The sequence below is a fragment of the Lolium perenne genome, chromosome 4 (assembly GCF_019359855.2).
Source record: "Lolium perenne isolate Kyuss_39 chromosome 4, Kyuss_2.0, whole genome shotgun sequence".
Lineage (NCBI taxonomy): Eukaryota > Viridiplantae > Streptophyta > Magnoliopsida > Poales > Poaceae > Lolium > Lolium perenne.
The window spans coordinates 85,628,611-85,700,699 of NC_067247.2; the positions used below are offsets into that span (position 1 = coordinate 85,628,611).

The window sequence follows — 72,089 nt, forward strand, 5'->3', positions numbered from 1 at the left end:
GGCCAGAAAAAGAACTGGCAAGAACCTGCGAAGTACACCATGGAAGCTGCCATGGACCAACCTTGCCGGTGGCACACACCGAATCCGGCACACCCGTCGAACCATCTGACGAAGGATTGTACCTGGACCAAGTACTTGATGCAAAAGAGAACGGTAAAAGATGCGCAACCACCGCAAGACATGCCGCGGCAACAGCAGCTACCACCACCACCACCGCTTACCGGAGCAAACGCCTTACCGGTACAGCCAAACCGGCAGCAATACCAGCAAGTTAACCAGGTGGGAGAAGGCAATGGCCAACCGCCTCCACCGGCACCTTTGGGCCGGAATGTTTACCATGACCCAGATATGTGCTGCGTTGTGTTCGTAACTGAGCCAACCGACAGACAAAGCCTGCATCGCCGTTCTATGGAAGTAAACGCGGTGATGCCGGCAGTACCAAAATACATGCTGTGGTCTGATCAAGAGATCTCGTGGTCATTCAAGGATCACCCTAAGATCATGCCTAACCCGGGTGGCTACGCTCTTGTCTTGGACCCAATCATGCAAGGGCCAAACGCTCGAGTCAAGTTCAGCAAGGTGCTGATAGACAATGGGAGCAGCATAAACATTATGTACCGGCACACCATGAACATGCTGGGCATAACAGAAAACATGCTTCAGCCAACGCGTACAACGTTCCATGGAATGGTTCCGGGACTGTCCTGCGCACTGGTTGGAAAAGTCCGGGTGGATGTGTCGTTTGGAGGACGTGACAATTGCCGGGTTGAAAACATTGAGTTTGAGGTGGTGGACTTAGATAGTCCTTACCATGCTTTGCTGGGGAGACCAGCATTGGCTGCTTTTATGGCCTCGACTCACACGGCATATCTCAAGATGAAGATGCCGGCACCTCGTGGACCCTTAACTGTGGTGGGAAACTATAAAGTCTCACTGGAAACAGCTTCCGCCGGATCAAACCTGGCAGAATCGCTGGTGATCGCTGAAGAAAAAAGGAGGATGCAAACTGCAGTTGCGCTGGCTCAGTCCTCACAGCTGAGTTTAGCGGCAATGAGTGCAAACCTGGGCGCACCGGCATTCAAGCCGACAAAAGAAACAAAGGACATTGTGCTGGACCCGGCTTACCCTGAGCGCACCGTTCGTATCGGTGCCGGCATGAATGAGGCATAGGAAAGCGCGCTCGTCAGCTTCCTCCGTGAGAATCGGAATATCTTTGCTTGGTCAATTGATGACTTGGTAGGTGTTCCGAGGGAGCTGGCTGAGCACTCATTGAATGTCCGGAAAGATGCAAAGCCGGTAAGGCAGCCGCTGCGCCGGTTTGCTGAAGACAGGAGAAAGATCATTGGAGAAGAGGTGACAAAGTTACTGGTTGCCGGTTTCATCGTGGAAGTACTGCACACTGAGTGGCTAGCCAATCCGGTGCTGGTCGAGAAGAAGAAAGAAGAGAACATGGAAGCAAAAGCTCCAAAGGTGTGGCGCATGTGCATCGACTACACCAAGTTGAACAAAGCTTGCCCGAAAGACCCTTTCCCTTTACCTCGGATCGATCAAGTGATTGATTCCACTGCAGGATGTGAGCTGTTGTCCTTCTTGGATGCTTATTCCGGTTTCCACCAAATCCCCTTGAAAAAGGAAGATCAAATAAAAACTGCGTTCATTACCCCGCACGGGGCTTATTGCTATGTCACTATGCCTTTTGGTTTGCGCAACGCTGGTGCAACGTACCAGCGCTGTATGCAAAAATGCTTGTTTGATCAAATTGGAAAAAATGTGCAAGTCTATGTGGACGATTTCGTGGTAAAAACCAAAGTAAAAGAAACCTTAATCGATGACCTCCGGCAAACATTTGACAACTTGAGAAGATTCCGGATGAAACTCAATCCAGCAAAGTGTACCTTCGGTGTCCCTGCCGGCAAGTTGCTTGGCTTTCTCGTATCAAGCCGGGGCATTGAGGTCAATCCGGTAAAAATCCGGGCAATTGAAAGAATGAATATACCGCGCGATCTCAAGGACGTGCAAAAGTTTACCGGAAGCTTGGCATCGCTAAGCCTGTTCATAAGCAGGTTGGGAGAAAAGGCTCTGCCACTCTATGCTCTCATGAAAAAATCTGACACGTTCGTCTGGACCCCTCAGGCAGACGCAGCGTTTAAAGAGCTAAAAACAATGTTGGCCACAGCTCCAATACTGGCTTCACCTCTAGAAACGGAGCCTATGCTATTATACATAGCAGCAGCAAACCGAGTTGTGAGTGTGGTAGTTGTGGCTGAAAGAGAAGAGGAAGGAAAAACCGTCCAGAGGCCGGTATACTACCTGAGCGAGGTGCTCTCCCTCTCAAAACAAAACTACCCTCACTTCCAAAAGATGACTTATGGCGTGTACATGGCCGCCACAAAGCTTAAGCACTACTTTGAAGAGCACCCCATGAAGGTGGTGAGCGAGGCACCCATTTCCGATATCATGTGCAACAAAGATGCTAGCGGAAGGATTACAAAGTGGGCAATTCAGATATCACCATATGTACCGGTGTACGAAAGGAGAGATGCAATAAAATCGCAAGCTTTGGCTGATTTCCTTGTTGATTGGGCGGAAATGCAATACAAGCCGCCAGATCAAAGAATAGAGTATTGGAAGATGCACTTCGACGGATCCAAACTAAAAGAGGGTCTGGGTGCCGGTGTGGTGCTTACTTCACCCAAGGGAGATCATCTTCGGTATGTTTTGCAAGTGCATTTCAGGGCATCAAACAATGTTGCTGAGTATGAGGCTCTGATCCATGGGCTTAAAGTAGCAAAAGAAATCGGTGTGCACCGGATCATTTGCTATGGGGATTCAGATCTCGTGGTGCAACAGAGTTCCGGAGATTGGGACGCAAAAGATGAAAACATGGCCTCGTACCGGTTTCACGTGCAAAAGATTGCCGGCTTCTTTGAGGGCTGTGAGTTTCACCATGTACCGGGAAAACGAAGCCGCGGATGCTTTGTCCAAACTGGGCTCATCTAGGCAAGAAATTCCTCCCGGAATAGCCTTGGAACACTTAAGGGTGCCATCGATCAAACCGGGCCCGGAGTCGGAATCAATTTTCGTACCGGAGTCACATATAGTACCCATGGACATCGATGAAGGAAACCCGGGGACTGCACCGGTAAACTCGGGGACTGCACCGGTAAACTCGGGGACTGCTCCGGCAAGCTCGGGGACTGCTGCAGACATACCGGAAGAGACAATGCTGGTGGATAGCATGGAGATAGATGCACCGGTGTTTCTGGTTCGAGAGGCACCATCATGGGTTAAACCTATTAAGGAATTCCTGATCAACGGTGCCTTGCCGGTTGACGAAAATGAATCCAGAAGGATCCAGAGGAGGTCCAAGGCGTACACCATCATCAATGGCGAGGTGTACAAGAGAAGTGTTACCGGTGTCCTTCAAAGGTGTGTGGAACCGGAAGAAGGAAAAGAAATGCTTGAGGAGATTCACCAAGGAGAATGTGGGCACCACGCTTCATCAAGGGCGCTGGTAGCAAAAGTATTCCGGCATGGGTTCTACTGGCCTACTGCTTTGGAAAACGCTAAGTATTTGTAAGAAAATGCAATGGGTGCCAGAGGTACGCCAAGCAAAATCATACCCCAGCCTCCGGTTTAAAAACAATACCGCTAACATGGCCATTCGCTGTTTGGTGCCTTGATATAGTTGGCCCATTCAAAACTGCAAGAAGCAGCATGACTCACATCTTGGTTATGGTGGATAAATTCACCAAGTGGGTAGAAGTGAAACCTATCGCAAAGTGTGATGGGCGCACAGCGGTGAAATTCTTAAAAGATGCCATTTTGCGGTATGGCTACCCGCATAGCATCATCACAGACAATGGAACCAACTTTGCTCAAGGTGAGTTCAAAAGATTTTGTGAGGATAACAATATCCGGTTGGATTTGTGCTCAGTGGCACACCCGCAAGGCAATGGCCAAGTGGAAAGAACGAATGCTTTGGTACTTTCCGGTATCAAGCCAAGACTCATCGAAGCGGTAGAAAAGTCATCGGGGTGTTGGCTCGATGAGCTACCATCAGTACTATGGAGTATAAGAACAACTCCAAACCGGTCCACCGGATACACTCCATTCTTTATGGTGTACGGAGCAGAAGCGGTTATACCAACCGACATCATCCATGACTCACCAAGGGTACAGCTCTATACCGAGCAAGAGGTCAAAGAGGCCAGAGAAAATGATGTGGACTTGCTAGAAGAAGCAAGAGAGTTGGCATTGGCAAGAACAGCCATTTACCAGCAAAATCTCAGACGCTATCATAGCCGGAAGGTTAACCCGAGGGTATTCCGGGAAGGGGATCTGGTGCTACGCCTGGTGCAGCGCACTGAAGGCCGGCATAAGCTTTCACCCCCATGGGAAGGTCCCTTCGTGGTGAGCAAGGCTCTCCACAATGATGCTTATTACTTGATCGATGCACAGGAGTGGAAAAAAGGAAAGGCGGACAGGTCCAGAGAGGAAAGCAAGCGTCCATGGAACGTAGCTCTGTTGCGTCCTTTCTACTCTTGAAGTTGTGGAGTAAGAAGTTCCTTTTTGTACCTTATATGCTATGAATAAAAAGATGTCGGAACCTCGAATGAATCTCGGGGACTACCCCTAAAGTTGCATGCAATATGTTTATTTTTTTCAGTTCACCGGTTGCTCAGTGAACATTTTTTCTTTCCGGTTTAGTAGCGTGCTAAACCTACCGGAGTCTTCGACTCTGCTGCTGTCCGCAAACCGGCTTCATGGCAAGCAAGATAAACCGGTAGGAATTAAGCACGTGAACTACGAAAAGAGAGAGTGGGAACAAGCAATCCGGAAAAGCTTAACTAACCCCGGTTAAACCGGTTTTTTGCAAAATTTCGAAGTTATTTCTAAGTTCAAGAAAGTGCTTGTTTGGTAAAAGAACCTTGTGCTCATACGCCAAAGAACGCCCAGAGAAGGCAGGCAGAGCCAAGGTAAAAGAGCCAAATGTGCATCGAATTGGATGCGGAAACAATTTTTGAAATCTTTGCAGTGCAGGATAAAATCAAAACGATAAGCAAATATGCTAAGAAAAACATAAGATAATTGATTACCAGTATAGCATACTGATACGTCTCCGACGTATCGATAATTTCTTATGTTCCATGCCACATTATTGATGTTATCTACATGTTTTATGCACACTTTATGTCATATTCGTGCATTTTCTGGAACTAACCTATTAACAAGATGCCGAAGTGCCAGTTGCTGTTTTCTGCTGTTTTTGGTTTCAGAAATCCTAGTAACGAAATATTCTCGGAATTGGACGAAATCAACGCCCAGGGTCCTATTTTGCCACGAAGCTTCCAGAAGTCCGAAGAGGAGACGAAGAGGGGCCACGAGGGGGCCATACCCTTGGCCGCGCGGCCCTGTGGTGTGGGGCCCTCGTGCCGCCTCCTGACCTGCCCTTCCGCCTACTTAAAGCCTCCGTCGCGAAACCCCCAGTACCGAGAGCCACGATACGGAAAACCTTCCAGAGACGCCGCCGCCGCCGATCCCATCTCGGGGGATCCAGGAGATCGCCTCCGGCACCCTGCCGGAGAGGGGATTCATCTCCCGGAGGACTCTACGCCGCCATGGTCGCCTCCGGTGTGATGTGTGAGTAGTCTACCCCTTGACTATGGGTCCATAGCAGTAGCTAGATGGTTGTCTTCTCCCCATTGTGCTATCATTGTCGGATCTTGTGAGCTGCCTAACATGATCAAGATCATCTATCTGTAATTCTATATGTTGCGTTTGTTGGGATCCGATGAATAGAGAATACTTGTTATGTTGATTATCAAAGTTATATCTATGTGTTGTTTATGATCTTGCATGTTCTCCGTTACTAGTAGATGCTCTGGCCAAGTAGATGCTTGTAACTCCAAGAGGGAGTATTTATGCTCGATAGTGGGTTCATGCCTGCATTGACACCTGGGACATTGACAGAAAGTTCTAAGGTTGTGTTGTGCTGTTGCCACTAGGGATAAAACATTGATGCTATGTCTAAGGATGTAGTTGTTGATTACATTACGCACCATACTTAATGCAATTGTCTGTTGCTTTGCAACTTAATACTGGAGGGGGTTCGGATGATAACCTGAAGGTGGACTTTTTAGGCATAGATGCATGCTGGATGGCGGTCTATGTACTTTGTCGTAATGCCCAATTAAATCTCACTATACTCATCATGATATGTATGTGCATGGTCATGCCCTCTTTATTTGTCAATTGCCCAACTGTAATTTGTTCACCCAACATGCTGTTTATCTTATGGGAGAGACACCTCCTGTGAACTGTGGACCCCGGTCCAATTCTCTATACTGAAATACAATCTACTGCAATACTTGTTCTACTGTTTTCTGCAAACAATCATCTTCCACACAATACGGTTAATCCTTTGTTACAGCAAGCCAGTGAGATTGACAACCTCACTGTTTCGTTGGGGCAAAGTACTTTGGTTGTGTTGTGCAGGTTCCACGTTGGCGCCGGAATCCCTGGTGTTGCGCCACACTACATCCCGCCGCCATCAACCTTCAACGTGCTTCTTGGCTCCTACTGGTTCGATAACCTTGGTTTCATACTGAGGGAAACTTGCCGCTGTACGCATCACACCTTCCTCTTGGGGTTCCCAACGGGCGCGTGTTGAACGCGTATCAAGCAGCTTTTTCTGCGCTCGTTGCCGGGGAGATCAAGACACGCTGCAAGGGGAGTCTCCACTTCTCAATCTCTTTACTTTGTTTTTGTCTTGCTTAGTTTTATTTACTACTTTGTTTGCTGCACTAAATCAAAATACAAAAAAATTAGCTGCTAGTTTTACTTTATTTGCTATCTTGTTTACTATATCAAAAACACACAAAAAATTAGTTACTTGCATTTACTTTACTTGATTCATCATGTTTCCTTTTAATTTTACCACGAAAGACATACCGGTAGGACGTGGGTCTATAGTTGGGAGAAATAATATAGAAGAATTTTTCAATCATGTTAGTACCATTGAAAACTTTGAAGATAGACACTTGGTAGACCTTGCGCCTACTTATGAAATTGTTGTCACAGCATTTAGTTCGCCTGTTGGAAACTAAATTTGTTAATCTTAATCCTATAATCCAACACATGTTTCTCACACTTGGCGATATGGAAGAAGGGGAAAAGAAAGATTTTGTTTTAGAAACCCTTCTTAGAGAATTTGGTGGTCTAGCAAGAGAAGCTAGAAAGGTCTTTGCTAAATTTAATATGCTTGGTTCTCATACTAATTTTGTTAGTCTCCTTGAAAAGATGGACATGGATAGAATAAGATACACTAATAATATTGATGATGGAGGGGAGATCAAAGCACCAATACCATGTAAACTCTTAGCTATGAATGATGCACTAGAAAATAACTATGCTTGGCTTGTTCCTGAAAATTTGTTTGATGAGAGTAGCACGCCTAAGACTAATGAAAAGGGAGATGCTAAAACTTATGTATCTAATATACTATGCCTGGTTGAGAAAACTCCACACCCCGCTGAGAATGCACCGTCCCTTGATAATACTTGATACACACTTTCTGCGCCTAGCTGAAAGGCGTTAAAGAAAAGCGCTTATGGGAGACAACCCATGTTTTTACCTATAGTACTTTGTTTTTATTTTGTGTCTTGGAAGTTGTTTACTACTGTAGCAACCTCTCCTTATCTTAGTTTTGTGTTTTGTTGTGCCAAGTAAAGTCGTTGATAGTAAAGTTCATACTAGATTTGGATTACTGCGCAGAAACAGATTTCTTTCCTGTCACGAATCTGGGCTGTTTTCCCCTGTAGGTAACTCAGAAAATTATGCCAATTTACGTGAGTGATCCTCAGATATGTACGCAACTTTCATTCAATTTGGGCATTTTCATTTGAGCAAGTCTGGTGCCATTTTAAAATTCATCAATACGAACTGTTCTGTTTTGACAGATTCTGCCTTTTATTTCGCATTGCCTCTTTTGCTATGTTGGATGAATTTCTTTGATCCATTAATGTCCAGTAGCTTTATGCAATGTCCAGAAGTTTTAAGAATGATTGTGTCACCTCTGAACATGTTAATTTTTATTGTGCACTAACCCTCTAATGAGTTGTTTCGAGTTTGGTGTGGAGGAAGTTTTCAAGGATCAAGAGAGGAGTATGATGCAACATGATCAAGGAGAGTGAAAGCTCTAAGCTTGGGGATGCCCCGGTGGTTCACCCCTGCATATTTCAAGAAGACTCAAGCGTCTAAGCTTGGGGATGCCCAAGGCATCCCCTTCTTCATCGACAACATTATCAGGTTCCTCCCCTGAAACTATATTTTTATTCCATCACATCTTATGTGCTTTGCTTGGAGCGTCGGTTTGTTTTTGTTTTTTGTTTTGTTTGAATAAAATGGATCCTAGCATTCACTTTATGGGAGAGAGACACGCTCCGCTGTAGCATATGGACAAGTATGTCCTTAGTTTCTACTCATAGTATTCATGGCGAAGTTTCTTCTTCGTTAAATTGTTATATGGTTGGAATTGGAAAATGATACATGTAGTAATTGCTATAAATGTCTTGGGTAATGTGATACTTGGCAATTGTTGTGCTCATGTTTAAGCTCTTGCATCATATGCTTTGCACCCATTAATGAAGAAATACATAGAGCATGCTAAAATTTGGTTTGCATATTTGGTCTCTCTAAGGTCTAGATAATTTCTAGTATTGAGTTTGAACAACAAGGAAGACGGTGTAGAGTCTTATAATGTTTACAATATGTCTTTTATGTGAGTTTTGCTGCACCGGTTCATCCTTGTGTTTGTTTCAAATAACCTTGCTAGCCTAAACCTTGTATCGAGAGGGAATACTTCTCATGCATCCAAAATACTTGAGCCAACCACTATGCCATTTGTGTCCACCATACCTACCTACTACATGGTATTTTCCGCCATTCCAAAGTAAATTGCTTGAGTGCTACCTTTAAAATTCCATCATTCACCTTTGCAATATATAGCTCATGGGACAAATAGCTTAAAAACTATTGTGGTATTGAATATGTAATTATGCACTTTATCTCTTATTAAGTTGCTTGTTGTGCGATAACCATGTTCACTGGGGACGCCATCAACTACTCTTTGTTGAATTTCATGTGAGTTGCTATGCATGTTCGTCTTGTCTCAAGTAAGAGAGATCTACCACCTTATGGTTAAGCATGCATATTGTTAGAGAAGAACATTGGGCCGCTAACTAAAGCCATGATCCATGGTGGAAGTTTCAGTTTTGGACATATATCCTCAATCTCAAATGAGAAAATTATTAATTGTTGTTACATGCTTATGCATAAAAGAGGAGTCCATTATCTGTTGTCTATGTTGTCCCGGTATGGATGTCTAAGTTGAGAATAATCAATAGCGAGAAATCCAATGCGAGCTTTCTCCTTAGACCTTTGTACAGGCGGCATAGAGGTACCCCTTTGTGACACTTGGTTAAAACATGTGCATTGTGATGATCCGGTAGTCCAAGCTAATTAGGACAAGGTGCGGGCACTATTAGTACACTATGCATGAGGCTTGCAACTTGTAAGATATAATTTACATGATACATATGCTTTATTACTACCGTTGACAAAATTGTTTCATGTTTTCAAAATCAAAGCTCTAGCACAAATATAGCAATCGATGCTTTTCCTCTATGGAGGACAATTCTTTTACTTTCAATGTTGAGTCAGTTCACCTATTTCTCTCCATCTCAAGAAGCAAACACTTGTGTGAACTGTGCATTGATTCCTACATATTTGCATATTGCACTTATTATATTACTCTATATTGACAATATCAATGAGATATACATGTTACAAGTTGAAAGCAACCGCTGAAACTTAATCTTCCATTGTGTTGTTTCAATGCCTTTACTTTGAATTATTGCTTTATGAGTTAACTCTTATGCAAGACTTATTGATGCTTGTCTTGAAGTGCTATTCATGAAAAGTCTTTGCTATATGATTCACTTGTTTACTCATGTCATATACATTTTTTGATCGCTGCATTCACTACATATGCTTTACAAATAGTATGATCAAGGTTATGATGGCATGTCACTCCAGAAATTATCTGTGTTATCGTTTTACCTGCTCGGGACGAGCAGAACTAAGCTTGGGGATGCTGATACGTCTCCGACGTATCGATAATTTCTTATGTTCCATGCCACATTATTGATGTTATCTACATGTTTTATGCACACTTTATGTCATATTCGTGCATTTTCTGGAACTAACCTATTAACAAGATGCCGAAGTGCCGATTCTTTGTTTCTGCTGTTTTTGGTTTCAGAAATCCTAGTAACGAAATATTCTCGGAATTGGACGAAATCAACGCCCAGGGTCCTATTTTGCCACGAAGCTTCCAGAAGTCCGAAGAGGAGACGAAGAGGGGCCACGAGGGGGCCATACCCTTGGCCGCGCGGCCCTGTGGTGTGGGGCCCTCGTGCCGCCTCCTGACCTGCCCTTCCGCCTACTTAAAGCCTCCGTCGCAGAACCCCCAGTACCGAGAGCCACGATACGGAAAACCTTCCACAGACGCCGCCGCCGCCGATCCCATCTCGGGGGATCCAGGAGATCGCCTCCGGCACCCTGCCGGAGAGGGGATTCATCTCCCGGAGGACTCTACGCCGCCATGGTCGCCTCCGGTGTGATGTGTGAGTAGTCTACCCCTTGACTATGGGTCCATAGCAGTAGCTAGATGGTTGTCTTCTCCCCATTGTGCTATCATTGTTGGATCTTGTGAGCTGCCTAACATGATCAAGATCATCTATCTGTAATTCTATATGTTGCGTTTGTTGGGATCTGATGAATAGAGAATACTTGTTATGTTGATTATCAAAGTTATATCTATGTGTTGTTTATGATCTTGCATGCTCTCCGTTACTAGTAGATGAACTGTCCAAGAAGATGATTGTAACTCCAAGAGGGAGTATATATGATCGATAGTTGGATCATGCAAGCATTGACACCGGGACGGGATGTGAGAAAGTTCTAAGGTTGTGTTGTGCTGTTGCCACTAGGGATAAAACATTGATGCTATGTCTAAGGATGTAGTTGTTGATTACATTACGCACCATACTTAATGCAATTGTCTGTTGCTTTGCAACTTAATACTGGAGGGGGTTCGGATGATAACCTGAAGGTGGACTTTTTAGGCATAGATGCATGCTGGATGGCGGTCTATGTACTTTGTCGTAATGCCCAATTAAATCTCACTATACTCATCATGATATGTATGTGCATGGTCATGCCCTCTTTATTTGTCAATTGCCCAACTGTAATTTGTTCACCCAACATGCTGTTTATCTTATGGGAGAGACACCTCTAGTGAACTGTGGACCCCGGTCCAATTCTCTATACTGAAATACAATCTACTGCAATACTTGTTCTACTGTTTTCTGCAAACAATCATCTTCCACACAATACGGTTAATCCTTTGTTACAGCAAGCCGGTGAGATTGACAACCTCACTGTTTCGTTGGGGCAAAGTACTTTGGTTGTGTTGTGCAGGTTCCACGTTGGCGCCGGAATCCCTGGTGTTGCGCCGCACTACATCCCGCCGCCATCAACCTTCAACGTGCTTCTTGGCTCCTACTGGTTCGATAACCTTGGTTTCATACTGAGGGAAACTTGCCGCTGTACGCATCACACCTTCCTCTTGGGGTTCCCAACGGGCGCGTGTTGAACGCGTATCACATACCGGCATAAACTGTTGTGCCACAACCAAAAGGAAACTTAGAGTTTTACATCACGAACCCCGGCATACCGGGGTAGAATTTAACCGACAGTGTTTTAAGTCCAACATGACCAACAAGCATTTCACAGGCAAAGAGTTAGCAGCAGGTAATCAGGCAACAGGGGCTTCAGGGGGAGCATCGCCAGCACCAGGACCCTCTGGAGGCGCATCATCAGCTTCGGCTTCCTCCTCGCCTTCACCTTCCTCCTCGTCGCTGAGATAATCTTTGACATCTGGAGGAGGGGGGATGAAGGTGCGCACGTCGGCATACTCCGCGATGTGGTACGCCCGATCCTACCGCTTAGCGGTAAGGATTGGGTCCAGATCGGTTTCAGCGTCTTAGCGCACTCCGGTGAGGGCGTCCAAGTCCAGCTCCGGGTACCAGGAGCAGGCCACGCGGAGCGCAGAGTCTGCCCCAGCGCGGGCAGCAGAGCACTGCCACTCCCGGATCCTTCTGCCGGCACCCTTGAGGCGGTCCCTGATGAGGGAGAAGGTGTCCGGCACCACTTCTCCAGGCCAGAGAGTCCTGAAGAGCTGGGTAGCTACATCAGGAATGTCGGAAACATTCCGATCAATGGCGCGCATATGGGAGACCCGCGCATTCAGCGCAACCAGATGGTCATAGGGGGCCCATGGCGCACCAAGATTCTCCTGGGCCTGGCCAACGCGATGCTCTTCAACCCTCTTTATGGCAAACGCCTGAGAGTCCGGGAAGAGACCTACCCAAAGAAAGAAAGAAGCTAAGAAAATCCAACCGGAAGAAACAAGCGTATAAGCAGAAACCAGAAAAGGAAAAAGGAAGAAACTTACGGAAGGCGTGTGCATCAGTTTGCATGACCAGCCGGTCATACTCCTTCCGCTCCGCCTCCAGCCACGCGGCCTTGTCATCAGCAGCTTTCCGCACCTTGGCAAGCTCCTCCAGCTCAGCCTGCAACACCGCATTGGAGTTGCCGGCATCCTCCAGCGCTTCATGCAGCTTGGTCGCCGCATCGGCTTCGGCAGCCTTCAGCGCCTTGGCGTGGTCAAGGCCAAGCTGGATGAGCTGACCCTTGAGCTCCTGGTAGCTGGTCCTTTGGGCGCTCAGCTCCTCCTGGTGCTACCGGATAAGCTGGTCCTTTTCCTCTGGAACCCGGAAAGAAAATGTTAGTAAAAATTGCACCGGTGAAATGAAGAAGGAGCAAGCCAACCGGAAAACAGGAAGTCGTACGTTGGGCGGTGGCGAGCTGCGCCTTGAGGGCCTCGATAGAAGCTTCCGGGATGACTGTTAAACAAAAATCATGAGTGTTAAGAGAAAGAAAGTTTTCCGGTAAGAAGATGCCGGAGGTACAAAAAGTTTACCTTGGCACTTGTCATGTGCCTCAGCAAGGTCCCGGTGCTCCCATAGAAGCTCCTCAAAGAGGACCTTCCGAGCGTCAGCCGTGAGCTGGTCAAGAAAAAGAGAGATTAGTTAAAGTTTTGTGCTAAGAACAAGGTTCTTAACCCGAAACTCGGGGACTGGCTATGCCGGTTTCGCGCGTTTCTAAGCTAAGTTTCGCGCTAAGAACAAGGTTCTTAACCCGAAACTCGGGGACTGGCTATGCCGGTTTCGCGTGTTTCTAAGCTAAGTTTTGCGCTAAGAACAAGGTTCTTAACCCGAAACTCGGGGACTGGCTATGCCGGTTTCGCGTGTTTTTAAGTTAAGTTTCGTGCTAAGAGCTACGCTCTCAACACAAAACTCGGGGACTGGAAAGATAGACAAGATTCAGCAAACAAGAGAGAAACCGGCATGAAATTAAAGGAAAGATAGAAAAGATCCGGAAGCAGGGAAACCGGTAAAAGTTAAGAAGAGTTGGTGAAACTTACCATCAGGTTGTTCGTGGCATCATACCACGCGCTATCCAGCTCCTTGACGGCTCGACGAAGCCGCATGAAGTGCTCCTCGGAGGACCGGTCCCCAACAGGGTCAGGCGCCGGCAGCCTGCTGATACGTCTCCGACGTATCGATAATTTCTTATGTTCCATGCCACATTATTGATGTTATCTACATGTTTTATGCACACTTTATGTCATATTCGTGCATTTTCTGGAACTAACCTATTAACAAGATGCCGAAGTGCCAGTTCCTGTTTTCTGCTGTTTTTGGTTTCAGAAATCCTAGTAACGAAATATTCTCGGAATTGGACGAAATCAACGCCCAGGTTCCTATTTTCACCGGAAGCATCCAGAACACCCGAGAGCCGCCAGAGGGGGGCCACAGGGCCCCCAGATGATAGGGTGGCGCGGCCCACCCCCTGGCCGCGCGGCCCTATGGTGTCGTCGCCCCTTCGACCTTCTGACGCCGCCTCTTCGCCTATATAAAGGTCCCAGACCTAAAACCTCGATACGAAAAAGCCACGGTACGAGAAACCATCCAGAGCCGCCGCCATCGCGAAGCCAAGATCTGGGGGACAGGAGTCTCTGTTCCGGCACGCCGCCGGAACGGGGAAGTGCCCCCGGAAGGCTTCTCCATCGACACCGCTGCCATCTCCACCGCCATCTTCATCATCGCTGCTGCTCCCATGAGGAGGGAGTAGTTCTCCATCGAGGATCGGGGCTGTACCGGTAGCTATGTGGTTAATCTCTCTCCTATGTACTTCAATACAATGATCTCATGAGCTGCTTTACATGATTGAGATCCATATGATGAGCTTTGTATCGCTACTAGTTGTGTGCTACTCATGTGATGTTATTAAAGTAGTCTATTCCTCCTGCATGGTGTAAAGGTGACTAGTGTGTGCACCATGTGGTTCTTGTCGTATGCTACGATCATGATCTCTTGTAGATTGTGGAGTTAATTATCATTATGATAGTATTGATGTGATCTATTCCTCCTTCATAGTGTAATGTGGACAGTGTGTGCACTATGTTAGTTCTTGGTTTATTTTGCAATGATCTATTATGCTCTAAGGTTATTTAAATATGAACATTATTGTGGAGCTTGTTAACTCCGGCATTGAGGGTTCGTGTAATCCTACGCAATGTGTTCATCATCCAACAAAAGAGTGTATGTAGCACATATGAGAAAGAGTTATTTATTATGCGATCAATGTTGAGAGTGTCCACTAGTGAAAGTATGATCCCTAGGCCTTGTTCCTAAATACTGCTATCGCTGCTTGTTTACTGTTTTACTGCGTTACTACTGCTGCAATACTACCACCATCAACTACACACCGACAAGCTATTTTCTGGCACCGTTGCTACTGCTCATATATATTCATACCACCTGTATTTCACTATCTCTTCGCCGAACTAGTGCACCTATTAGGTGTGTTGGGGACACAAGAGACTTCTTGCTTTGTGGTTGCAGGGTTGCATGAGAGGGATATCTTTGACCTCTTCCTCCCTGAGTTCGATAAACCTTAGGTGATCCACTTAAGGGAAAACTTGCTGCTGTCCTACAAACCTCTGCTCTTGGAGGCCCAACACTGTCTACAGGAAAAGGAGGGGGCGTAGACATCACCTGTCCTTGCCCATACCGCGGGTTGCCGGGGTCATGTCTGCGGCGTTCCACTTCTGAGCATAGGGCAGCAGATGCCCCAGCTCCCGGCCTTCGCGCTAAAATTCAGTGATCCGGCCAAGAAGGCCGGTGGCCTTCTCGCTGGCAGTGCTGGCAGCGCGGGAAACATGCAGCACCAAGGGCTGCGGACCGCCGGAGGGGGCGCTGGAGGCCGTAGCCTTTCCCTTGATGAGCTTGGAGGTCTTGGGCGGCGGCGGAGTTGGAGTGGCGCCGGATGGCTTGGTGCGAGGAGCATCCGGCGGTGGCGTTGGAGCAGTTCTTGGAGAAGGGGGAGCGCTAGGCGCGTCACCCAAGTTGGAAGTTTCCGGCGCGGAAGTCTTCTTCTTTTCAAGGACGGGGGGAACCAAAGGTTCCGCCCGCCCGGCAGCTTCTTCATCGGCGCCGATGTTGCTGGCGCCGGTGTCTTGATTTTCTGGAGGGGAGACAAAGTCCTCCTCCGCGCGGTGTTTTGGCGGTGTAGGGGCCGCGCGCCCCGAACTTGAAGTGCCCCCCAGAGGGGAGGCAGAGGTGTTGCCGGCACCAGAGGGTGCCGGGCTTGAGTGAGGAGGAGGGGTTGAGGTCCCCGCGGTACCCTCAGAGCCCGCAGGCCTTGGCCCAAGCTTGAGCGCAGGGCTGAGCGAAAGAAAAAGAAAAGAGTTGGAAAAAAGCAACTGGCAAAAGAACTTGGTAAAAAGAAACACGCAAAAAAACGGAAGCTTACCCAGAGGAGGTCGGCATTTGCTTGCGCTTGTAGCGCCTCACACCAACTTCCTTCTGCCCCAAAGGCTCCGTCCGGAAGCGCTTCGGGGGAGGGGCCTGTCTGGAACCGGCATCAGATGCCGGCGCCTTGTTCTTCTGGCCCTGGGCCATGAGCTTGTCCACGAACTCGTGACCGGCCTCGGCTTGCAGGGGCGGCGCATGCTCATGGATCTGCGGGTTCGAGATAACTAAGAGAACATCTACTAAGGAGCAATAATGGAAAAAGTATAAGAAATCGAAAAAGAAAAGTACCTCAAGCACGGTCAGGTCGTCCGAGGAACCGGTTGGTTCCGGCACGGACGGGCCAAGGCGCGAAGCTTTGGTCTTGCCCATCTTCAGGTCCTGCCAACGGATGTAAGGATCCGGGTCAACAGAATCTAGGGCACGCTTCACGCAGGGGCCACGTCGCTCTGCGTGAATAGTGGGGAAGCGGTCCTTGGCCTGAAACAAGTAAAAAGAAGGTTAACAACAACAAAAAGTTACCGGTAAGCCGACCCGAGTTGCGTAATCTCTTACTTCTTGGGTCGGAGGGTTAGTAGTACTGAGAGGCAGGAGGCCCCACTCCCAATCAACCGGCATGGCAAACTGGCAGATCTGCTTAGCCTTGCGGACGACGTCCTTCTTGCTGAGAGGAAGGCCGGTAATCTTGGTGGGATCACCAGGATCATACATCTCGCTCATCCTATGCTGCCGGCGCTTGAGAGGAAGCACCCGGCGCGAGATGAAGGTGCGGATTATATCATCGGAGCAGATGTTGGTCTCCTTCATCAGCTTCGCCATGTAGCGTACCACCCGGTTGGTTTCGATATGATCCGACTTCGGGTTGTAGCTCCAGTTGGCTCTGCTGGGCGGCGCCGGGTTGAAAGGCGGCAGATCAATGAGATTTGCGGCGCCGTTGTTCTTCACGTAGAAGAAGGTCCCTTGCCATAACCGGCATGACTCGAGACCGGTGAATTTGAAGAAAGGGCTCCCTTGGCGGGAGCCGATGATAGAAGACCCGCATTGAACGGGGGGTTTGGGTTTAGGAATTTCCTTGCCCTGAACGGAATTGATCCGCAGAGCAAAGAAGCGGGCAAACGTCTCGCGAATGGCACGAATGCCAATATAAGCCTCCATGAAGGTGGCAAAGCAGGAAAGGTAAAAAACGGCGTTGCCGGGGAGATGGTGAGGTTGAAGCTCGTAGAAATCTAAGAACTTCCGGAAAAACTCGGAAGCAGGAAGGCCGAAGCCGCGCTCAAAGTGAGCGAGGAAAACAACATGTTCACCGGGCTCAAGCACCGGTTCAATCTCGTCGCCAGGGAGCCGGCAGGTTACTCCCTCCGGAATCCTACGGGACCGGTATAGCCATTCAATCTCATATTGGGTAACGTTGGAGCCCATCCAGGCTCCACGAGTGACACCGGAAGGATTTACACCGGAAGCTTGGCTAGAGCTACCGGATTCTTGGTGGCTACCGGATTCTTGCTGGCTACCGGAATCGGTATCCATCAAAACCGGATCGGCGGTTGATCTATCGGAAGATTGGCTACGCCGGCTACCAGAAGAAGAAGCAGAGGAGGAGGCAGAGGAAGACTCCTCGCTAGACATAAGGCTACGTGCAGAAAAAACAGGAATCCCACAGTTTGCCCCCGCGCGAAGATCTACGAGTAAGAGAAAAATCAAAAGAAAAGGGGAAATAAATACACTATCGACCCAAGATCTGGAAAACAAGCAAAAGGGGAGAAAACTCAGATTAAATCTAACCTGAGGCGGCGCAGTCGCTGCGGAAGAAGTTCGCCGGTGAAGTAGCGGGCCAACGGTCGCCGACGACTTCCGTCGACGGCGGAGCGGAGAAGAGCGCGAGGAAGCGTGAATGCAGCGGTCGCAACGGGAGCACTGCGAAGAACCTCCGCACGGCGAAGTCCGGCGAAGAAGCGGCGCGAGTTCGCCGGGCGGCGGGGCTCGAGCGAAGAGCGGCGGACGGAGAACGGCGGAGGCGCAGAGAACGAGAAGCACTGTGCGCGAAGGACGGAGAATGCGAGAAGAGGAAGAAGAGGGGGCGGTTCTGACTTATAAAGGAAGAGAGAAGGTGGGCCGAAAACCGTCGGGCCACATCGGTTCGCTCCGCGGGCCGCCACATGGCGCGGTGATACACGCAAAGAAACAAAGAGCCACACGGAGGTGCACACAGATCTGGAATGGCCACGGGATCCGCTGTGAGGCATTTAATGCGCGCGCAGAAGTCGAAGGGGAAGTGACCCCTGACACTGGCGCGACAGTTAACAGTGCGCATGTCACTGACAGGCGCGGGGCCCGAGAAATTCTCGACTTCACTGAGGAAAGAGTAAATGCTAGAGATACCGGAGAAAAACATACCGGAAGATACCTTGCAAAGAGAGAAAAGGTAAGTCCGGGCAAAGATGTCAGATCCAAGCTCAACGCCGAAAAGATTAAACCGGTATCCTAAAAACAAGAGAACCTGGCATGGTCTGTTGGATAGAATCCACCAGACTATACTAGCTTCGGGGACTAATGTTGGGGGGATGACCCCCGGTATGCCAAAGGCATGCCAAACCGGATGGTTTGGGCCATCAAGATACCGGTTAATATTCTTACCGGAGCACAAAGATAAGAGCTTGGCTAAGTAAAGGCAGGCCGGTATCCCCAGAGGGGTATACCGGAACCGGATGAAGAAGATACCGGAAGGAGGGCAGGTCGGCAAGACCGGTCAAAGATTCTCTTCAGAGCTAGAAGACAAGGATGAGCTAAGCAAACTGACTTTAATCGGAGCCCTGGCGCCAAAGAGAGGAGTGACGCTGAAAGAAGCCGGAGGGCGTCAGCGTCCCTGATTAAAGAAGACCCCAGCGTCATCCATGATTAAAGTAGCTTTGTAAAGTAGTTTGTCCAGTCAAAGATGCCATTAGGGTTTCTTGCTCTGTAAGCCACCCTCTCCCCTATATAAGGAGAGGGGGCATAGCCTCTTACGGGCATGTGAAGTTGGAGGGTAGAACCCTAGACGCTCATGTACACCAGAAACCTGTAACCATGTTGAGATCAATGAAGCAAGCGATCTAGAGCAGAGTTCTTCCTCTTGTCTCTCTTCTTGCATACCGGCCTTTGGTTGTGTTCTTGAGGAAAGCATCCAGAAGTTCATCCCATCTAATCGCAAACCCTCCCCCGAATCCTCTAGCGCCCATTCGGCCCCAACTTAAGCCATCCCATGGCATCTGCTCGTTCACCACGACGACACGAGCTCTAAGAAGAGAGCAAAACCTTGCCCAAGCTTCAAGCAATTTCTCTCCATCTTCCTGGTCAAAACTCTAAATTTTCTGCAAAGCAATATGTTTAGCACTAGCAGGAAAATATTTTCGAAAGAAAACATCAAGCAAACCACTTGGACTATCAATAGAATCAGGAGGCAAACTATTGTACCAAGTTTTAGCATCATCCTTTAATGAGAAAGGAATAAATTTAGCAACAAAATAAGTATGCTTCTTGATATCATCAGAAAACAAGCTACTCAAAGTAGAAATCTCATTCATGTGCTCTACAGCACTTTATTTTTCAGTACCACAAAAAGGTGTTTTCTCAACAATAGATATATGAGATAAATCGAGAGAATAATCATAATCCTTATCCTTAATGTTTATAGGAGATGTGGCAAATTTAGGATCAGGAGACAGTTTATATCTAACAGCATGTTGTGCAAGAAGCTTTTTAATGTTACTTGCACCAGTAGTAGCATTACATTTATCAATAAAATCATCATCAAGTTCCACATAATCTTTATCAGGATCATCACTAGAGTGTTCAACAGACTCAGGTGAATTAACAGGTGTAATAGTATTTTCATTAGGAATTTCAGTATTTTCAATTTGTATAGACCTAGCAATTGTAGCATCTAGAAAAGGACCTAATGAACCATTATCATCAAGAACAGTAGAAGCATCATCAAGATTAAAAGAGGAATTTTCATATTCAGCAGAATTACGAACATGTGAAGCTTGTGGTGGTGAAACAAGTTGACTTATCACATATGGTGAATCAAGAGCAGCAGAGGTACTCAGAGTTGTACCTTTTCTTGTAGTGGATGGTAATATGGCGACTTTAGCATCGCAAGATTTACCCATGATGGAGGATTTGCGGCGAACAATATCAATTTAGGTGAACTTGCAAATAAAGCTATGCTCCCCGGCAACGGCGCCAGAAAATAGTCTTGATGACCCACAAGTATAGGGGATCACAACAGTCTTCGAGGGAAGTAAAACCCAATTTATTGATTCGACACAAGGGGAGCCAAAGAATATTTGTAAGCCTTAACAGCGGAGTTGTCAATTCAGCTGCACATGGAAACAAACTTGCTCGCAATAGTTTATCAGTAGCAACAGTTTTATAGCAGCAACGGTAGTGAAATATAAGCAGCAGTGTAATAAAGACAGCAGTAGTGATTATAGTAAACAACAGGATTAAAATATTGTAGGCATAGGGATGGATGAACGGGCGCTGCATGGATAAGATAACTCATGTAATAATCAAGACAAGGCATTTACAGATAATAATATAACAGTATCCAAGTACTAAATAACCATAGGCATGTGTTCCGTATATAGTCGTACGTTCTCGCAATGAGAAACTTGCACAACATCTTTTGTCCTACCAGCCGGTGGCAGCCAGGCCTCTAGGAAAACTACTGGTAATTAAGGTACTCCTTTTAATAGAGTACCGGAGCAAAGCATTAACACTCCGTGAACACATGTGATCCTAATATCACAGCCTTCCCCTCCGGTTGTCCCAATTTATGTAACTTTGGGGCCACGGGTTCCGGACAGCAATATGTGTATACAACTTGCAGGTAAGATCATAAAACAATGAATATCATCATGAATCAATAACATGTTCAGATCTGAAATCATGGCACTCGGGCCCTAGTGACAAGCATTAAGCATAGCAAGTTGCAACAATATCATAAAAGTACCAACAACGGATACTAGGCACCATGCCCTAGCAATCTTATGGCTATTACATGAACAATCTCATACAATCCCTACCATCCCCTTCAGCCTACAGTGGGGATTTACTCACACATGGATGGGGGAAGCATGGATGGTTGATGGAGAGGCGTCGGTGGCGATGATGGCGATGATCTCCTCCAATTCCCCGTCCAGGCAGGGTGCTAGAATGGAGTTTCTGATCCCGAAAGTAGAGTTTTCGATGGCGGCGGAGTTCTGGATGTCTTCTGGCAAATTTGTCGAACCCCCCGTGCGTTTTTAGGTCAAGGGCTTTAAGTAGTCCAGAGGGGAGCGCCAGGGGCTGGCCGAGGCGGCGCCCCCATATGGCGGCGTGGCCCAGGGGCCCACCACGCCGCCATGTGGTGTGCGCACCTCGTGGCCCCCCTCCGTCTCGTCTTCTGGCTCCGTAGGTCTTGTGTGAAAATAGGCCCATTGCAATTATTTCCGGGGATTTTCCTGAAAGTTGATTTTCTGCACAAAAATAAGACACCAGGGCAATTCTGCTGAAAACAGCGTTAGTCCGTGTTAGTTGTATCCAAAATGCACAAATTAGAGGCAAAACAATAGCAAAAGTGTTCGGGAAAGTAGATACGTTTTGGACGTATCAGGGTGTCGGGGGCTCACGCAAGTCAACGAGAGCCTGCTAGTCGCCGCCCACTGTTAGCCGCCTACTCACAGGTAATTTTTAGTTGATCTGAATGGTTAAACATCAAAGGGAGTCGTGGTGCTAGGGACTCACGCGAGCCCAACCAGAGCATGTCAGTCGAGGCCCACTGTTAGCAGCCTACTCACTTGTATTTTTTAGTTTATCTGACTGGTCAAACGTCAAAGGGAGTCGGGGTGCTGGGGGCTCACGCGAGCCTAGCCAAAACCTGCGTTGAGGGCCCATCGGATGGGGAGGCGTCCTCGACGAAGTAGTATTACACTGTTGCGGCATGCTTGAGCGCTTGGTTCCACAACAAATGCACCCGGTCGTAGTTCCGCGCCGCCATTTGAGGTTTGCTCTATCTTGGATTTCCTTCGCAGCGAGGATGAGGATCATGTGCTCGTTGTCATTGTTGTTGAGCAATTCGTCAATGTCCGAATCGTCCGACAACGAGGAGTGCTCGAAAAGGAACTCGTAGCTCAACGAGGAAGACATCTAGAACAATTCTATGCCAAAATCAAATAGTGATCAATATGACAACTTGAAGAACATACCAAACCGAATCTTAACGCGATGGGGTCGATGTGGCCGATTCGGGACACCAACACGGGACGCGATAGGAGGAGCTCCGGCGAGTTCGAATCCAGCGGCCTAGGTCGAGGGCGCAACCAAATCAAACTTCCACGACGCATCCATGACAACCGCCATTGGTAATTTTGCAGCTTTCGCATTTCAATTTGAGTCCGTTTGAGTACAAGGCTCCGCCTCGACGCCCAAGTTGAATGGCCCGCCAGTCGTGGCACACTGTTAGTAGCCTGCTGAGTGGCAATTTGGTACTTAGGGCATCTCCAGCGGCGCGACGCATTTCGGACGCCCAAATTGTCCGCGGGCGTCCGTTTGCATCGCCTGGCGGACGCGAAAGTGACCGCGAGGCGCGCACTGCCCGTTTGCGTCGGGGTTTGCTGAGCGCAGAGTTGATGAAGGAGAATTTATGCGCAACGTTGAGTGGAACCCCAAGAGGAAGGTATGATGAGCACAACAGGAAGTTTTCCCTCGGTAAGAAACCAAGGTTTATCGACCAATAGGATAAAAACGTTCTCTCCCAAGGTGTTGCGAACCAACTCGTGGTAGGGCGCACTGCCGGCGTCAGCAGCAACATGGAGACCTGCACACAAACAACCAAATACTTTGTCCCCAACTTTCAGCGAGGTTGTCAAACTCACTGGTTTTTCTGAAAACAAAGGATGAAACGAACCGTGTGGAAGAAGAATTGTTTGCAGAGAACAAAATAGAAAAATGTTGTAGAATATTGCAATTAAAAGAAGAAGGACCGGGGTCCACAGTTCACTAGAGGCGCCTCCCCAATAAATAAATATGCTGGGTAAAAAAATTACAAATGGATAATTGACAAACAGAGATTCTACACTAATGGTTGGTGCAGAATACATGCTATGAAAGTATGCAGACATTACAAGAATATACATAGACCGTAATTCAACTGCATCTATGACTAATAATCTACCTTCAAGTTTGCATCCGCGACACCCTCCAGTATTAAGTTGCAAGCAACGGACTATCGCTTTAAGCAATGTGTGTAAAGTAAACGATGAAACTACCCTTGAATAGAACACCGTTGTTTTCTCCCTAGTAGCAACAACACATCTACAACCGTAGAGAACAAGGTCATTTCCCATGGTTAAATAGAGGCATGAACCCACTATCGAGCATAAATACTCCCTGTTGGAGTCGCTAGCATCTACTTGGCCAGAGCATCTACTAGAAACGGAGAGCATGTAAGATCATAATAACATAATACATAATCTCAACCAAAGCAATGTCTCTATAAATCAGATCCACATCAAACCAACATGTTGCAATTACAAATAGATGATCTTGATCATGTTAGGCAGCTCATAAGATATATACATGAAGCACAACAAGGAGAGGATAGCCATTTAGCTACTGCTATGGACCCATGGTCCCGTGGAGGACTACTCATGCATCACCTTAGATGAAGACATGGTGATGTAGAGGCCTCTGGCGGTGATTTCCCTCTCCGGCAGGGTGCCGGGATGGACTGCAGAACCCTCCCTAACTAGGGTTTCGGTTGACGGCGGCGTTAGAACTTTTCGTGGATGGAGGCTCTCGTCTCTGGGGTTTTTCCGATACGAGGAATAAATAGGCGGAAGGGCGGAGCAAACGAGGCGATGAGGCGCCAGTACAAGGGCCATGCGCTGCCAAGGGTAGGGCCGCGCCTATCCTATGTACTGCCACGTGGCAGCTCTCCTGCGCGTGTCCTTCTGGCTCTGTATTCGTCCCGGAAAAATAAGACTCTGGGCTTTTGTTTCGTCCAATTCCGAGAAACTTTCATGTACAACTTTTCTGAAACACAAAAACAACAAAAAACATGAACTGGCACTGCGGCACTGCGTTAATAGGTTAGTCCTAGAAAATGCTAAAAAGTGTGGAAAAGTGCACATAAAACATATAAGAATTGTAACAAAACAAGCATGGAGCATCAAAAATTATAGATACGTTTGGGACGTATCAGGGCCACCCCCAGCGGTCGGACGCATTTTGGACATCCCACTATTTTGTTTTCCTGCTCCTTCTTTTTCTTTTTGTTGAAGAACCCCCCTATTTGTATGAATGAGAAAGTTCAAACGCGAAAACAACTAGTACTGATTACTTGAATCGAACAAGTTCAAACATATTTAACATACAAACTAGAGAATAAATTAAAAAAACTATAAGCTAATTCTTGGCCTTTTTGTTAGAAGGCCCTGCCTCGTCGTCCTCACTCCAGCTCCTCTTGCTTGTCACCTCCTCTTCGGAAGAGGAATTGGCGGACGACGCGTCCGTGGAGGAGTTCCAGTCAGACGAAGTCGCGTCTTCGTCTTCGTCGTTGTCCTGGGTGAATGGACGCCGATGCGCTGCCTGCACCCGCGCCTGCGCCCTTGCCCGGGCCCTGGCCTTCTTCCTTGCCGCCGCCTTCTCGTCCGTCGCTTCCTGCGCCTCCAGCCGGGCAAACTTGGCGTCGGAGTCCTCCTCCTCGCCGTCGCTGCGAACGACACCTTCGTCCTCCTCCTCCTCCTCCTCCTCCTCCTGACCGTCGCTGGCACATGCGCCTCCATCCTTGTCGTCCTCCCTCGGCGTGGAGCCAGGGTCGCTGGTCGTCGCAGGCGTTTCCCACCAATGCCGAAATCCCGGCGACTTGCCCTCGCTCTCCGAGTCCGACGGCCCGGTGTAGTCGCTCATGGCTCCTGGCTTGCCGGTGTTGGAGAAGAAGAAAAAGAAGCAGACGGTTCAACGTGAATTACAGCAGGCGCAGGGGTTATATTCTGCGGGATTAATGGCGGCGCGTATAATGAAGCGGCCTGCGGTTGTTCTTCCGCGGCGGTTCGGCGCTCCATTCCGGTGGTTGGAGGTTTGATCGGGCGCCACTCCGGTGGTTGACATCGGCGCGCTTGCTGTGCGTTAATTCGAGGACGATCGAGCCAGGGTCGCTGCCATGCGGACTCGTGGGGGAAGCGAGCGGACGCTCGGCACGACTGCGCAGCGTCCGCGGAGACGCAAATGTGCCGTATATTTCCGCCGCATTTGCGTCGCTATAGACACCTCAAACACGATACGTCGCCCCGCTAAAGCAGAGTGTAGACGTATTTCTGGTCCGTGTAGACGCCATGACCCAAACGCAATTGCTCAGTGATGGTGCTCCAGGTACGACGCTAGACAATCTTGGTGGCGGTTGTGGAAGCGGTTGGGAAACCCCAAGAGGAAGGTGTGATGAGCACAGCAACAAGTTTTCCCTCAGTAAGAAACCAATGTTTAATCGACCAGTAGGAGAAAGGTGTGACTTCTGAAGGTGTTGCTAGCTGACTATTGGAAGGGCACACTATCGACGTCAGCAACAACGTAGAACCTGCACACAACACAATCGCAATACTTCGTCCCAACTCACAGTGAGGTTGTCAATCTCACTGTTTTTTCGGATGACAAAGGGTTAACCGTATGGTGTTGAAAGAGATATTTGAAGTGGAACAGTATGAGAATAGTGCTTGCAGTAAGTAAACAGAACAGGCTGAGTTTATCAGTGTAAAGGAAAGGACCAGGGTCCACAGTTCACTAGAGGTGTCTCTCCATAAAGATAAGTAGCATGTTGGGTGAACAAATTACAGCTGGGCAATTGGCAGAATAAAGTTCATACAAGACAAGATAATTACTATGAGATTCGTTTGGGCATTACAACATAATACCTAGACCGTAATCCAACTGCGTCTATGACTAATAATCCACCCTCCAGTTAGCATCCGCACCCCTTTCAGTATTAAGTTGCAAGCAACAGATTATCGCATTAAGCAACGTGTGTAAAGTAAACAATAGAATTACCCTTGGATAAAACATTGTTGTTTTCTCCCTAGTAGCAACAACACATCTACAATCTTAGAAGTTATTGTCACTCTTCCAGAAAACTAAAGGCATGAACCGACTATCGAGCATAAATACTCCCTCTTGGAGTCACAAACATTTACTTGGCCAAAGCATCTACTAGCAACGGAGAGCATGCAAGATCACAAATAACATATGACATGAATATAATCGATCTCAACCATAGTATTCAATATTCATCGGATCCCAGCAAACGCAACATGTAATACTACATAAGGATGATCTTGATCATGATAGGCAGCTCACAAGATCTAAACATGATGCACAAATTGGAGAAGACAACCACCTAGCTACTGCTATGGACCCATAGTCCAGGGATGAACTACTCACACATCACTTTGGATGCGGTCATGGCGATGTAGAGGCCTCCGGTGATGATCTCCCTCTCCGGCAGGGTGCCGGAAAGAGCTTCAGAACCCTCCCGAGATGGGTTCTGCAATGGCAGACGTGATGAAACTTTTCGTGGATGGAATCCCCGGGTATCTGGGGTTTTCCCGAGATCGTGAATAAATAGGCGGAAGGGCGAGGTTAGTGGAGGCCAGGGGGGCCCATACCACCCCCTGGCGTGGCCAGGGCCTGGGCTGCGCCTAGGGCTAGCGCGGCCACCCTGCTGCACCTCTTCGTCCCTCCTTTGGTCTTTGGCTTCGTTACGGTAAAATATTGACTTTGTTTTTTTTCGTCCAATTCCGAGAATACTTCCTGTACAACTTTTCTGAAACAAAAAGCAACAGAAAACAAGGAACTGGCATTGTGGCATCTTGCCAATAGGTTAGTGCAGAAAAATGTATAAAAGTTTAAGTAAATGTAAGCAAAACATAGTGGAATTGGTGTAAAACAAGCATGGAGCATCAAAAGTTATAGATACGTTTGAGACATATCACCCAACTATAATTTATTTACCCAACATGCTATTTATCTTTATGGAGAGACACCTCTAGTGAACTGTGGACCCCGGTTGTTTCCTTTACACTGATACAATCATCTTGTTCTGTTTACTTACTGCAAGCACTGTTCTCTTACTGTTCCACTACAAACAAACCTCTCTTGCCGCATTATACATCTAATCTTTTGTTATCAGCAAAACCAGTGAGATTGACAACCTCACTGTGAGTTGGAGCAAAGTATTGTGGTTGTGTTGTGTGCAGGTTGCATGTTGTTGCTGACGTTGGTAGTACGCCCTGCCACAAGTCAGCTAGCAACACCTTCAGAAGTCACTCATTTGTCGTACTGGTCGATTAAACCTTGGTTTCTTACTGAGGGAAAACTTACTGCTGTGCTCATCACACCTTCATATTGGGGTTTCCCAACCGCTTTCACAACAACCGCAATCAAGATTCTCTGGCGCAGTCCCTAGAGCACCATCACAATGCGTTGTCTTGCATACAGAGCTCCTCCAGATTCAGCCAATGACTACCTGCAGATAGCGGAGTCGATATGTTCACACACTCTCTACAGGTTTTACCGAGCCGTCATAGCGGTGTTTGGTAAAGACTATTTGAGAGCACCAAGGGCAGATGATACAGCTCTTGGATCCTGGAAAATAATGCAGCACAAGGTTTTGCTGGGATGATCGGAAGCATTGACTGTATGCATTGGGGCTGGAAGAATTGCCCTTTTTCTTGGCAAGGGCTCTACAAGGGGCATACTCGTGAGTGCAGTGTCATTCTCAAGGCGGTGGCAGTCCATGACCTCTAGATTTGGCATGCTTTTTTTTGGAATGGCAGGAACAAACAATGATATCAACGTGCTGCAGCGCTCTCCGGTGTTTTTCAGGCTAGCTGAGGGACAAGCTTCTGCCATCAACTTTGAGGTAAACGGCCACGCATACAACAAGGGGTACTATCTAGCTGATAGTATCTACCCGTCGTATCCTACATTTGTGAAGACAATCCCGAATCTAGCTTCAGAGATGGACGCTTATTTTGCAACATGCCAGGAAGCAGCACGCAAGGATGTTGAGCGTGCTTTTGGGATGCTTCAGCAGCATTACTTAGTATGAGTCCCAGATTTGGAGGTGATGAACGCATGTGTGATCATGCACAATATAATTAGTGAGACTGTGAGAGCGAGCACGAACAACCGGTGCATGATGATCAATCATTTGATTATCAAGGACCTCTTGCTGAGGTAGAGCATGTACCCCAAGAATTTGGCGCTTTCCTTCACATGCATCAAGAAATCCGAGATGCAGGTGTTCATGCTCAACTTCAGGTGGATCTAGCTACGCATTTGTGAGCGAGGAGAGGAGCCACCAACAATAAATAAGGATTATTAGTAGGATGAGGCGGGCAAATTGATTGGCTAGGAGATTAGGTAATGTGGATAGCTTGCATGTTAAGATACATAAATATTAAATACACTTAGTTAGATTTTGTTTTATAAGAAATATAGATGGTTAGTGCAAACATTAGTAGCACATTAGGCCATCTACACAAGCAGTCCCGAAGGCAAAGGTGTCGGACCAAAAATAGGCCGCAACGGTGGCCCCCAAATTGTGCCAGCAACACGGACGACCTGAAGGGCGCCGACTTGTAGAACTACATCAACCACCGCTAAAAGAAGTTGACCCGAAGAGTTGAAGCAAACCATGATTGGGCTGCCTACAACCAGTTATGGCAGCCTTTGTTCGTGGCCGAGCGCTGTGCTCTTGGAGCACTAGTACCGACCTGTTACTTAGAGCCGGTTTTGGCCATTCGTCCTCAAACGGTTCCGCTATCGGCCTGCTACATATCCATGGGGGTGGGGCCACTTCTCGCCCCTGGATGCTCCTGTGCTCGGACATATGCTGCTACTCTTCCAGAGACGCCATTCTACCCTTTAAAATTAGCAGTTGAGCAGGTAGATCTAGTCGCCGATTGCAACTCGCTTGGAACGAACCTGCCTCCTAAGTCTCTCAGGTAGTTCCTCTAGTCGCCGATTCCAATATCTGAGCTCCACCCGCAACTCCTCAAAGCGATTTTGCGGGTCCCCTCCCCGGTCTTGGCCATCGTGCATTAGGAAGCCCGCCGATGGCCTAGGCACGAGCAACTCTCCGGCGAAATGGTGGTGTAATCACCTTGTTGATAGGCCTCACTGGTGGTGGTGGGCTTGCAGTACAAACCGTTGGACGACGATAGTGACGCCGTCATCTGCTTATATTACTGCATTTAAAAGTTACTAAAACAAAGTTGTTGTTGAAAAGAATTCAGGAAGGACCAACCGTGTGTGATGAACTTGACTAAAGCGACGCCATTGAACTCCGAACGAACACACGAGCTCGAAGAAGTACCGCGAAGGAAACATAGTGCCTAGACGCCGTCCGTGTTTAAACAAATCTATGGCTTATATTTTTCAAGGCGGAGGGAGCACTCGGTTGTAGAAACGAATCATAGAACTTCCTTTGGTATCAGAAATTAAAAGGTTTATTAATCAGTAAAAACTAGAGAAGAATTACCACGAGACATACCGATTCACGGATCAGAGTGACACGTAGTCGATTACGGAACTTCCTTTGGTACTCTACTCGCTCCCTCCCGCGAAACATGTTGGGGGTTTGTCTAAATTGGGATGCGTCTAGACAGTAAATAATAGCTGGATATATTCAAATTTTGACAAATTTCAGACGTGTTAAGGAAAGTAGGAAGTACAGTAATAAGCAGAGAGGTTTATTAATCAACAAGACTAGAGAAGAATTACGAGACACACCTAGTTATTTACGGCGTATTTCACACACAACTTGGATTCGGTGCGAGCCAGCGCAGCGCACGCGGGAGAGATGCTGCGGCGGCATCTTAAAATACCGACACTGCCCTCGGCGCGCGTGCTATTTCTCGGATCTGCCACTCTTTCTTCCCCCACAAGGCCTGGACGAACCGCACGCAACCCCTCGCAAAACCCCACCCACTCCACTCCGCCCGCCTCTCCCCACCCTCCTCCTCCTCCTTCTCTCCGCGGCGCAGCCAGAATGTTCTACTCGCACCAGCTCCTCGCGCGGAAGGCGCCGCTCGGCCAGATATGGTGCGCCTCCTCCCCCGCCCTCCTCCGGCCGCGCCCCTCGCCGCGGTGGCCGCTGATTTCCCCTTTTCCCGAGTTTGATTCCGTGATTTTCCGCGAAATGTTTGGTTCCGGTTTTTTTTTTTTGTGTGTGTGCGGATGCTTCGCTCGATCCGCTCCAACGCGGGATCCCGCTCGTCCGCCGCCGCAGCCTCGATCCGGCCACCGACTGACTCCTGCTTGTTCCCCGTCCGTCTCGCAGGATGGCGGCGACGCTCCACGCGAAGATCAACCGCAAGCGGCAAGCGGCTCGACAAGCTCGACATCATCAAAATCTGGTGAGATAGCAACCCGACCCAACTGATTTCCCTCGCGCGCCGCCCCCGTCCTTGATTTTAACTAACTCGCGTCTATGTGCCGTGCAGCGAGGAGATCCTCAACCCGTCGGTGCCCATGGCGCTCAGGCTCTCCGGGATCCTCATGGGTGAGTCGCTCCCGCTCCCTTCCTCCTCCGCTTACCCCCCACTCCCCGGAACCGTTCGCGTAACGCGCGCGTGTCTGTGTCGTGAGCAGGTGGCGTGGTGATCGTGTACCAGAGGAAGGTGAAGCTCCTCTTCGGTCAGTCACTCCCCTCCCTCCTTTCTCGCGCTGTTTTTTTGTTGCAATGTTCGGGTTCTCATCGCCTCAATTTCGTGTGCACCGTCTCTTGCTCGCTCGCTCGCAGATGATGTGTCCCGGCTCCTGGTAAGTTTCGCCCAATTTCTCCGCTCGCTGCTTGTATCCTTGCCGATTCGGGTCCAATTACGGTCGCACTAATTTCTCGCGCGCGCGCGCGCTCGCGCAGGTGGAGATCAACCAGGCGTGGAAGATCAGGCCGGCCGTGGACCGCACGGTGCTCCCCAAGGGGAAGTCGCAGGCCAAGTAAGCGCTCTCCCCTTCCCCATGCCGTGCTGCAACTGTCTGTGTATGCTCCTGCTCGCTTCGGGTTCATGACGCCCTTCTATCTGAGAGAGATCTGGCTTCCTGTGGTGATAATGCAGAGTTGATGCCCGTTTCTCCCTGGAGAAGGAGTTTTTTTATTTATTTTTCTGTTCAAACTGTGGTGCTAGTCTGGTTGTTGAGATTGGTGTCTATTGCGAGGCAAATTAACTTAACTCTGTGTGTTTATGGAATTTCTTAGAGGTTTGATGCTTGGTAGCAGTGTCAGTATGCCAGCTTCCTTCGTACCAATTGCTATGTGCTGCATTGTCCAGTACTGATTTGACGATGGTACGATGAACCAGCAACGCTAGTGCACTATAGTTTTTCCTTGCAAGTTTACTGATGCTGTATTGTGCGGTACCGGTTTTAGGATGAGCTTGCAGTGATATACTACATTGTGGTGTTTTTTCTTTTTGTGTTCAAACTGTGGTGCTAGTCTGGTTGTTGCTTATGGAATTTCTTAGAGGTTTGATGCTTGGTAGCAGTGTCAGTATGTCAGATTGTCCAGTGCTGATTTTACGATGATATGATGGACCAGCAACGGTAGTGCACTATAGTTTTTTGTTGCAAGTTTCCTGATGCTGCATTGTGCGGTACTGATTTTAGGATGAGCTTGCAGTGATATACTACATTGTGGTATTTTCAGTTTGCTAATAGTTTCCTGATGATCCCACATCACTGATTGCTACGTGCTGCAAAATGTGAATGAGATGCACAGCGCTAGCCGTTGGTTCCTGCTGTAACATGACTCTGTTCTTGTGTTTGGGGGGCAGCAGATATTCATATGACTCTTCATATGGTTTTCTGGCTCCTGTTTTAATCATCCTATTATTCGATCGAATTCATGGGTTGAAATCTGGGTCAAGGAGGAGGGCTATTTGGGTTTCTAGGTGCTGATGCAGGGGTTCATGCAGGTATTATATGTCTCTGCATTTACTGATTTTGATGTCTCGGTTAGTTAATTTTAATCAGCTCCAGGTTGCAAGGTGGTTCTTCGGGCCAACGTGTCTGTGTGTGCGCGCGCATGTATGTGCTGTGTATTTTATGGTAGTCTTCTTTCATTTTATACTCCATTTTTTAGGAACCAGTTTGTCCATTTTCTATCTTAACAATTTTAATAGCGGGGTGGCTGGCTGGCACTGGGAGAAATAAATTAGTTTTGGGCTGTTCACTGCCCACTTATTATTTTTGGTATCTGTTCATGTTTGATTGCTTAAGTATCAATTGATTTCTTGAGACTAGACGATGTTACTGTAGCAGGTCCGAGATTCCGAGAGAAGTGTGGTACTAGGGAGATAATGCTATCTTCAGAGTGGATTTTATCACCTTTGAAATATGTTAACATTTCTTCACATTCTGTCATGTTCAAAGGACAGACACTCATGTCACTGTGCACCTTTTCCTTCACCATTTAGAGTTGGTTAGCACTCCATATACGCTATGTAATCTCTTTCTTATACTGTACCATTTCCATTGAGTTGTTTCAAGTGTTTGACCCTCTCTTTGTTAGATCTTTCATACCCGAACTGCCTTTTCACTTCAGTATACGATGGGTACAAAATGGTGGGTTAGAGAATGATATGTCGTAAGATTAAGAAAACTGTGTGCCATTTTATTTAAAACTGCTGCTTGCTGTAGATACGAAGCAGTGACACTGCCAGAGAACGTGATTGATATGGAGGTGGAGCAGCGCATGCTTTTCACGGATTCTGACACTGCCAAGTTCCGGGGAATGGTAATCCTTGCCATTTTTGGATTCTGGAAGTTGACACTCTGATCAAATACGTAATAAGTGGTGCTAAATCTGTTATAAGCTATCACCACATGAATTGGCTTTTCTGTCTCCTGACTTATGTCTTCTGTGTGAATTGTCTCCTCTCGCATCTGACTGAAATATATTCATGTGCAGCGCCTGGAGGATTTGGATGAACAGTATTTTAATGTCAACCTAGATGATGATAACTTATCCCGCGCCGAGCATCATCACCAAGGTATTTCTTTCTGCTCTTAGGAATTGCACTTTGTGATTTCTTAAGTGCTATTTTTTTTCTAACTCTAGGTTATTTATGATCTTATCTCAGCTGAGCCAGTCAACATTATGTTGGATATTTTGGTGATCTAGGCTGCTCTCCTAGGTCAGATATTTTTGGGTTGCTACAGTAGGGCGGTGCTACAGTAGGGCGGTGCTACAGTAAATGGCCACCTATCCTTATGTGTTGTCTTGATCGGAGACATCGTTTTTGATCCAACGGTGCTGGTTCCCCTAGTGCATAGTGCTAAACATATATAAAGGGGTCAAATGACCTAGAAGAGGAGAGGTGAAACACGGCTGCTCTCAGCTCTCTCTCTCACTCTCTCTCTCACACAAATTAAGCCACCGATCAGGCTAGCACTAAAGCACTGGGAAGAACCTAGCACAAATTGCTCCATCCTGGTGTGAGCAATTAAACAAGAGGAGGCATGGCATCATCTTCAGACCAAGGTATTTCTGATCTTATTCTTTTGTGGCTCAAACTAGAGCTAGTTGATCCTGCTGGATACAACAATGGTATCAGAGCATCTAGCTCTTAAGTTTGAGCCCTCTTATGTTAAGATTCATGCTTGATTTATCAAGCCAAGATCAAGATCAAGGGCATATGCACATACCCATGTGTTTATGTTGTCACCAAGTCAAGGCATATGCCCAAGTTGCTTCTGTGAAAGTATTTTATGCTTATGTTTAAAGGCTGTTCTTCCTGGTTATTAATCATGCCTTAAGTTTAAGCCCTGTTTTCTCAAACTCCAAGCCCTAACAGATTATGTGACACTCTAGGGTTTCAATTTGAGCTATTAACTAAAGGAATTAAAGCCCTTATGTTAAATTCCTATTTTTTCCAGAAACCCTAGAAATTGTTTTTCCTCCTTTCCCCTCCTCAATTATGAACTTTTGGTTTCAGATTGATTAAGATTTAAGGGGAAATAAGTTAATTATGCATAAATCTTGATGTTTTTTTTTCCCAATCCGAAACCCTAAAGTGATGAATTTTTCCACTATTTTGATGTTTATGGTTTCGGCTAAGTGTGAATTGAAGTGGGGATGGATTGATTTGATGCCGTGATCAACCCTAAAGCAAAATCCCCAACTTACCGAAACCCTAAATCATGAAATTCCCCATTTTGGAGGAACCCTAACCCTAACTTAAGAATCATGGCGGTGGAATTTACCTTATGGGTGTCGTCGCCGTCGCTGGCCACGGCGGCGCCGGTGCCACCATTTAATGATGGCGGTTCTGCCCGGGCATGTACCCGAGCAAACCTGCCGACCACCGCACCGGGCCCTGGCGTTCCTTCCTCGCGCGCACGTCGCCGTTGAAGGCCGCCGCGGTGCCGGACTTGCGCGCGGCGGCCGACGCTGTCGCGGGGACGCCCGCACGCGTTCGCTCGCCTCGCGCAGGGTGCCGTCCAGAGCCGCTCGACGGAGCTGCGTGCTGGCCAAAGCTGCACGCAACTCCGGCGAGAGGGCCTAGATGACGCCGAGTCTTCTTCCCCGTCGCGTGGTACTCGCCGCCGCTGTCTCTTGGTCGCTCGGCGTTGCCGCCGCTGTCGGGAGAGGAGAGGAGGAAATGAAGTGGGCTAGGGTTTCGCGGGGGCCAGGCGACGGCGGGCTGGTTTTGTTCCAGCTGCAGTCGTTCCTGGCCGTCGGATTGCATCCGACGGTCCAGGTCGTCCTGGCACGTTGCTAATGGGCCAAGGCCCAGGAGGGGATCAAGGGGAGTTAAAGTGCTGGGCTGGGCCAATTTTGGCCCAGTTCAGCAGGTTTATTATGCTAATATTAAAAAAATATATATATATATTAATTAGGGCTGAAATAAATATCTTTTCAGGGCTATTTTTTCTGGATAAATTGATTATGCTTATTATGTTTATTTTAGGCCACAATTTTAATTGTCATGCTTAGCTAATTTACATGTTGATATTACTTTTATTATTTAGTTTATTTATGATTAATGAATTATGGTGATATTTATCACTATAATTATTATGTGATAATGTTTTCGCTGCAAAATAAAGTTTATGGATCCTCAAATAAAGTGTGGTTTTATGCCTTGTCATTCTGACCAAAGTTGTTTGACGGGCATTTTAACTGCAAAATTCTTTTATTGGTCTGTTTCACTTAGCCAAAGTGATGAGAACCGGGTCGGTAAAAGAAAATAATGAATGAGAATCATTAATGTGTGGCTTCTATTTATCAATTTGGCCAAAGCTAATTGATGAATATTTGTCCACAAAATTTTGTTGTTCATTTTCATCTCTGGCCAAAGCTGATTTGAATTTGATCAATAAAATTTAATGATGATTATGATGATGCTTACTAAAGCATTTTGAATTTTTTTTCTTTTGCAGCAACTAATGTCTCTAATATTGCTGGAATGCTAAATGGCATCGAACAGCTAAATGGCAGCAATTATGTCACGTGGAAGGAGAAGCTTGAGATCACTATGGCCTTACTCAATATTGATTATGCTCTCCTTAATGATCCTCCTGAGGTGCCTAAAGAAAATAATGAAAATTATGAAGCCCTCAAGAATGAATATGACAGTATTAAGGCTAAGTGGGATGACTCTAATCTCAAGTGCCTTATGATGATGAAGGGCTCAATTACACAGAGTATGAGGGGAGCCCTTCCTGATTGTGAGACAGCAAAAGGGTACTTTGCAAAAATTGAGCATCAATTTAAAGGGTCTTCTAAAGTTTATGCAACAAGTCTTATCAGAAGGCTAATTGATGAAAAATATGATCCCACTGGAAGTCTTCGAGAGCATATTATGAAAAAATGCAACATGGCCGCCAAACTAAAGTCAATGGAGATGGAAATCTCTAATGGTTTCCTCGTCCATTTTATTATGTCATCTTTGCCTCCCCAATTTGATCCATTTATGATCAACTATAATGCGATGGATGTTAAATGGGAGATTGATGAAATGATGGCGCGATGTGTGCAAGAAGAAGAAAGGCTTAAGGCTGACAGAATTGATCATGTTAATCAGTTTGGTCATTCACAAAAGAAGAAGTATAGAAAATTTGTGAATGAATATGTGAAGCCCAAGCCTTATAAGTTCAAGGAAAAAGGCCAATCCTCAAAAGGTTCACAACAAAAGAAGCCAGAAAAAGCGCCTAATGCTGAAGGAAATAATTCCAATGCTTGCCACTTTTGTGGAAAAGGTGGGCATAGGCGAAAGGATTGTTTTGGCTTCAAGAAATGGCTCAAAGAAAGAGGTACCGACACTATTACTGTTGTTGAAGAATCCCTTTATGTTAATTATGCCACCAATACTTGGTGGATTGATTCAGGTGCAACAATTCATGTTGTAAATTCGTTGCAGGGATTCAATATGAGGAAGACCCTAAAAAGAGGGGAAAGAACAATTAGAGTTGCTAATGGTGTTGAAGCTTATGCCGAGGCGATTGGAGACTTCACTCTTACACTTCATGGCGGTTTTAAGCTTCAGCTAAATAATGTTCTCTATGTACCCTCGATGAAACGGAATTTAGTTTCCGTCTCATGTTTAGATGATGATAGTTATGAGTGTCACTTTGGGAATAAGCAGTGTATAATTATGTATGACAATAATAATGTTGGCCTTGCCTGCCGACACGACAAACTTTATGTAATTTCCCTTTGTGATGATATAAATAATGTGGGTTCTACCTCAAATATAAATGTCGGCACCAAACGCAAACGTAATGATAATGAGACTTCTTCGAAATTATGGCACTATCGTTTAGGCCATATTTCGAGGGGGAGGATTGAGCGTCTCATTAAAGATCAAGTTCTTCCTTCTCTTGATTTTTCGGATGCGGATGTTGATCATTGTATCGACTGCATCAAAGGAAAATATGCCAAGAAAATTAAGAAAGGTGCAAACCGAAGCACGGGAGTTTTGGAATTAATTCATACGGATATATGTGGTCCATTTAATGTGAGATCGGTGGACGGTTATAATTCATTCATAACGTTCACTGATGATTTCTCCCGTTATGGATATATTTATCAAATCAAAGAAAAATCAGAGGCATTAGACAAGTTCAAGATTTTCAAAGCTGAGGTTGAAAATCAATGTAATAAAAGAATTAAAGTTGTAAGATCTGATCGTGGTGGTGAATACTACGGCAGACATGCAACTTATGGTCAAATTCCTGGACCATTTGCAAAATTCTTACGGGAAAATGGCATTGCCGCCAAGATTTCAAGACTGGGTGAACCTCAAGAAACGGGGTGGCTGAAAGGAGAAACCGCACACTTATGGATATGGTGCGGAGTATGTTAAGCCACTCCACTTTACCGGTGAATTTATGGATGGAAGCCCTTAAAACAAGACACATATTCTTAACGGTGGTTCCCATGAAATCGGTGCCCAAAACACCGTATGAATTATGGACTGGGAAAAAGCCAACCCTGAATTATTTTCATGTATGGGGCTGTCCTGCTGAAGCAAGGATTTTTAATCCGGTTATGGGAAAATTAGACCCCAAGACAGTCAGTTGCCATTTTATTGGTTATCCTGACAAATCTAAAGCATATCGATTTTATTGTCCAAATCAGACAACGAAATTTGTTGAAACAAGACACGCTGTGTTCTTGGAAAGTGATATGATGAGGGGGAGCATGACTCCCAGAGAAATAGTCTTGGAAGAAAAACAGGAACATGTCCCGATGCCTGTAATCCAAGAGCCGTTGTTTCCAAGATACATACTGAGACTGCACCTCAAGTTTCAGCTCCTGTAGCTGATGGTGCTCGCAAAACTAGACAACAAAAGGACCAAGGACAGCAATTACGAGTGTATTCAAGAAGGCAACGTGCTGCTAATACAACACCTGTTGATACACCGGTGACTGTCCCAGATGTCACATCTAATGATGCTTTTGTTGAAAATAATCAGCAGTCTCAAACTGTTATTAATGTGCCGAATAATGAGCCCCTTAGAAGGTCACAGCGGGCTAGAAAGCCTGCTATTCCTGATGATTATCTCACCTACATGAGTGAGGATACAAATGAGCCAGTATTGGATAATGATCCCACCTCATTTAAGGAGGCTATGGAAAGTGAACATTCATCTAAATGGCTCGATGCTATGAAAGATGAAATGAAGTCCATGAGCACTAATGATGTATGGGACTTAGTAGAAATCCCTGAAGGAGCCAAAACAGTTGGATGCAAATGGGTCTATAAGACCAAACGTGACTCCAAGGGTGATATCGAAAGATTTAAAGCAAGGCTTGTGGCAAAAGGATTCACTCAAAGAGAAGGGATTGATTATAATGAAACTTTTTCACCCGTCTCTTCGAAGGATTCATTCAGAATAATTATGGCACTCGTGGCTCATTATGATTTAGAGCTACATCAGATGGATGTCAAAACGGCATTTCTAAATGGTGACTTACATGAAGATGTATACATGGCACAACCGGAAGGTTTTGTTGTGGAAGAAAATAAACATTTAGGATGTCATCTGAAGAAATCCATCTATGGTTTGAAACAAGCATCAAGAGAGTGGTATCTCAAATTTGATCAAGTCATAAGGAAATTTGGCTTTAAGGAAAATAAGGACAATTGTGTTTATGTTAAGTTCAGGGGGAGTAATTTTATCTTCCTAATATTATATGTTGATGACATACTCTTGGCCAGCAGTGATAAAAATATGTTGATGGAGACCAAGAGATTCCTGTCTTCAAAGTTCGATATGAAAGATCTCGGTGAAGCAACTTATGTTTTAGGAATTGAAATTCACCGGGATAGATCCAGAGGGATCTTGGGGCTATCTCGTAGAGCATATATTGAAAAGGTGCGAAAAAGTACAATATGTATAAGTGCTCAGCCTACTTTGCTCCTATTGTTAAGGGCGATAAATTTGGGACTTTCCAAAGGCCCAAGAAATAATTATGAATCACAAGCAGATGAAGTCAATTCCTTATGCCTCAATTGTTGGGAGTATTATGTATGCACAAGTGTGCACTCGCCCGATTTAGCTTTTGTGACCGGGATGCTTAGCGAGATATCGGTCCAATCCAGTCCTGGATCACTGGAAGGCTGCTAAAAAGGTCTTGCGTTATTTGCAAGGTACTAAAGGCCTCATGCTTACTTATGAGAAATCTGATAACCTCGAAATAGTGGGTTATTCAGATGCTGATTTTGCGGGGTGTGTTGATACTAAGAAATCCACATCAGGTTATATCTTCACCCTTGCAAAAGGAGCTATATCATGGAAAAGCTCAAAGCAAACTGTTACTGCATCGTCGACAATGCAGGCAGAATTTGTAGCATGTTATGAGGCAACCGGGCAGGCGGTATGGTTGAAGAATTTTATCCCTAAGACTAAGAGTGATTGACAAGATTTCCGTGCCTCTCACTCTATACTGCGATAATCAACCCGCAGTGATCTATGCGAGTAACAACAAGTCAAGTGCAGCTGGCAAATTTATTGACATTAAGTATCTTGTTGTGAAAGATAGAATCCAGGATCAAACAATAGATATCAAGTACATTAGTACTAAATTTATGTTAGCGGATCCGCTCACGAAAGGCTTACCACCCAGCGTATTTAGAGAGCATGTTGCCGGCATGGGTTTGGTTGAAAGCTTTTAATCCTGGAGAAGTTGGAACTATTATGGCACCATCTCCCCAAAAGGGGCTCATTTTGAGATCGGATGGGAACCATAGTCACTTGGTTTAGCAGTACTTAATTGACTGTTGTAACCTATTGTCTTGGTGTACCATTTTATCAAAAGATGAGTCTGTAATGTTTATGATGTTTATGTAAAGAATCATGTAAATTAAGTTAATATATGATGTGAATAAAGTTTATGGAGCTCATAAATTAAAGAGGTTCATTTTGATATGAAGTAATGTGCTATAGTCACTAGATTAAATGGTACCTAACAGACCATTATAATCTTTTCGTCCTAGTGCATTATTTTGTTGAAAAAAAAAATGAGCTTATAATGATCAGCCTTACGATCAAGGGGGAGAATGTTGGATATTTTGGTGATCTAGGCTGCTCTCCTAGGTCAGATATTTTTGGGTTGCTACAGTAGGACGGTGCTACAGTAGGGCGGTGCTACAGTAAATGGCCACCTATCCTTATGTGTTGTCTTGATCGGAGACATCGTTTTTGATCCAACGGTGCTGGTTCCCCTAGTGCATAGTGCTAAACATATATAAAGGGGTCAAATGACCTAGAAGAGGAGAGGTGAAACACGGCTGCTGTCAGCTCTCTCTCTCACTCTCTCTCTCACACAAATTAAGCCACCGATCAGGCTAGCACTAAAGCACTGGGAAGAACCTAGCACAAATTGCTCCATCCTGGTGTGAGCAATTAAACAAGAGGAGGCATGGCATCATCTTCAGACCAAGGTATTTCTGATCTTATTCTTTTGTGGCTCAAACTAGAGCTAGTTGATCCTGCTGGATACAACACATTACCCTTGTCGATAACTTTGAGTCTGGGTTTGCTGAAACTGATATCTTCAATCGCTTTGAGAGGTAAAGCAAAGTTAGATTTCCCTACTAGAATTATTTAAGTTATGTTCCTTATTTTAGTTTACCATTCTTGTGTGGTTGATGTTGTGTGCTTCTTCTAATTTGGTGGTGAGTACCAATATTCATTGTGCAATTGTACCTTGTCACCAGGTTTGACATCGCAGATGATGACACGACAGTCCATATTTCGCCCGAGGAACACCCACAGGCTCCAAGTACACTAATTCCCTCTCCACCAAGACAGGAAGAACCTCCTCAACAACAGGAACAGTTTCATGCTGCCCCTTCCCCCTTCCGTGAAGAACCTCAACAAGGTGAAAACAAGCACATGATTTAGTATATTTGATGATGCTATCATGGGAAATGGTTTATCAGCTTGTAAAATTAGAAATCATCTCGGTTTGATGCCCACTGGACACCAATTATCATCTCAGTTTTCAGTAGGCAACACATTCACCATGTTATTTCAATTCAGGGAAACTTCCATCCAGACTTTTTTCATTGCATAGGTCTTTCTGTAGTATGTTTCTTCATGGATAGTACAAGTTTATGGTTATTGTGACAGCTAAAGATTTGCACTGGTTCTTACCGTATTGCGTGCTATGACTATTTTGTCAAGTAGCTAAAAGATTTTCTTCACCCATTATCTCCCATAACCCTTGTAAATGGGCAAATCAACGATGTAGGACTATATTGTGGATTAAGTGGACATGTACTCTTGATTGCAGCCAAGTCCGCTATGTAAGTTTTGGTAATCTGATAGCACCATTCACTCTTTATGACTGATTGTTACGACCCACATTATAATACTGAGTTTGAACCTTTTCTACTTGATAAACAAAACTTTCATGTAGTTCCCCGCTTATCATAATTTCCTGTATTTTGCCTGATTGGTATATTAGAAGTCGTACCACTGGTCTCAGTTTGAGTACATCTACAGTACAGGGCAAGTATCTTGTTTTAATCTATGACGATTCTTCTGCAGGGGATTCATTGAACGAGCAAAAGGAGCGGAAGCTGAAGGTCCGTAAGATTTATCTGACGAATAGTTAGCTTTATGTGAAACTCTAATAAGGTAAAGGAGTTTGGTGTTGTTTACATGAGAATGCTTTTCACAAAGCAGGGAAAACAACCAGCTAGATCATCAAAGAGAAAAGCACGCGTGCCGGGCCCTGAAGTGACTGTGGATACCCAGACAATGATCTCAGGAAATATATATCAGACATGGTTGAAGGACCCGTCAAGCCTTGTCTCTAAAAGGCGCCGAGTCAGCAGTGTATGTCAATGTGTTATTGCTCGGGACTACCTATTTTCCAAGATGTCTGAACTGATGCATTTTACTTACAGAATTGATGGTTGTCTGTTTACTGTTTACAGAAAATTAATTTTATTCAGGAAACCAAGATAGGCGACCGCATGAACTTGCCCCCGGTTGGCTTAATGTCTTGCTCAGAGAACTCACCAGGATTCTATTACCCTAAGCAGCTTATGCAGCTCTGGAAGGAATGCACTGAAACCAAGTCCTCAAAGCCCTCTTCTTCAGGTCACTCTAAAACTTGATTTCGTGTCACCTTTTTTACTGCAATAAATGCATTTTTTAACCTGAGGTGCTAATTCCGAGCTGAACGCTGCTTCATACAGGAGAGAAAACATCATCATCACAAGAGCAGCAGCCAAGAAACTCGCCACCTCAGGTTGTTCCAGATCTAGTTTTTGGAAAAAATTCTGACATGTTTCCATACTGCTTACTTGCATCAACATTTATCTCAAAAGTGGTTCAACTTGCAGCCTCAAGAAGAACATCAGAATGAAATGGGAGCTCAACCAATGGACTTCACAGATGGCATTGAAAAGATCAGAGTAAACAAGACTGGAGAATTTGAAAATGGTTTTGATTCTGTGCATGGTGACCATAGTGTTACACCGGGAAGTCCTGGTAAGTTGGAAATCTTTGTTTTCAAAGTTGTTCTTCTTTAGCCAGTAGATGACATCAGCTCTGCTGTAGGGTTAAGTCACAGGTCCGCGTCAAGCTCTGGTGGCTCTAGAAGGGGGGGGATTTCTTCCGTTGGATCCAGAAATACCTTTGCAACCTGGAAGTGGAAGGTAACTGATGATATGGTCTTTATAGTTGCATGAATAATGGAATATTGTGATCTTGTTGTTCTGAAAATCCTCGATCATTAAGTCTTTTTTTCTCTCCTTATACTGGGGTTTTCCTTTTGTTTCTATGCTCCAACATCTAGAAACTGTTGGGAGCTGTCTCATTGATGGTCAATTTGACATAAAGGAAAATGCCTGATCGTTGATGTTAAACATCATATGGTTCTTCATTGTGTTGCTTAGTTCCTCAGTGTAACTGTGTGAGGACTATTGAACAGGTCCAAGAGGAGGCAGCTTTCATCTGGAAGAAGCTTGGGAAACCTTGAGCCAGTTGAAGAGGAATTCCCGCTGGAGCAAGAATTGAGGGACTTCAAGCTGAGAAGGCTTTCAAACATTGGACCAACTCCTGGTTAGTTTAATTTCTGCCTTTCTTTACTTAGTTTAAACTGCTGTAATACGGATAATGTGTACTTCGTCATATTTTCTCCATGAAAATAGCAGTTAAAATATAAATTTCGTTTCAGATCTTCTGGAAGAAACCGAACCAACCCAAACTCCGAATCAGAAGAAATCCAATCTTCCTGATGAGATCACCGAATCAATACACACGTAAGTATCGTGGGCACATTGCTGATATTTCCAGGGCGGCTTATGGTTGACTCACGGCTTACAAGTTTGTACATCATGTGACGCTAGATTTGAATTCATGCAGGCACTTGAAGCTACACTTTGATGGCCCAAGTGCCCCGCAGTCCGAATCCCTAAGCCATCTGACTGTTGAGATGAATACAGCACAGGCTGCCCGGCTGTTCTATCAAGCATGTGGTATGAGATAGTTTGCCAATTCTCCTGGTTAACCGTGCAAATACTAGCTGTCTTAATCCATGATGATATATTTCCTTTCCTGATTGTTGCCCCATTCATAGTTTCCATGTGCCATAGCTATAAGTACATGCTGCTTCACAGGCCATGATTGCTTGCTCTGTTATGCTGGTTTATTTATAGGATCTTGATAAGTTTTTAACTTGGATGTGGTTTTAACTGAAGATACATCAATGCCATGCATGAAAACTGGGAAACACTGAGTTTGCACGAGCATTTGAAACACTGGAGACATAACTGCTACTAGGACGTGCACCGCAAATTTCCATTTGACTGTGTATTGCTGAATGTAGCTTGCTGCTTACTGCGGTTTCTATATCGTGCAGTTTTGGCAACTCTGGATCGCGTCAAGGTCACGCAGGTGGAGCCGTACGGCCCCATCCTGATCTCGAGAGGGCCAAACATGTGATCTCCCCTCCTAATGTTAACACCTGGAAGAATCAGAACCTCGTGTTTTATATATCTATAGTAGTGTTTTATATATCTGTAGCATAAAGTCCTGTAGGTGGGGTTACGTCTGCTGGTGGGAAGCAAGTGATGGTGCTGTGTTAAGTTGGTAGTTTTGTTCAGGTCGCAGGGAAGTTTTGTAAGCTAAGTTATGCTCAACTGAGAGGTTTGAGATTTCGTGTAGGTCAGTTTTGCGTGTTATGTTTATCAGGAGATAACTTGTACTGAACTGAAGTCTTGTTGGGATAGCTTGCACTGGAGCCTTGTTGGCTTTGTTGAATCCTTATGTTTTATCCCACTTTACATCACTTGATTGAAATGCGTTTTTTGATTACCGTTTATTCAAAGTTTTTGTAGACATACATTGCCATATAATATTTGTTTGAACTCAACCAGTCTTCAATGCTTACAAAATGTTGCACTACATGCAGTCCGGTGATTTCTACCGCCTGAGAAAGGAAATGCCACCGCTGTTTCTCCGTATTTGTCTGTTGAAATTTCAAATTTAACAAATGGAGTAGCAAAGTAACCGAGTAAGATACAAATTCAAAATTTGACCAGTTGGTAATACGTGAGACATTTAACGGCACAAGTGTAAACGCCATAGTTTTTGAAACAGTTGAACAGAAGTGGTCTCAAAACAGTTTTGACACTCTCGTCCAAAACCAAACACATCAGATAAAAAAAGCAAACACTTGGTGGCTCGCTTCCTATCCTTCCGCGCGTGAAGCCGCTCCGCGCAGGCCCTGTTCCACGCCGCGCTCCTCGCCGGCCATGCCGCGGCGGGGGACTTCGCCGGCGCGATGGCGCTCTTCTGCTGGGGACTTCCTCACCGCTGGCTGCCGCCGACCCGTTCATCATCAGCCTCGCGTTCAAGGCATGCACTGCCGCGGCAGCGGACGCCACGTCCCTTCACGCATCCGCCGTTTCTTCGGCCGTCACCTCCGTCTACGTCGCCACCGCGCTGGCCGACGCTTACGCCAAGGCCGGTCGCCTCGCGTTCGCGCTCAGGGTGTTTGACGAAATGCCGCGGAAGAACGTGGTCTCCTGGACCGCGCTCGTCGGCGCGCTGACCCGACGCCACGACACGCTCCGAAGCTTCGCCCAGATGCGCGCCTCGGGTGTGCCCTGCGACTCCCACGCGTGCGCGGCCGCGCTCACCGCTCCGCTTGCATCGAGGACGCCACCGGCGTGCTCGCCCGCCGCGGCCGTGAGGTGCACGCGCTCCGCACCAAGCTCGGCGTCGACGCCACGCCCTACGTCGCCAACACGCTCTACGCGCGCCGCGGCGACGCTGATGGCGCGCTGGCTGCCATCGGACGCATGGGGCTCGCGCCGCTATGTTTCTGAGTGGACGACGCTGATATCCTCCTACGTGCAGACCGGCCGTCCGAAGGAGGCCATCCAGGCGTTCGTCGCCATGCTTCGTGGCGAGGCACCATCTGATTCAGCATCACCAAACGAGTACACCTTCGCTGCAGGCATCGCTGCATGTGCAGCAGACATTTCGTGTGTCCATCTTGGAGAGCAGCTGCATTCACAAGCTGCGCGGGGAGGGTTCGCCAGCGCCCGCTCGGTGGCCAACTCACTGGTCACGCGCGGGTCGCCAGCCGTCTCTCGGCAGCGGATGCCGTGTTCCGGGAAAGTGCTGCCAAGGATGTTGTCTCTTGGAGCGCGATCATATGGGGCTATGCATGCGCAGGAAGGGCTCGCCGAGGAGGCTTTTGCTCTGTTTACTGAAATGCGAAGGCATCACTGTCCTTGCCCGAACGAGTTCACTCTTGCCAATCTCCTGAGTGTGTGCGCAACTTCAGAAACATTGGACGCTCATCGCCAGCTCCATGCACTCGCTGTCGCTTCTGGACTAGAACACCATGAGATGATCCGAAGTGCGCTCGCTGATATGTATGGGAACAGTGTATTTTCCAATCGCACGGAAGACGATGTGGTTTCATGGACTGCGATGATCGTTGGGCATGCTGAGCATGGCCACAACAAGAGGGCACTTGAACTGTTTGAATAAATGTGCCTTGTTGGGCTAAAACCGGACCATGTTGCGTTCATCGGCGTGCTCAGTGCTTGTTGTCATGCTGGGGAAGTCGAGCTTGGACTGAGATACCTCGGTGCAATGAGCAAAAGCTATGGACTGGAGCCTGCCAAGGCGCACTATGGTTGTGTTGTGGATTTGCTCAGCAGGGCTGGTAGAACAAATGAGGCGGAGGAGCTGATTGAACGGATGGCTCCTAATGAAAGAGACGGTGTTGTTTGGACTTCTTTGCTTAGGGCACGTGCAGCTCGAGGGGCAGAGGAAACCGCGAAGAAAGCTGCGGAGAGAGCAATGGAGGCCGAGCCATGGGGTGCAGGAGCACATGTGGCAATGGCGAATCTGTACGCCGGCAAGGGACAATGGCGTGATGCAGCAGAAGAGAGGCATATGGTGAAGCAGAAAGGGGTTGTGAAAGAGGTGGGGTGGTCATCGATCGCAGTTGGAGGGGAGGGCAGGGGGGTCGGGGTGTTTGCTGCAGGTGACCGTACGCATCCCCAAGACTATGTGATCTATGAGATGCTTGAGTTTATTTACTTCGGAGTTGGATTGGCTCGCTATTTACCTGATCAGATGAATCTAACATCAGAACTGGAGCCGATGGTTAACAGCTAGCTGACCAACTGATCAGTTTCAGAAGAAGCATTGGCTTCAAAGGAAAAATCCACAGAAGTCTTGGCATGATGAGCACTAATTCGGCTTGACTGTTATGCTTCTGTCTTGGGAAGATGATGCGGCTTTGATCTAGAAACAACTCTTGCGAAGATGGTTGATTGGTTGTAGCAAATTTGTAGGAGGCAAGTTTTCTCATCGAAACTTCAGCATACAGGCATGTGCCAACAGTAGCATATATGTGTTTACCAGACTGCAGTAATGAACACCAATACAATCTGATCAAATAAGGTGTTTCGTATCTCAGATGCTAAATTGTTATCTGCATCAGATTTGCATAGAAGGCGATCACTCACTGCTCTATCACTACTGCAAGTTTGCAGCATGGCAACAATGACTTGGAGCAATGGAGCAGACATGAATGTGACGGGCGGGTTGATGCTTTTTGTTGTTTGTAAAGATGCGGCTAATCTTCTGAAGGGAGCCAGATCACAGTAGAGAATCAACATTCTTCCCAGCAACATTGCTAGTGGTGGTGGCACACTGGCACCCAAAGGTACGTGGGCATGTATGTGTATCATGCTAGTTGGCTAGTACCCCGATTCTTGACCAAGAAATTGATAGCTTGGTGATGATTCTTCTAAAGGTCCTTATGTCAATCTTTAGTTCTTTACACCATAATAGCTTAGCTTTGTACCAACTAGTGATAGTATATTCTCCTTGTTGACAATATCTACAATGTAATCAGCGGTAATCAAGTCTATGTACATACTTTTGACATTTTCCGTCTCTGCTGACCATTTAGTGCCTTTTGGAACAATTTACAAATGTCCCGATGATGATTCTGTACTCTCGGTTTCTCTGTGCAGATGTTTTGGGGGCGTCCATCTGTCCAGCAATGGTTGCTGAATAATTGAATGGAACTGAATGTAAGATCTATATGTTCAATTCAGGTGCAGTATAGTTCAGGGTGTAGTATAATTATGCGGCTTTGAGCTAGAAATAACTCTTGAGAAGATGGTTGATTGCCTGTAACAAATCTGTAGAGGCTAGTTTTCTCGCATCTGCCAAATCAACATTCTTCCCAGCAACATTGGTAGTGGTGGTACACTGGCACCCAAAGTTAAGTCGTCCTCACTCCAGCGCCTCTTGCTTGTCACCTCCTCGTCGGAAGAGGAACTGGCGGACGACTGATACGTCTCAAACGTATCTATAATTTCTTATGTTCCATGCTAGTTTTATGACAATACTCACATGTTTTATATACACTTTATATCATTATTATGCATTTTCCGGCACTAACCTATTAACAAGATGTCGAAGCGCAAGTTCCTGTTTTCTGCTGTTTTTGGTTTCAGAAATCCTACACAGGAAATATTCTCGGAATTGGACGAAACAAAAGCCCAGGGTCTTATTTTCCACGGAGCTTTCCAGAAGACCGAAGGAGAGACGGAATGGGGCCACGAGGTGGCCACCCCACAAGGCGGCGCGGTGGGGCCCCTGGCCGCGCCGGCCTAGGGTGTGGGCCCCTCGAGCCTCTCCCGACTCTGCCTCTTCGCCTATTTATTCTCTCCGTCGCGAAAACCCTATTACCGAGAGCCACGATACGAGAAAAGTTCCAGAGACGCCGCCGCCGCCAATCTCATCTCGGGGGATTCAGGAGATCGCCTCCGGCACCCTGCCGGAGAGGGGAATCATCACCCGGAGGACTCTACATCACCATGATCGCCTCCGGACTGATGTGTGAGTAGTTCATCCTTGAACTATGGGTCCATAGCAGTAGCTAGATGGTTGTCTTCTCCTCTTGTGCTATCATGTTAAGATCTTGTGAGCTGCCTATCATGATCAAGATCATCTATTTGTAATGCTACATGTTGTGTTTGTTGGGATCCGATGAATATGGAATACTATGTCAAGTTGATTATTGATCTATCATATATGTGTTGTTTATGATCTTGCATGCTCTCCGTTGCTAGTAGAGGCTCTAGCCAAGTTGATACTTGTGACTCCAAGAGGGAATATTTATGCTCGATAGTGGGTTCATGCCTCCATTGAATCTGGGACAGTGACAGAAAGTTCTAAGGTTATGGATGTGCTGTTGCCACTAGGGATAAAACAACGATGCTTTGTCTAAGGATATTTGTATTGTTTACATTACGCACCGTACTTAATGCAATTGTCTGTTGTTTGCAACTTAATACTGGAAGGGGTGCGGATGCTAACCCGAAGGTGGACTTTTTAGGCATAGATGCATGCTGGATAGCGGTCTATGTTCTTTGTCGTAATGCCCTAAGTAAATCTCATATTAGTCATCATGATATGTATGTGCATTGTTATGCCCTCTCTATTTGTCAATTGCCCAACTGTAATTTGTTCACCCAACATGCTATTTCTTATTGGAGAGACACCACTAGTGAACTGTGGACCCCGGTCCATTCTTTTACATCTGAATACAATCTACTGCAATCATTGCTCTCTGTTGTTCTTTGCAAACAAACATCATTCTACACACCATACGTTTAATCCTTTGTTTACAGCAAGCCGATGAGATTGACAACCTCACTATTAAGTTGGGGCAAAATATTTTGATTGTGTTGTGCAAGTTCCATGTTGGCGCCGGAATCCCTGGTGTTGCGCCGCACTACACTCCTCCACCAACAACCTTCACGTGGCCTTCATCTCCTACTGGTTCGATGACCTTGGTTTATTTCTGAGGGAAAACTTACTGCTGTGCGCATCACACCTTCCTCTTGGGGTTCCCAACGGACGTGTGCTTCACGCGCCATCAAGACTGTTTTCTGGCGCCGTTGCCGGGGAGATCAAGACACGCTGCAAGGGGAGTCTCCCACACCCAATCTCTTTACTTTGTTTATTGTCTTGCTTTACTTTATTTTATTTTCTGTTTTGTTTGCTTTCTTTATATCAAAAACACAAAAAAATAGTTACTTGTTTTACTTTACTTAATTTAGTTTGCTTTACTTATTTTTATTACTGTTAAAATGAATACTCCTGAGAACACTAAGTTGTGTGACTTCACTAGCACAAATAATAATGATTTCATATGCACACCTATTGCTCCACTCCGCTACAAAGAGAATTTTATGAAATTAAACCTGCTTTACTAAATCTTGTTATGAGAGAGCAATTTTCTGGTGTTAGTACTGATGATGTTGCTGCCCATCTTAATAATTTTGTTGAACTTTGTGAAATGCAAAAGTATAAGGATGTAGATGGGGACATTATAAAACTGAAATTGTTTCCTTTCTCCTTAAGAGGAAGAGCTAAAGATTGGTTGCTATCTTTGCCTAAAAATAGTATTGATTCATGGACTAAATGTAAGGATGCTTTCATTGGTAGATATTATCCTCCTGCTAAAATTATATCTTTGAGAAGTAGCATAATGAATTTTAAGCAATTGGATAATGAACATGTTGCACAAGCATGGGAAAGAATGAAATCTTTGGTAAAGAATTGCCCTACCCATGGACTGACTACTTGGATGATCATCCAAACCTTTTATGCATGACTGAATTTTTCTTCAAGGAACCTATTGGATTCAGCTGCTGGAGGTACTTTTATGTCCATCACTTTGGGCGCCGCAACAAAGCTTCTTGATAATATGATGATCAACTACTCTGAATGGCACACTGAAAGGACTCCACAAGGTAAGAAGGTAAATTCGGTTGAAGAAACCTCCTCCTTGAGTGATAAGATTGATGTTATTATATCTATGCTTGTTAATGGTAGATCTAATGTTGATCCTAATAATGTTCCTTTAGCTTCATTGGTTGCTCAATAAGAGCATGTTGATGTGAACTTCATTAAAAATAATAATTTCAACAACAATCCTTATAGGAATAATTCTGGTAACAACTATAGGCCATATCCTTCTAATAATAGTAACGGTTATGGTAATTCTTATGGTAATTCTTACAACAATAGTAGGAGTGTACCCTATGGTCTTGAAGCCATGCTTAAAAAATTTATTAGTACACAAACTGCTTTTAACGAATCTGTTGAAGAAAAGCTTGGTAAAATTGATGTTCTTACTTCTAAGGTTGATAGTCTTGATGCTGATGTTGATCTTTTAAAATTGAAAGTTGTGCCTAATGAAACTAAAGATATTAAGTCATTTGATACAGCAAACGCTATACAAGTTCGAGTTAATGAAAATATTAGATTGATGGCTGAATTGCATGCTAGGTGGGAAAGAGAAGAAACATTTGCTAAAGAGAATAATGTAGCTAAAGTTTGGACTATTACCAGCACTAGTAATGTTGATGCTTCACATGTTGCTAAACCTCCTACTATCAATGGTAAAATAATTGGTGTTGGAAATGTTTCTACTCCTAATGCAAAGCGTGCAAAACTGCCTGAAACTGCTAAAACTGCTGAAACTGTTTGTGATAAAAGTGCTGAAATTTTTCAGAATATTGGGGACAATGATCCCATTGCTTTAGATCATAATGGTTTAGATTTTGATAATTTTCATATCTCTGAAGTTATTAAGTTCTTGCAAAAACTTGCTAGAAGTCCTAATGCTAGTGCTATAAATTTGGCTTTTACAAAACATATTACAAATGCTCTCATTAAAGCTAGAGAAGAGAAATTAAAACTTGAAACTTCTATTCCTAGGAAGTTGGAAGATGGTTGGGAGCCCATCATTAAGATGAAGTTCAATGATTTTGATTGTAATGCTTTATGTGATCTTGGTGCAAGTATTTCTGTTATGCCTAAGAAACTTTATGATATGCTTGACTTGCCACCATTGAAAAATTGTTATTTCGATGTTAATCTTGCTGATAATTCTATAAAGAAACCTTTGGGGAGGATTGATAATGTTCACATTACGGTTAACAATAACCTTGTCCCTGTTGATTTTGTTGTCTTGGATATTGAATGCAATGCATCTTGTCCTATTATTTTGGGAAGACCCTTTCTTCGAACTGTTGGTGCTATTATTGATATGAAAGAAGGGAATATTAAGTATCAATTTCCTCTTAAGAAGGGTATGGAACACTTCCCTAGAAAGAGAATGAAGTTACCTTTTGATTCTATTATTAAAACAAATTATGATGTTGATGCTTCATCTTTTGATAATACTTGATTTACACTTTCTGCGCCTAGTTGAAAGGCGTTAAAAAAACGCTTATGGGAGACAACCCATTATTTTATTTTTGCAATTTTTGTTTATATTTGAGTCTTGGAAGTTGTTACTTCTGTAGCAACCTCTCCTTATCTTTACTTTATTGCATTATTGTGCCAAGTAAAGTCTTTGATAGTAAGGTTGATACTAGATTTGGATTTCTGCGCAGAAACAGATTTCTTGCTGTCACGAATTTGAGTAGATCTCTCTGTAGGAAACTCAGAAAAATCTGCGAAAAATCATGAGTAATCCTCAGATATGTACGCAACTTTCATTCAATTTGAGCTTCTTCATCTGAGCATGTTAAGTTCCTCTAAAAAAATTGTCTTTACGGACTGTTCTGTTTTGACAGATTCTGCCTTTTATTTCACATTGCCTCTTTTACTGTGTCGAATGGATTTCTTTGCTCCATTAACTTTCAGTAGCTTTGGGTAATGTCCAGAAGTGTTAGGAATGATTGTGTCCTCTCTGAACATGTGAATTTTTAATTATGCACTAACCCTCTAATGAGTTTGTTTTGAGTTTGGTGTGGAGGAAGTTTTCAAGGGTCAAGAGAGGAGGATGATACAATATGATCAAGAAGAGTGAAAAGTCTAAACTTGGGGATGCCCCCGTGGTTCATCCCTGCATATTTCAAGAAGACTCAAGCATCTAAGCTTGGGGATTCCCAAGGCATCCCCTTCTTCATCGACAACATATCAGGTCACCTCTAGTGAAACTATATTTTTATTCCATCACATCTTATGTGCTTTACTTGGAGCGTCTGTATGTTTTTATTTCTTGTTTTTTTTGAATAAAATCGGATCCTAGCATTCCTTGTGTGGGAAAGAGACACGCTCCGCTTATTCATATGAACACTGGTGTTCTTAGCTTTACTTTTAATGTTCATGGCGAAGGTTGAAACTGCTTCGTTCATTGTTATTTGGTTGGAAACAGAAAATGCTTCATGTGGTAATTGGTATATTATCTTGAATAATTTGATACTTGGCAATTGTTTTGAGCTCTCAAATAGATCATGTTTAAGCTCTTGCTTCAGGTAGTTTGCACCTATTAGTGGAGAATTACTGTAGAGCTTGTTGAAATTTGGTTTGCATGATTGTTCTCTCTAAGGTCTAGATATTTTCTGGTAAAAGTGTTTGAACAACAAGGAAGATAGTGTAGAGTCTTATAATGCTTGCAATATGTTCTTATGTAAATTTTGCTGTACCGGTTCATACTTGTGTTTGCTTCAAACAACCTTGCTAGCCAATGCCTTGTACTGAGAGGGAATACTTCTCGTGCATCCAAAACCTTGAGCCAAAACCTATGCCATTTGTGTCCACCATACCTACCTACTATGTGGTATTTCTCTGTCATTTCAAAGTAAATTGCTTGCGTGCTACCTTTAAAACTTCATTCCTTGTCTTTGCAATATATAGCTCATGGGAAAGTAGCCTTAAAAACTATTGTGGTAAAGAATATGTAGCTTATGTATCTTATTTCTTATATGTTGCTCGTTGAGCGGTAACCATGTTTCTGGGGATGCCATCAACTATCACACTTTTGTTGAATATCATGTGAGTTTCTATGCATATTCGTCTTGTTTGAATTAAGGGTGATTTGTCATGATTAAATGGTTTGAGTATGCATATTGTTAGAGAAGAACTTTGAGCCGCCAACCAAAGCCATGTATCATGGTGGAAGTTTCAGTTTGGACATCAATCCTCAATCTCTTATGAGAATATTATCTGTTGTTGAATACTTAAGCATTAAAGAGAGTCCATTATCTGTTTTCTATATTGTCCCGGTATGGATGTCCTCGTGTTGAGATCTTTCAAAAACGAGAAATCAAATGCGATCTATCTCTTTGGACCTTTGTACAGGCGGCATAGAGGTACCCCTTTGTGACACTTGGTTGAAACATATGTAATGCAATGATAATCCATGGAAATCCGAGCTAATTAGGACAAGGTGCGAGCACTATTGGTATTCGATGCATGAGGCTTGCAACTTATAGGATGTTTTATGCATAACACATATGAATTATTACTACCGTTGACAAAATTGTTTCTATGTTTTCAAAATAAAAAGCTCTAGCACAAAGAGTAATCTCTGCTTCCCTCTGCGAAGGGCCTTTCTTTTACTTTATGTTGAGTCAGTTTACCTACTTCTTTCTATCTTAGAAGCAAACACTTATGTCAACTGTGTGCATTGATTCCTACATACTTGCTTATTTGCATTCATCATATTACTTTGTGTTGACAATTATCCATGAGATATACATGTTGAAGTTGAAAGCAACTGCTGAAACTTATATCTTCCTTTGTATTGCTTCAAAACCTTCTATTAAGAATTTATTGCTTTATGAGTTAACTCCTATGCAAGTCTTATTGATGCTTGTCTTGAAAGTACTATTCATGAAAAAGTCTTTGTTATATGATTCAGTTGTTTAGTCATTGTCTTTACCATTGCTTCGAATCACTTCATTCATCTCATATGCTTTACAATAGTATTGCTCAAGATTATGATAGTAGCATGTCTCTTCAGAAATTATCCTTGTTATCGTTTACCTACTCGAGGGCGAGTAGGAACTAAGCTTGGGGATGCTTGATACGTCTCAAACGTATCTATAATTTCTTATGTTTCATGCTAGTTTTATGACAATACTCACATGTTTTATATACACTTTATATCATTATTATGCATTTTTCCGGCACTAACCTATTAACAAGATGTCGAAGCGCCAGTTCTTGTTTTCTGTTGTTTTTGGTTTCAGAAATCCTACACAGAAAATATTCTCGAAATTGGACGAAACAAAAGCCCAGGGTCTTATTTTCCACGGAGCTTTCCAGGAGACCGAAGGAGGGACGGAGTGGGGCCACGAGGTGGCCACCCCACAAGGCGGCGCGGTGGGGCCCCTGGCCGCGCCGACCTAGGGTGTGGGCCCCTCGAGCCTCTCCCGACTCTGCCTCTTCGCCTATTTATTCTCTCCGTCGCGAAAACCCTATTACCGAGAGCCACGATACGAGAAAAGTTACAGAGCCGCCGCCGCCAATCCCATCTCGGGGGATTCAGGAGATCGCCTCCGGCACCCTGCCGGAGAGGGGAATCATCACCCGGAGGACTCTACATCACCATGATCGCCTCCGGACTGATGTGTGAGTAGTTCATCCTTGGACTATGGGTCCATAGCAGTAGCTAGATGGTCGTCTTCTCCTCTTGTGCTATCATGTTAAGATCTTGTGAGCTGCCTATCATGATCAAGATCATTGATGGCGTGTAACTCACACGTTCGTTGGGAACCCCAAGAGGAAGGTATGATGCGCACAGCAGCAAGATTTCCCTCAGAAAGAAACCAAGGTTTATCGAACCAGTAGGAGCCAAGAAGCACGTTGAAGGTTGATGGCGGCGGGATGTAGTGCGGCGCAACACCAGGGATTCCGGCGCCAACGTGGAACCTGCACAACACAACCAAAGTACTTTGCCCCAACGAAACAGTGAGGTTGTCAATCTCACCGCTTGTCGTAACAAAGGATTAACCGTATTGTGTGGAAGATGATTGTTTGCGAAAACAAGAGAACAAAGATTGCAGTAGATTGTATTTCAGTAAAGAGAATTGGACCGGGGTCCACAGTTCACTAGAGGTGTCTCTCCCATAAGACAAACAGCATGTTGGGTGAACAAATTACAGTTAGGCAATTGACAAATAAAGAGGGCATGACCATGCACATACATATTATGATGAGTATAGTGAGATTTAATTGGGCATTACGACAAAGTACATAGACCGCCATCTAGCATGCATCTATGCCTAAAAAGTCCACCTTCAGGTTATCATCCGAACCCCCTCCAGTATTAAGTTGCTAACAACAGACAATTGCATTAAGTATTGCGCGTAATGTAACTAGTGACTACATCCTTGAACATAGCACCAATGTTTTATCCCTAGTGGCAACAGCACATCCATAACCTTAGAGGTTCTTGTCACCCCTCCAGATTCACGGAGACATGAACCCACTATCGAGCATAAATACTCCCTCTTGGAGTTACTAGCATCAACTTGGCCAGAGCATCTACTAATAACGGAGAGCATGCAAGATCATAAACAACACATAGACATAGCTTTGATAATCAACATAACAAGTATTCTCTATTCATCGGATCCCAACAAACGCAACATATAGAATTACAGATAGATGATCTTGATCATGTTAGGCAGCTCACAAGATCCGACAATGATAGCACAATGGGGAGAAGACAACCATCTAGCTACTGCTATGGACCCATAGTCCAGGGGTAGACTACTCACACATCACACCGGAGGCGACCATGGCGGCGTAGAGTCCTCCGGGAGATGATTCCCCTCTCCGGCAGGGTGCCGGAGGCGATCTCCTGGATCCCCCGAGATGGGATCGGCGTTGGCGGCGTCTCTGGAAGGTTTTCCGTATCGTGGCTCTCGGTACTGGGGGTTTCGTCACGGAGGCTTTAAGTAGGCGGAAGGGTAGGTCAAGAGGCGGCGCGAGGGCCCAGACCATAGGGCCGCGCGGCCGAGCAGGGCCGCGCCGCCCTATGCTCTGGCTGCCTCGTGGCCCCTCTTCGTTTCGTCTTCGGACTTACGGAAGCTTCGTGGAAAAATAGGCCCCGGGCGTTGATTTCGTCCAATTCCAAGAATATTTCCTTACTAGGATTTCTGAAACCAAAAACAGCAGAAACAGAATCGACACTTCGGCATCTTGTTAATAGGTTAGTTCCAGAAAATGCACGAATATGACATAAAGTGTGCATAAAACATGTAGATAACATCAATAATGTGGCATGGAACATAAGAAATTATCGATACGTTGGAGACGTTTCAATCATCTATTTGTAATGCTACATGTTGTGTTTGTTGGGATCCGATGAATATGGAATACTATGTCAAGTTGATTATTGATCTATCATATATGTGTTGTTTATGATCTTGCATGCTCTCCGTTGCTAGTAGAGGCTACGCCAAGTTGATACTTGTGACTCCAAGAGGGAGTATTTATGCTCGATAGTGGGTTCATGCCTCCATTGAATCTGGGACAGTGACAGAAAGTTCTAAGGTTATGGATGTGTTGTTGCCACTAGGGATAAAACAACGATGCTTTGTCTAAGGATATTTGTATTGTTTACATTACGCACCGTACTTAATGCAATTGTCTGTTGTTTGCAACTTAATACTGGAAGGGGTGCGGATGCTTGATGACCCACAAGTATAGGGGGTGTATCGTAGTATTTTCGATAAGTAAGAATGTCGATCCCAACGAGGAGCAGAAGGTGTTGACAAGCAGTTTCGATGAAGGATTCACTGTAAATGCTCACAGACAAGTATTCGGGGGGTTTTGATGTAGTAGATGAATAAAGTACGAGTAAGTAAAGTGCGAGAGAAATAATTGCAGCGAGTGGCCCAATCCTTTTTAGCACAAAGGACAAGCCGGTTTGTTTACTTATAATGACCAAACGTTCTTGAGGACACACGGGAATTTAGTCTAGTGCTTTCACTTCATATAGCTGATTAATCTTCATTGTTTTGATAAGTGTTGTGTGGGTGAACCTATGCTAATGCACCGCCCTTCCTAGGACTAATACATACTTGTGATTATACCCCTTGCAAGCATCCACAACTACAAGAAAGTAATTAAGATAAATCTAACCACAGCCTTAAACTCTGAGATCCTGCTATCCCTCCTGCATCGATATACCAACGGGGGTTTAGGTTTCTGTCACTCCGGCAACCCCGCAATTGGCAAACGAATACAAGATGTATTCCCCTAGGCCCATAAAGGTGAAGTATCATGTAGTCGATGTTCACATGACACCACTAGAAGAATAACACCACAACTTAAATATCATAACATTGAATATTACTCAACCATAATTCACTACTAACATTTAGACTTCACCCATGTCCTCAAGAACTAAACGAACTACTCACGAGACATCATATGGAACATGATCAGAGGTGATATGATGATGAATAACAATCTGAATATAAACCTTGGTTCAATGGTTTCACTCAATAGCATCAATAAAAAGTAGAAATCAATACCGGGAGAGTTTCCCCTATCAAACAATCAAGATCCAACCCTAATTGTTACAGCGGTGATGAGGTGCAGCGGTGGAGACGGCAGTGACGATGATGGAGATGATGGTGATGATGATGGAGATGATGTCCAGCTCGATGACGATGACGATGGCGTCGATTTCCCCCTCCGGGAGGGAATTCCCCCGGCAGATTTCAGCCTGCCGGAGAGCTCTTTTCTCTCTGGTGTTTTCTGCCCCGCAGAGGCGGCTGTGACTCTCCGCGACTATCCCCTGGAGCTTAGGTTTTTGGGACGAAGAAGTACGCGAAGGGGAGGAGGCCAGAGGGGGCTGTGGGCCCCCTCCCCACATGGCGGCGCGGCCAGGGCAGGGCCCACGCCGGCCTGTGAGGGGGGCCCATGGCGGCCCTCCTCGGCTCCTCCTTCTGGCTCTCTTCGTCTTCTGGAAAAATAGGATTTTTCATATAAATTCCGTCAATTGTTGATCTTCCGAAATATTGCATTCTGACGGCGCTTTTTCCAGCAGAGTCCTGACTCCGGTGCGCGATCCTCCAATAATCATGAAACATACAAAATAGATGAAATAACATAAGTATCACCTCTAAATATGAAATATATCAATGAATAACAGCAAATTATGATATAAAATAGTGATGCAAAATGGACGTATCAACTCCCCCCAAGCTTAGACTTCGCTTGTCCCCAAGCGAAACTGAACTCGGTAAACAGGACCACATGTTTATGGAGTGAAGAGTCGATAAATAAAATATGGACAAGAAGCATCATATTAATCCACACAAGACATTCTAGTGAACAACTTCCTCATATAATTCAACTTGAAACAAGTAGAAGGTAATCGCAAGTAAAGGTGCATAAGAAATCATAATTGGTGATGGCAAACTTCGTTCTTGGTCAGAGAACAATTAACAGATTATACTTATCTATCGAGCAGCGCTCTCATGTTAGAGCTTATATGGCACAACTTGCATACTCAATCATAATAATTTCCTCATAATCATTGATAACTTTCAAAGCTATATTCATTCAGATAAAATTTGTACTAAACAAGGAAGAGTAGAAGGCATGATGAAGTAGATCACAATATAAATGGTTTGATCACAACAACTCAAATGCTTGCTTGAGATGGAGGGAAATAGGTTTACTGACTCAACATAAAGTAAAAGACATGCCCTTCGCAGAGGGAAGCAGGGATTAAATCATGTGCTACAGCTTTTTCAGTTTTGAAATCATATAAAGAGCATAAAAGTAACATTTTGAGAGGTGTTTGTTGTTGTCAACGAATGGTAGTGGGTACTCTAACCCCCTTGCCAGACAAACTCTCGAAGAGCGGCTCCCATAAAGTTTTATTTTTGGTTGACACTCCTTCCAACCTTTGCTTTCACAAACCACGGCTAACCGAATCCTCGGGTGCCTTCCAATCATTCTCATACCATGAAGGAGTGTCTTTTTATTTTAGTTTTATTTAGATGACACTCCTCCCCTCCTTTGCTTTCTCAATCCATGGCTAACCGAATCCTCGGGTGCCTTCCAACAATCACATACCATGGAGGAGTGTCTATTTGTAAAATTATGAAGGTTAATTAATCGGGGCTGGGAACCCCATTGCCAGCTCTTTTTGCAAAATTATTGGATAAGTGGATGAAGCCACTAGTCCATTGGTGAAAGTTTCCCAACAAGATTGAAAGATAAAACACCACATACTTCCTCATGAGCTATAAAACATTGACACAAATAAGAGATAATAAATTTTGAATTGTTTAAAGGTAGCACACGAAGTATTTACTTGGAATGGCAGAAAATACCATGTAGTAGGTAGTTATGGTGGACACAAATGGCACAGGTTTGGGTTAAAGTTTGGATGCACGAGAAGCATTCCCTCTCAGTACAGGTCTTTGGCTAGCAAGGTTGATTAGCAAGCATAAGAGTTGAGGGAAACAAACAAATATACATGTGATAGAAACAATCATGCATCTTCCTTGTAAGCACAAACAATTTTAACTTCAGAATAATAAGCTAGGAGCTAACAAGAAAGGAAGACAATGAAACAACTACATGTATTTCTGTTTTCTACTTAAACCTCAAAGTGTTGTTGCTATTGACCAATGCTAAGTTTGCCAAAACCAAATAGATTTACTCTATGCTCCCCAAGTGATACCAACACTAATAACAAGATCAATCATATAATATAGATTGCAAACTAAAATAAGATGTGCAATATGTAAATGATAAAACTTCTCATTAATATTCCATAACGATAACTCACACCAAGGGATACATAGACAACCAACTAAAGAGAGATACTTCCACACTGCAACCCATCTTATATGATAACTTCCCTACTCATGATATGACACTACTTGATAGTAAAAAGTAAAAGATAGTGATGATGTGATACCGCAGCACTCCCCCAAGCTTGGAACAAACCAAGGGTATGCCAATACCGATGATGAATTACTCCTTCGGCGGTGGTGGTGATGAATTCTTGAAAAGCTTCTCAACAAGCTCCTGAAGCCCGTCAATCTTGTACATGAGGTTGTGGATCATCTCCGAATTGTGCTCAACGCGGCTAAGAAGTATGTCCGACGGCGAGTCCCAACTCTTGGAGTTATTTCCCCACTCTTCAGCTTCAGGCTTTATCCTTCCTGCAGTGTTAGAACGATCTATATCCCAATTGCTAGGCAATGCTGCCTTGGGAGTCCTTTCAATTTGACTATTGTAAATTAGATTGCGGAAGGGGTTATAAATGCCTGGAGAAGATGTCTTTGGAGCTAGGTAGTGACGTGGAACCCTTCCTCCGGTGCGAATTCTTGCGCTCTTCTTGGTACTGAAAGGGTTTTCCACCACCTCGATGCTTGCGATGGTAGCACGCGGGTATGCACGTGAGTCTTCCTCCACTTCTTCTTCATCTTCTTCCTTGACGCTCCCGTCCACCTCTTTCCACTCGGGATCTTGACTATCTTCATCCGAAAGCCCCTTGCCCTTGTTGTTGGAGACCATGGTGCTTCTAGATCAAAGACAGATCCTGGCAGAAACAGCTCGAAACAAAACACGTCGAGAAAACGATATACGGACCTCCAGGGGTCCGGGGAATTATATAGCAGGAATTTTTACGACAAAAGGAAAGTACCAGGTCGAACCAGAGTCGGAGAGGGGCGACGAGGTGGCCTCCTCATAGGGCGGCGCGACCAGGCTGGGGCCCGCGCCGGCCTATGGGGGCACGCCCTCGTGCGTCTCCTCCACTCCGTTTCGATCTCGTAATTTTTCATATTTTCCAAAAACATTGTTCGGAAAGTAAAACGCGAACTTTTTATTACCAGTACTGTTACCTATTCAAAGTCGAACTCTGCCGGACTGTCAATTTGTCCTTTGATGTAAGCTTCCGGAGTTTCCACTCGAATAACATCAACATCTTCATTATAAGAATCACCTGAGATATAATGCTTGAGTCTTTGTTCATTCACCACTTGTGTGGCATCGCCTTGGAGAGAACTAATTTTAATTGCTCCTGAACGATATACCTCCTCAACGACATATGGTCCTTCCCATTTCGAGAGTAATTTCCCTACAAAGAATCTGAGACGAGATCGATACAATAGGACTTTATCCCCAACATTAAATTCTCTTTTGATAATTCTTCTATCATGCCATTTCTGAACTTTCTCTTTAAAGAGTTTAGCATTTTCATAAGCTTCACTTCTCCATTCATCTAGAGAACTCAATTGTAGCAATCTCTTCTTACCGGCAAGTTTAGGATCTTTATTTAGTTCTCTTACAGCCCAATAAGCTTTGTGCTCTAGTTCTAAAGGTAAATGACAAGCTTTTCCATAAACCATTTTATAAGGTGACATACCCATGGGATTTTTATAAGCAGTTCTATAAGCCCATAAAGCTTCCTTCAATTTACTAGCCCAATTCTTTCTAGATGTATTAATAGTCTTTTGCAAGATAGATTTAATCTCTCTATTTGATAGTTCTACTTGACCACTAGTTTGAGGATGATAAGCGGAAGCAATTCTATGATTAATACCATACCTAGCAAGAGTTTTTCTAAAACCTCCATGAATAAAATGAGAACCTCCATCAGTCATAATATATCTAGGAACTCCAAATCTAGGAAAAATAATATCTAAAAGCATTCTTAAAGAGGTCTCACCATCAGCACTTTTTGTAGGTATGGCTTCCACCCATTTAGTAACATAATCAACAACAACAAGTATATGAGTGTTACCTTCTGAAGACAGAAAAGGTCCCATAAAGTCAAATCCCCAACAATCAAACGGTTCAATAACAAGAGTATAATTCATAGGCATTTCATTACGTCTGGAGATATTACCAACCCTTTGGCATTCATCACAAGATAAAATAAACTTTCTCGCATCCTTGAAGAGAGTTGGCCAATAAAAACCTGATTGTAGAACCTTTTGCGCGGTTCTATCTCCGGCGTGATGTCCTCCATAAGCACTACCATGACACTTACTCAATATCTCTTGTTGTTCATATTTGGGAACACATCTTCGCAGAATACCATCCACTCCTTCTTTATATAAGTGTGGGTCATCCCAAAAATAATGCCTCAAGTCATAAAAGAATTTCCTCCTTTGCTGAGCTGAAAAGGTTGGAGGCAAGTACTTGGAAACAATAAAGTTAGCATAATCAGCATACCAAGGACTATCTCGCGAGCTCACCTTTATTACGGCCAATTGTTCATTTGGAAAACTATCATTAACAGGAACAGGATCATAAGCAATATTTTCCAATCTAGACAAATTATCAGCAACAGGATTATCAGCACCTTTCCTATCTATAATATGCAAATTAAATTCTTGCAACAGAAGCACCCATCTAATAAGCCTTGGCTTAGCATCTTTCTTTTGCATTAGGTATATAATTGCAGCATGATCAGTATGAATTGTAACTTTTGAATCAACAATATAGGATCTAAACTTGTCACAAGCAAAGACTACAGCTAACAATTCCTTTTCAGTTGTAGCATAATTTCTTTGAGCAGCATCAAGAGTTTTACTAGCATAATGAATAACATTTAATTTTTTATCTACTCGCTGTCCAAGAACAACGCCTACAGCAAAATCACTAGCATCACACATAATTTCAAATGGTAAGTTCCAATCAGGAGGTTCAACTATAGGTGCAGTTGTTAAGGCTTTCTTTAGAGTTTCGAAAGCTTCCTTACAATCATCATCAAAAACAAAAGGTACATCTTTTTGAAGAAGATTAGTAAGAGGTTTTGAAATCTTGGAAAAGTCTTTAATAAACCTCCTATAAAACCCAGCATGACCAAGAACACTATGAATAGCTTTAACATCCCTAGGATAGGGCATCTTCTCAATTGCTTCAACTTTAGCTCGATCAACTTCAATACCTCTCTCGGAAATTTTATGTCCCAATACAATTCCTTCATTAACCATAAAGTGGCATTTCTCCCAATTAAGAACAAGGTTAGTTTCTTCACATCTCTGCAAAACTTTATCAAGGTTCCGCAATCAATTATCAAAAGAATTCCCATAGACAGAAAAATCATCCATGAATACCTCCACAATATTCTCGCAAAAGCCATGAAAAATAGCAGACATGCATCTTTGAAAAGTAGCAGGAGCATTACATAAACCAAAAGGCATACGTCTATAAGCATAAGTTCCATAGGGACAAGTGAAAGTGGTTTTCTCTTGATCCTTAGTTTTAACAACAATTTGTGAAAACCCAGAATATCCATCAAGAAAGCAAAAATGAGTATTTTTAGACAACCTTTCTAACATTTGTTCAATAAAAGGTAAAGGGTAATGATCTTTCTTAGTAACCTTGTTAACTTTTCGATAATCAATGCACATTCTATACCCTACAACTACTCTTTGAGGGATGAGCTCATCATTATCATTAGGTACAACAGTCATTCCTCCTTTCTTAGGAACACAATGCACAGGACTAACCCATCTACTATCAGCAATAGGATATATAATACCAGCTTCAAGAAGTTTTAATACCTCATTTCTTACCACATACTTCATCTTAGGAATTAGACGACGCTGATGTTCAACAACAGGCTTTGCATCATCTTCCATATTAATGGCATGTTGGCAAATAGAGGGAGAAATCCCCTTCAAGTCATCAAGAGTGTAGCCAATAGCTCCTCGGTGTTTCTTCAATATTTCCAATAACCTTTCTTCCTCAATCTCTGAAAGCTTAGAACTAATAATAACAGGATATATTTTCTTATCATCAATATGAGCATATTTAAGATTATCAGGCAATGGTTTTAAATCAAAAACAGGATCTTCTTTTGGTGGTGGTGTTGTACCCAGATCTTCTACCGGTAAATCATGCTTAAGAATAGGTTGACGAAGGAAAATTTCATCAAGCTCGTTTCTTTCTTCCCTAAATACTTCACTCTCACTATTCTCCAGATGTTGCTGCAAAGGATTATTAGGAGCAAGAGCAATAGATGCACACTGTTCAACTCTAAAATCATTATTAGGCGGATCAGCTTTATAAGGAGTTTTGGCAAATTTAGAGAAATTAAACTCATAAGATTCACCGGCAAATTTAGTCAAAATTTTCTCTTTCTTGCAATCTATAACAGCTCCACAAGTATTTAGAAAAGGTCTACCAAAAATGATGGGACAATACTTACTAGCAGCAGAACCAAGTACCAAAAAGTCAGCAGGATATTTAATCTTACCACATAGAACTTCCACATCCCGAACAATACCAATTGGAGAGATAGTTTCTCTATTAGCTAGCCGAATAACCACATCAATATCTTCAAGTTCGCAAGAACCAATTTCATGCATGATCTCCGTGTAAAGCTCATAAGGAATAGCACTAATACTTGCACCAATATCGCATAAACCATAATAACAATGATCACCAATTCTAACAGATAGCATAGGAACACTAGTTTTCCTAGACTTATTAGGATGTGAAACAATATTAGAAGCATCTTCACAGAAAATAATATGACCATCTTCCACATTTTCAGTCACAAGATCTTTAACTATTGCAATAGCAGGTTCAACTTTTATTTGCTCTTCAGGTTCTATAGGTTTCTTTTCACTTTTATTAACCGCACTATTTATAACAGAATACTCCTTCATTTTAGCAGGGAAAGGAGTTTTTTCAATATAATCTTCAGGAATAACATGATCAACAGTTTCAATTACAACACATTTATTTATAGATGAATCAATTTTATCTTTGTACGGTTCATGATACTTACCAAAATTCTTCTTAGGCAATTCATAATGAGAGGCAAAAGCTTTATAAAGATTTGCAACGACTTGAGAATCAAGACCATAAGTAGCACTCATATTACAAAATTTATCAGTATCCATAAAAGATTCAATGCATTTATAATCATAATTTATACCTGACTCTCTATCTTTGTCGTTCTCCCATCCTTCAGTATTCTCCTGAATCCGATCAAGAAGGTCCCTTTTAAACTCTTCTTTGTTGCGTGTAAATGATCCAGAACAAGAAGTATCCAGCAAGGTCTTATCTTGAAAAGAAAGTTTTGCATAGAAATTATAAATGATAATATTACCAAGAAGCTCATGAATGGGGCATTTGAGCATTAAAGACTTCAATCTCCCCCACGCTTGGGCAATACTCTCTCCATCATGAGGCCAAAAATTATATATGCGGTTCCGGTCCTTGTGAATTTCAGTTGGAGGATAGAACTTAGAGTAAAATAGAGGCACAATATCATTCCATTCAAGAGAATCCCCATTATTCAGTAATTTATACCAATGCGCCGCTTTACCAGACAGCGATATAGAGAATAGCTTCTTCCTCACTTCATCCATAGCAATACCTGCACATTTGAATAAACCACATAATTCATGTAAGAACAGTACATGATCACCAGGATGGACAGTTCCATCCCCTGCATAATGGTTATCCACAACACGTTCAATAATTTTCATAGGTATTTTGTACGGAACATCTTCCTCACCTGGCGCCTCATCCACTACCTTTGCAGTAGTAGTAGATTTTCCAAATAAAAATTCAAGAGAAGATCTCTCCATAATGAATTATAGCAGCAGGCAGAAATAAAATCAGCACTAACAATAAAAGTTTCCCTTACCAATTCCACTTACCAATAGCGCTTCATGATACGTCTCCAACGTATCGATAATTTCTTATGTTCCATGCTTGTTTTATGACAATACCTACATGTTTTGTTCACACTTTATATCATTTTTATGCGTTTTCCGGAACTAACCTATTGACGAGATGCCGAAGTGCCAGTTCCTGTTTTCTGCTGTTTTTGGTTTCAGAAATCCTAGTAAGGAAATATTCTCGGAATTGGACGAAATCAACGCCCAGCATCTTATAATTCCACGAAGCTTCCAGAACACCCGAGGGGGACCATATGAGAGCCACAGGGGGCCCACACGTGTGCCCCGCGTGGCCAAGAGGGGGGCCGCGCCCCCCTATTGTGTCACCGCCTCGTCAGCCTTCCGACTCCGCCTCTTCGCCTATAAGAAGCCCCCTGACCTAAATCTTCGATACGAATAAGCCACGGTACGAGAAACCTTCCAGAGCCGCCGCCATCGCGAAGCCAAGATCTGGGGGACAGAAGTCTCTGTTCCGGCACGCCGCCGGGACGGGGAATTGCCCCCGGAAGGCATCTCCATCGACACCACTGCCATCTTCATCACCGCTGCTGTCTCCCATGAGGAGGGAGTAGTTCTCCATCGAGGCTAAGGGCTGTACCGGTAGCTATGTGGTTCATCTCTCTCCCATGTACTTCAATACAATGATCTCATGAGCTGCCTTACATGATTGAGATTCATATGATGAGCTTTGTATCACTATTAATCTATGTGCTACTCTAGTGATGTTATTAAAGTACTCTATTCCTCCTCCATGATGTAATGGTGACAGTGTGTGCATCATGTAGTACTTGGCGTAGTTTATGATTGTGATCTCTTGTAGATTATGAAGTTAACTATTACTATGATGATATTGATGTGATCTATTCCTCCTTTCATAGTATGATGGTGACAGTGTGCATGCTATGTTAGTACTTGGTATAATTGCGTTGGTCTATCATGCACTCTAAGGTTATTTAAATATGAATATCGAATGTTGTGGAGCTTGTTAACTCCGGCATTGAGGTGCTCTTGTAGCCCTACACAATTATTGGTGTTCATCATCCAACAAGATAGTGTAGAGTAGTTTTATTATGTGATCAATGTTGAGAGTGTCCACTAGTGAAAGTATGATCCCTAGGCCTTGTCTCCGAATAGAAAAGTCACACCACAAAGATTCCTATCTCCCACGTCAACTGCACGCCAGCAAGCATTTTCTGGCGCCGTTGTCACTGTTTATTTACTGTTCCACTGCATGTTTACTCGCTGCCATATTTTATTCAGATTGTTATTACCACTCATATACATCCATACTACTTGTATTTCACTATCTCTTCGCCGAACTAGTGCACCTATACATCTGACAAGTGTATTAGGTGTGTTGGGGACACAAGAGACTTCTTGCATTGTGATCGCAGGGTTGCTTGAGAGGGATATCTTTGACCTCTTCCTCCCTGAGTTCGATAAACCTTGGGTGATCCACTTAAGGGAAAACTTGCTGCTGTTCTACAAACCTCTGCTCTTGGAGGCCCAACACTGTCTACATGAAAAGAAGCGTGAGTAGACATCAAGCTATTTTCTGGCGCCATTGCCGGGGAACTGAAGGAACAAGACTCTACCTCCCTCGTCAACCACGCGCCAGTTATAGACAGTCAAGCTATTTTCTGGCGCCGTTGCCGGGGAGGAAAGGTAAAAGACATTCACACTTCGGTCCCAGGTAACTAAGTTATTTTCTGGCGCCGTTGTAAGTGCTCGAAGCTATTTCCTTTAGATCCTGCAATTGCATCTTTTTGTTTCTTGTTTTACACTAGTTAGGCATAATGGAAAGCAACATGGAGCTTTTTAATCTATTTCCTGAGTTAAGACATGGATGGTTTGATGCGAAAATTAAAAAACCCATGGAACCTTATTTGCATGCTAGTAGCAATGATATTAGTATGAACGCTTTGAACACCATTGTTGTTAATGATATGGAAAATTCTAAGCTTGGGGAAGCTGGTTTTGATGAGCTTGATATTTTTAGTCCCCCAAGAATTGAGGAGAAAATTTTCTTTGATGATACTTTGCCTCCTATTTATGATGATTATAATGATAGTAGTCTTTTGGTGCCACCTACTATGGAGAGTAAATTTTATTATGATTATACTATGCCTCCTACACTTGATGAGAATAATAATGATAGCTACTTTGTTGAATTTGCTCCCACTATTATTAATAAAATTGATTATGCTTATGTGGAGAGTAATTATTTTATGCATGAGACACATGATAAGAATGCTTTATGTGATAGTTATATTATTGAGTTTGTTCATGATGCTATTGAATGTTATTATGAGAGAGGGAAACATGGTTATATGCATCTTCATAATATTAAGTTTCCCCTCTTTATGCTGAAAATCTTGAAGTTGAGCTTGTCTAGTTTTCCTATGCTTGTTGCATTATGCTTAAATAACTTGTTTATTTACAAGATTCCTTTTCATAGGAAGTGGGTTAGGCTTAAATTTGTTTTGAATTTGCTTTTTGATGCTCTCTTTTGCTTCAACTCTTATTTCTTGGGAGTGCATCATTAAAATTGTTGAGCCCATCTTAATGGCTATAAAGAAAGCACTTCTTGGGAGATAACCCATGTGTTTATTTTACTACAGTAATTTTGTTTTAAATTTGTGTCTTGGAAGTTGCTACTACTGTAGCAACCTCTCCTTATCTTTATTTTATTGCATTGTTGTGCCAAGTAAAGTCTTTGATAGCAAGGTTGATACTAGATTTGGATTTCTGCGCAGAAACAGATTTCTGTCTGTCACAAATTTGGGCAGGGTTCTCTGTAGGTAACTCAGAAAAATCTGCCAATTTACGTGCGTGATCCTCAGATATGTACGCAACTTTCATTCGATTTGAGCATTTTCATCTGAGCAAGTCCAGTGCCTCTAAAAAATTCGTCTTTACAGACTGTTCTGTTTTGACAGATTCTGCCTTTTATTTCGCATTGCCTCTTTTGCTATGTTGGATGGATTTCTTTGTTCCATTAACTTCCAGTGGCTTTGAGCAATGTCCAGAAGTGTTAAGAATGATTGTGTCACCTCTGAACATGTGAGTTTTTGATTATGCACTAACCCTCTAATGAGTTTGTTTTGAGTTTGGTGTGGAGGAAGTTTTCAAGGATCAAGAGAGGAGGATGATACAATATGATCAAGGAGAGTGAAAGCTCTAAGCTTGGGGATGCCTCCGTGGTTCATCCCTGCATATTTCAAGAAGACTCAAGCATCTAAGCTTGGGGATGCCTTGGGCATCCCCTTCTTCATCGACACATTATCAGGTTCCTCTAGTGAAACTATTTTTTTATTTCATCACATCTTATGTACTTTACTTGGAGCGTTTGTGTGCTTTTATTTTAGTTTTTTTATTTTCATTCTCTGAATAAATGCTTGTGTGGGAGAGAGACACGCTCCGCTGGTTCATATGAACACATGTGTTCTTAGCTTTTAATGTTCATGGCGAAGGTTGAAACTGCTTCGTTCATCGTTATTTGGTTGGAAACAGAAAATGCTACATGTGGTAAATGGTATATGGTCTTGAATAATTTGATACTTGGCAATTGTTGTGCTCATATAGATCATGTTTAAGCTCTTGCATCATATACTTTGCACCTATTAGTGAAGAAATACATAGAGCTTGTTAAAATTTGGTTTGCATGATTGGTCTCTCTAGAGTCTAGATATTTTCTGGTAAGGTGTTTGAGCAACAAGGAAGACAGTGTAGAGTCTTATAATGCTTGCAATATGTTTTTATGTGAGTTTTGTTGTACCGGTTCATACTTGTGTTTGCTTCAAACAACCTTGCTAGCCTAAGCCTTGTATTGAGAGGGATTACTTCTCATGCATCCAAAATCCTTGAGCCAAAAACTATGCCGTTTGTGTCCACCATACCTACCTACTACATGGTATTTCTCTGCCATTCCAAAGTAAATTGCTTGAGTGCTACCTTTAAAATTCTATTCATTTGTCTTTGCAATATATAGCTCATGGGAAAAATAGCCTAAAAACTATTGTGGTATTGAATATGTACTTATGTATCTTATTTCTTATTAAATTGCTTGTTGAGCGATAACCATGTTCCTGGGGACGCCATCAACTATTTCACCTTTGTTGAATATCATGTGAGTTGCTATGCATGTTCGTCTTGTCTGAAGTAAGGGTGATTTATCATGAGTTGAATGGTTTGAGTATGCATATTGTTAGAGAAGAACATTGGGCCACTAACTAAAGCCATGATCCATGGTGGAAGTTTCAGTTTTGGACAACAATCCTCAATCTATTATGGGAATATTATTTGTTGTTGAATGCTTATGCATTAAAGAGGAGTTCATTATCTGTTGTCTATGTTGTCCCGGTATGGATGTCTAAGTTGACAATAATCAAAAGCGAGAAATCCAATGCGAGCTTTCTCCTTAGACCTTTGTACAGGCGGCATAGAGGTACCCCTTTGTGATACTTGGTTAAAACATATGTATTGCGATGATAATCCATGAAAATCCAAGCTAATTAGGACAAGGTGCGGGCACTATTGGTAATCTATGCATGAGGCTTGCAACTTGTAGGATATAATTTACATAACACATATGCTTTATCACTACCGTTGACAAAATTGTTTCTTGTTTTCAAAATAAAAGCTCTAGCACAAATATAGCAATCCATGCTTCCCTCTTCGAAGGGCCATTCTTTTACTTTATGTTGAGTCAGTTTACCTACTTCCTTCCATCTTAGAAGCAAACACTTGTGTTAACTGTGCATTGATTCTTACATACTTGCATATTTGCACTCATCATTTTACTTTATGTTGACAATTATCCATGAGATATGCATGTTGAAAGTTGAAAGCAACCGCTGAAACTTAATCTTCCTTTGTGTTGCTTCAATGCCTTTATTTAGAATCTATTGCTTTATGAGTTAACTCTTATGCAAGACTTATTGATGCTTGTCTTGAAAGTACTATTCATGAAAAGTCTTTGCTATATGATTCGGTTGTTTAATCATTATCTTTATCATTGCTTTGAATCGTTGCATTCATCTCATATGCTTTACAATAGTATGATTAAGATCATGTTGGTAGCATGTCACTTCAGAAATTATCTTTGTTATCGTTTACCTACTCGAGTACGAGTAGGAACTAAGCTTGGGGATGCTGATACGTCTGCAACGTATCGATAATTTCTTATGTTCCATGCTTGTTTTATGACAATACCTACATGTTTTGTTCACACTTTATATCATTTTTATGAGTTTTTCGGAACTAACCTATTGACGAGATGCCGAAGTGCCAGTTCCTGTTTTCTGCTGTTTTTGGTTTCAGAAATCCTAGTAAGGAAATATTCTCGGAATTGGACGAAATCAACGCCCAGCATCTTATAATTCCACGAAGCTTCCAGAACACCCGAGGGGGACCAGAGGAGAGCCACAGGGGGCCCACACGTGTGCCCGGCGCGGCCAAGAGGGGGGCCGCGCCCCCCTATTGTGTCACCGCCTCGTCAGCCTTCCGACTCCGCCTCTTCGCCTATAAGAAGCCCCCTGACCTAAATCTTCGATACGAATAAGCCACGGTACGAGAAACCTTCCAGAGCCGCCGCCATCGCGAAGCCAAGATCTGGGGGATAGAAGTCTCTGTTCCGGCACGCCGCCGGGACGGGGAATTGCCCCCTGAAGGCATCTCCATCGACACCACCGCCATCTTCATCACCGCTGCCGTCTCCCATGAGGAGGGAGTAGTTCTCCATCGAGGCTAAGGGCTGTACCGGTAGCTATGTGGTTCATCTCTCTCCCATGTACTTCAATACAATGATCTCATGAGCTGCCTTACATGATTGAGATTCATATGATGAGCTTTGTATCACTATTAATCTATGTGCTACTCTAGTGATGTTATTAAAGTACTCTATTCCTCCTCCATGATGTAATGGTGACAGTGTGTGCATCATGTAGTATTTGGCGTAGTTTATGATTGTGATCTCTTGTAGATCATGAAGTTAACTATTACTATGATGGTATTGATGTGATCTATTCCTCCTTTCATAGTATGATGGTGACAATGTGCATGC

The 72,089-nt window shown here is 44.2% G+C and overlaps 1 protein-coding gene and 1 pseudogene across 1 annotated transcript; both read left to right on the forward strand.

Annotated features, from left to right (window-relative positions):
- Nucleotides 1-29,978: 29,978 nt before the first annotated feature.
- Nucleotides 29,979-44,367, forward strand: LOC127293184 (sister chromatid cohesion 1 protein 1-like). Its single transcript, XM_051322755.2, has 21 exons — nt 29,979-30,122; nt 30,361-30,436; nt 30,524-30,582; nt 30,672-30,716; nt 30,823-30,842; nt 30,943-31,019; nt 32,718-32,814; nt 32,989-33,070; nt 33,161-33,172; nt 40,534-40,600; nt 40,748-40,911; nt 41,583-41,620; nt 41,721-41,873; nt 41,993-42,140; nt 42,239-42,291; nt 42,386-42,533; nt 42,603-42,700; nt 42,976-43,106; nt 43,222-43,306; nt 43,410-43,522; nt 43,906-44,367. Exons 3-18 carry the CDS (start codon nt 30,552-30,554, stop codon nt 43,021-43,023), a joined length of 1,281 nt encoding a protein of 426 aa, XP_051178715.1. The 5' UTR covers nt 29,979-30,122; nt 30,361-30,436; nt 30,524-30,551; the 3' UTR covers nt 43,024-43,106; nt 43,222-43,306; nt 43,410-43,522; nt 43,906-44,367.
- LOC127346966 (putative pentatricopeptide repeat-containing protein At3g47840) lies at nt 43,161-48,512 on the forward strand (annotated as a pseudogene).
- Nucleotides 48,513-72,089: the final 23,577 nt, after the last annotated feature.

Excerpts from the sequence above, each read along its gene's own strand:
- LOC127293184 (XM_051322755.2), top strand. The coding sequence starts at position 30,552 with ATGGCGCTCAGGCTCTCCGGGATCCTCATGG. Across the intron at positions 30,717-30,822 it reads GAAGGTGAAGCTCCTCTTCG|ATGATGTGTCCCGGCTCCTG; the intron begins GTCAGTCACTCC and ends GCTCGCTCGCAG. Across the intron at positions 42,701-42,975 it reads TTGCAACCTGGAAGTGGAAG|GTCCAAGAGGAGGCAGCTTT; the intron begins GTAACTGATGAT and ends ACTATTGAACAG.